At 37.1% G+C, this 72,089-nt stretch overlaps 4 protein-coding genes and 1 long non-coding RNA gene across 14 annotated transcripts; 1 reads left to right on the plus strand and 4 right to left on the minus strand.

The window, feature by feature from the left end:
- Positions 1-14,078: 14,078 nt before the first annotated feature.
- LOC141621504 (uncharacterized) lies at positions 14,079-14,504 on the plus strand. Its single transcript, XR_012532397.1, has 3 exons — positions 14,079-14,167; positions 14,266-14,347; positions 14,440-14,504. It is a non-coding gene; the product is annotated as an uncharacterized LOC141621504 (long non-coding RNA).
- A 2,113-nt stretch (positions 14,505-16,617) lies between these two features.
- Positions 16,618-18,009, minus strand: LOC141617909 (protein FAR1-RELATED SEQUENCE 5-like). Its single transcript, XM_074435040.1, has 2 exons — positions 17,775-18,009; positions 16,618-17,348 (listed from the first exon to the last, which is right to left on the minus strand). The coding sequence occupies exons 1-2, from the start codon at positions 18,007-18,009 to the stop codon at positions 16,618-16,620; spliced, it is 966 nt and encodes a 321-aa protein (XP_074291141.1).
- A 12,010-nt stretch (positions 18,010-30,019) lies between these two features.
- Positions 30,020-31,900, minus strand: LOC141617910 (uncharacterized). Its single transcript, XM_074435041.1, has 3 exons — positions 31,437-31,900; positions 30,760-31,348; positions 30,020-30,108 (listed from the first exon to the last, which is right to left on the minus strand). The coding sequence occupies exons 1-3, from the start codon at positions 31,898-31,900 to the stop codon at positions 30,088-30,090; spliced, it is 1,074 nt and encodes a 357-aa protein (XP_074291142.1). The 3' UTR covers positions 30,020-30,087.
- Positions 31,901-35,499: 3,599 nt separating this feature from the next.
- On the minus strand, positions 35,500-41,406 carry LOC141623477 (uncharacterized). Of its 9 annotated transcripts, none has more exons than XR_012533409.1 (6): positions 41,008-41,404; positions 39,951-40,051; positions 39,666-39,779; positions 37,605-37,646; positions 37,413-37,496; positions 37,106-37,324 (listed from the first exon to the last, which is right to left on the minus strand). XR_012533409.1 is itself a non-coding variant. In XM_074439582.1 (5 exons), exons 1-5 carry the CDS (start codon positions 41,228-41,230, stop codon positions 35,622-35,624), a joined length of 552 nt encoding a protein of 183 aa, XP_074295683.1. In that variant the 5' UTR covers positions 41,231-41,405; the 3' UTR covers positions 35,500-35,621. The 9 variants fall into 9 exon arrangements, 3 of the variants coding, with proteins under 3 accessions (XP_074295683.1, XP_074295682.1, XP_074295681.1); XR_012533407.1 differs by having other exon boundaries at positions 39,951-40,054; positions 41,008-41,401; XR_012533403.1 differs by adding an exon at positions 38,861-39,501 and having other exon boundaries at positions 37,268-37,324; positions 37,413-37,646; positions 39,951-40,054; positions 41,008-41,402.
- Positions 41,407-42,431: 1,025 nt separating this feature from the next.
- Positions 42,432-46,794, minus strand: LOC141623476 (DNA N(6)-methyladenine demethylase ALKBH1A-like). 2 transcript variants are annotated; one of them, XM_074439579.1, is made up of 8 exons: positions 46,709-46,794; positions 46,359-46,488; positions 46,037-46,191; positions 45,334-45,680; positions 44,050-44,188; positions 43,878-43,944; positions 43,657-43,778; positions 42,432-42,921 (listed from the first exon to the last, which is right to left on the minus strand). In XM_074439579.1, exons 2-8 carry the CDS (start codon positions 46,451-46,453, stop codon positions 42,782-42,784), a joined length of 1,065 nt encoding a protein of 354 aa, XP_074295680.1. In that variant the 5' UTR covers positions 46,454-46,488; positions 46,709-46,794; the 3' UTR covers positions 42,432-42,781. The 2 variants fall into 2 exon arrangements, with proteins under 2 accessions (XP_074295680.1, XP_074295679.1); XM_074439578.1 differs by having other exon boundaries at positions 46,621-46,710.
- Positions 46,795-72,089: the final 25,295 nt, after the last annotated feature.

Genomic DNA, 72,089 nt, shown 5'->3' on the forward strand with positions numbered 1-72,089 from the left:
GTTTTAAAGGTATTTTCGACATAAATCGGCTATCCCATTGTAATCATTGTAATTTTCTATTGTAATTATTTTCGTTATTGTATTTATTTCTTGTATCATTTGTATGTTTTCACATGTAATCAATCTTAAATCCCACTTCGACCTAATTGTATGCTAATTACGTGTCAACCGACTTAGCCTAATTTTCACATGTTAGGATTAAAACTTGGATGTTGCATTGCATGCATATAACCGACGATATATCAAGTATGGATAACTTCCCTAATCATTAGTAGAGGCCGCTATCGAGGCGGGCGGGATTAGGTGTTCGATCAAAAGAGCTTCCTAATACGTACCCTCGCCCCTTACTCCAGATCTCCGTGAGCACCCGTGTTCATTGGCATCTAAAAGAGTCATTCTAGACATAGAATGCTAAGGGTAACGATTGCTTAGTGTTCATGTCTCTACTTTGTGTCTTGACATGACACGATGTATTCGAACGGTTCCAATTTCCCATAAAAATTGGTGGCGACTCCATACAAAAATGCAAACGCTTGTTTCTCTTTCCTCCCAAGCGCCCCCGTGGGCACCCCCGCTGTCCACAAAGGGAACTGCCAAAGACAAGTTAGAGGCTGACTTGAAGGAAAAGCACTCGATCGAGAAGTTTCATGGTTCGATCGAGTGGATTGGCTTGACAAAGGGGTCGATCGAGTTGTTCTATTTGCTCGATCGAAATGCTGGTTATGAGAGTTCCTCGATCGAAAGCTTTATCTGCTCGATCGAGAGGAAATGCTGGAGAAGACCTCGATCGAGTGGTCTGAATCCACTCGATCGAGAGGTTTATTAGTCTATGCGGGCTTTAGCAACCCGTGATAGTTTATTATTGTTAAGTTTGTATTTCCCTATTTAAGGGAAACGTAATTAGGTCATTAGGATCTATCTTTCACATACTTTTCATACTTTTGCTTCTAAACCTATTGCTTAATCTCTTAATCTCGTATTTTTGCTTGTGGATTGTTCTCTACGCCGGATACTTTAAGATTGTAATCACTCTTTCTTCTTTAATCTCATCTTAATATTTACTTTAATCTCTTGTTCTTTAATTATCGTTCTTGCCCTAATATTGTTTATGTTTTATTGTTATTACTTCATCATGTCTTCTATTAGCAAAACTTCTGTCATTATTGTTAATCGCATTAAAAGCATGAGTAGCTAATTCCTTTTATGTCGGGACTAGGGAATCCATGGTAGGATTGTGACGATGTAGCGAATAGGTTAGATGATTTACTTGTGAGAATCTGTCTCCATAGCCATTTAACTGTAACATCAATTTAGTTGAGTGCACGCTTCTAAATTACATTAATCTGGTTAAGTTTACTCCTAGATCGGAAGATTGGATTAAATAGACCTGCTATGAAAAGTAGACTACCTTAATGAGAACGAAAGTTAAGTTAGTGGAAATCTAGGATAGAAAGTGGACCGGAAGGACCTTTCCCTTATCCTTCTCACAGTAGATTATGTAGGCTATTTGCAGCTGAGACGATAGACTACCATGGTGAACCGAAATCCTAGCATACTCCCTTTATTTGATCATCTTTATCAAATTTTATACCTTTATTGCTCTCATTTTATTTCTCTTTCCCTTAAGCCTTCGGTAGTTTAGAAATCAAATCAAAACCCCCCATTTCGTGACTTAGATAGACGGACCTTAGACAGATATCTTGCCTCCCTGCGGAGAATCGACCCAACTTATCACTAGCTTCCGTTAGTATATTTAAGTTTATTTTTGGTACACAAATGACAGTATCACCTCTCTATATATGATTTGCAATTTCCGACTAAGAATTATTTATTCTTATACTAGCGACTACTCTATTAACAACTATTACCGATCACACTCCAACTATAGCACTAGTGAAAGTCAAACATATTTGCAGTATTAACATGCCAAAGGACGAGGCTAACGCCCCTCACACATCAACACGTAATAACCATTCTCAAAATACGTCTGCGAGGACTTGGCAACTTAACATTTCATACATGAAATCACACGACATATCACATAGCGTTTCCCCCTACTCATAACTACCCACGTAGTGATCAACCGAGTCAATAAGATCAGGTTTTGAGATGAGGGATCCTACTCAACCAAAATCGACCTCCTATTTTACTCATGTCGGGTTCATTTTATTAGACACACACCTACGTTCATTTTGGTTCATTGGTTTAGGTTCCAAAATTGTCGCTCCGATACCACTTTGTAACACCCCCTTCTTACCCGGCGAAGGTAATTTGGAGATGTTACCGTCTCGGTTTCCTGAGGCAGTGAAATCAGAATTACAATTAAGAAACTCTTTGTATAAATAACAAGTTTAGTGATTTACATAATAAAGAATTAATGAAACATGAACTATACAACGTGACTACCATTTATGTTATCTATCAGTTATCCAAGTATTCGACTCAAAGCCCAAAGTGCGTCTCGTCTCCCGCGTGACACCAAACCAACATGTACTCAACCCCCCCATATGATCGGAAATATCATTTGGATCAACACAACTCACCCCGGAAATAGGTGACAATTTACACAGACACACACACGTCAGTTTCAATAAATAAATATGAGACACTACGTGATAAATAAATATGCAACATGGCAATGATATGAATAAGACACGATTATACAATCACCACGCCGGTACCGGGACACGCCCAGACGTACTCACAACTACCAGTGTCAGGGACACGCCCACGACACCACACCTCACAAATAGGTACCGGGACACGCCCAGACGTACCGGGTTCGAAAGCCAATCGGATCCCCTGCCGGATGTCGTGCCTCAACCACACGAGTCCCTCCGTACACAAGCCATTAATGTGCACATCCCTCTTGGAGTGGGAAGCTCCAAGAGGCGAGTCAAGCGTAAGACGGTCTCCCAACCATCTTACGTTTCCACAACAACAAGTAACCAATCATAATCCACCATGTCCTCCAATGTACATAAACTAAGGGAAAATTGCATTTAAACAATAAAGAAAGGGGAAGAGAACTTACTTGAGTGTTTACCCAACAAGAAAATCAATTAAAATCAACGAAAACTCAATTTAATCGAATAAAATCGACTTTTCGCGAAACCCTAATTTCGGGAATTTCCCCAAATTAATCGAAAATTGGTGATGCAATTAAGGGTAAAAGGATTTAATTGATGTCTAGAAAGTATTTGGGTAATTTTATTGGTAAAATTGGGGAAGAAATTGGGGAATTTAGGTTTAGGGATTGAGGTTGTCGATGGAATTGGGGAAGAACATAAAACAAGCAAATGAAATAGAATGAGGAAAATAAGTACTCCCTCGTGTAATAACAGCTTGAACTGCTCGATCGAGTGGTTTGAAACTGCTCGATCGAGAGCTTTCTTCCTCCATTTGATCGATCGAGTACTTTTTCTACTCAATCGAGAACCCCTGAAATTTGCTTGCTCGATCGAGAGGTTTGAACAGCTCGATCGAGGACTTTTGCTTGGGCATTTGCTCGATCGAGCACATAAAGTGTTCGATCGAGGGCTTTCTTCTTGGCACGCTTCCCAATGATCAGTATTTCTCCCAAAACCTGCAATATACGCAATAATACTCCCCGCAAAAATACCAAATACAAAAATACAAGACGGACACAATAATGCAAGATACCACATGACATGCCAATTACCGACTCCTGATGATGCACGGTCCCATATACGATATGAATGCCAATTTCTCAATATTCCGACTCATCAAGTCATTTTAACCAATATAAATGCACTTCTAGTAACATATGAATTCACGACAAGCATGTTATAATGCAATGACCACTAAAATACGACTCACATGACCATCCAAACATATTGAAACCGAGTAGGATTAACCTACCTTTTAAAATCCCGTCAAATAATAAAGCAAACGGATACAAATGTGCTCCTCCACAAAATTGTCACCTAATTAAATACAGATTACACATAATTACTACTAAATTAATTACTAATACAATATATAATTTAATATAATTAAACTCAAATCCCGACTCAACTACCCGCCAACTACTTGGTTCTAATCCCGACTCGTAAACCATTATACAATAATAAAAACCCGTCTTATAACTCTACTCAATCACTCACAAATACACGTTGAACCCGTGTTTGGACAGCCCCCGAAACACCTTCAAAATAGCCCCTACAACCGCCACATTCACGGCCAACACCACCACCCATCACCACCGTGGACCACCCTCACCATAGCCAACTACCACACCTGCAATCGACCATCAACGAGACCCCAAACACCAGCCACAAAAGCAACAGGCAGCAGCAAAACGCGCAACAACAACCAGCCCTTACACCCATCTAAACACCACCAAAACACCACAAAAACTACCACCACCGTGAGCCACCACTACCTCCCTTAGCCACGATGGTCACGACCACAACCCAGCACACACACACCTCCTCACGAGCCCACAAACGTGACCACAACAGCAGGCAACATCAACAACAACAAACTCGACATAATCACCTAAACCACGCTCTTTTGAACCGGTTTTATGCAGCCTCTCCGCCACCCATTCCACCACCCACAACCACCACCGTACTCTCCTAACAACTGGCAACAACCCCCGCCCTTCGCCACCCTAGGTCGGCCACGAGACAAGGGTGAAAACTCAGCCTAAAGACGGGTACAACAACCATAACGACTATATAATTACACGGTCAAACCACCCCCATGACGGTCAACGGTGGTCAAGGTCAGTCACGATGGGTCCAAGTCACGGGTGGGTCAACGGTATAAATTCATTAATATATCGGCTAGTAAAGACGGTCTTATCTTAAGATCTCGAGGCGGAGGGACAAAATCTTCTTTCACTTCTCTCCCTTTTTCTCTATTTTCCTCTCTCTATAATCTTGGTAGTGGATTGTGTGAATGATATAAGGTGAGTGATATTGTGGGTGAAAATGAGATAAGGTGAGGTAAGTGATGTATATATATATATATATATATATATATATATATATATATATATATATATATATATATATATATATATATATATATATATTTATATATATATATATATAGATATATAGATTTGGATCCGGTGAGAACCACCTACATAGTGAGAACCTTGAGAACTCCGCCTTAATGATTTTTTTTCTAAAAAATAACGACATATTTGGATTCACCATAGAATTTTATGTCGAAATAACATATTTATTGGTCCAAAAAGTATAAATTATTGACCGGAATCGAGTTGAGAAATATTTTATTAATTTTGATGCACCTAGTACTCATTTTTCATGTATCTAACAATTTTCACGCACCTAAAACTCGTTTTCGTACACATAGAACTTGATATTTTCATGCACCTAGTAATCCTTTACATGCATGTAATAATTTTCATGCACCTAGTATTGGTTTTCATGCATCTATAGGCATTTTAGTATACCTAATTGTATTTTTGTACATTAAGTTTATATTTTGTTAATAAAATCAAAAAAATTTATTTAGCTGTACTAAAAATATGTTAGAATAAACTAAACAAAGGGTAAATGATCCATCAAAACTTTCGGAACAAGATTTGATGATGATTTAGTAAGGGTTCTCACGGTTCTCATTATGTTAGTGGTTCTCACCGGATCGTGACCCTATATATATATATATATATATATATATATAGATTTGGGATCCTATGAGAACCAACAAGATAATGAGAACCATGAGAACCACTTATAATTGAACCAAACTTTGTAATTAACGCGGCCATCACCCAAACCCGTCCATCATTTTCATTTTACAACTTCCCCTTTTCACTCATCTCCCTTTCTCTCACTTCGAAAACATCGTTCTAGATCCTTCCTCCATTTTCGAGCATCACAAATCTTCCGATCAACTTCCTCGTCCATCAAAATCTTCGACGCTTTTTCCAAAGCCAACAGATCTTGGTAATTCAACGAGGTAAACTTCCGATATTCATGATTAATTTTTAGCGAAATTAGGGTTTCTGTGTTTCTGTCTTTGCAATTTTTATGTCGCCTAAATTAGTTGAACTTAAGCCTTCATTAATATTTTATAGTCGGAATTATGAATTATGTTTGTCAAATTAGGTACATTAGTTGAAATCATGAAATTAGGAACTGATTTTGCGAAATTAGGGTTTCAGTGTTTCTGTGTTTGTAATTTTTACATTTGTCGACCATATTAGTTGAATTTACGCCTTCATTAATGTGTTACAGTCGGAATAATGAATTTTGTTTGTTAAATTAGGGTTTTGGTGAATTCGATTGGGGAAACTTGGAAATGACAACGACTAGAGACTAATAATTCAATTGATAAACCATACCCGAAATTAGGGTTTGGTGTTTCGTGTTTGTAATTACGCAATAATCAAACCCCGATTCCCATGTTGTTGATGTTTGTTCTGATTTTCTCTGAAATTGTTTAAATCTCAAGCTCAAACAATGCATACTAAGTAAAGCTACTAACGTTAGTAACTATTCCCTTTGAGTCAAGTAACTTTTTACATATTTTCTCCATTTACAAGTATTCCTTCTTTTCAATTTGCATACGAAACATTAAAAAATGGAAAATTGGTGCAAAGGTTGGGTAGTCAATCACGAGGAAGTAGAACAAGAACTTTTTATCCAACATTATGTCAAAGAGAAAAACGAGTCTCCGCCTTACCTTGGTCAAGTTACCAAAGTGGAGTTCACTGATCGTCGCAATCAGTCAAGATATGATGTCTTAACTGATCCAAATCTTGTGTTACAAATCTCCAATCACCTTGATAAATGCTCTGATAGGGCAAGCATGGCCAATGTCTGCTTATTGTGGGCTAAACTCTTTATTTTCTTCCCGTATTCACCTGGTGTGCTGATAGCTTACCTGCAAACTTTGCGATTTAATGACATTAATGGCGTGAGGATAGTGCGTAGTCGTGGTAGACTAATTTCCAAAAGATGCAAGTGTTTTATGACGGGTAATATGGCAAGCCAAATTAATCATGCATGTTCAACGAAGAAATGCTTTTCGAACACACATCTCAATCCACTTAATGTCAGTCAAATTAAGCAAGTTGATGAAATGTTACGGGATATGCCACCTTTGTTACATGAAGAAGCGAAATCAATAGCAACACCTTTACTAGCTCGTCGAAGGTTGTCTTATGTTGAAGTCGTTGATTTGACGTAGGTCTATCATAAGTTTGTACAACTTTCTGGCCAACGAACTGTATTTGTACTTAGGCCACTTAGGGTATTGAACGTTAAGGTTTAAATGTTCCTTTTTGTCAGGCTTTACTAATAATTATGTAATTAGTTTTGGCATTTTGGATTGTAGAAGTTGTTATGAATGTTGGTTTGACATATATATATATATATATATATATATATATATATATATATATATATATATATATATATATATATATATATATATATTATATTTTTGGTTTGACTTTCAGACTTATGTTCTTTCATTTCCCAATTTTACTTAGTTTTCATTTGTATTCATCAAGTAGTATTATGCTTTTCACCATTGTTTTGCAACATAATTAACTGTGAAATGCTGCAATCTACCTTCATTATAAACATGTGATTTGTACAATAGTTTGTCTTTCAACTGTCTTTACAATATCCCTCAAATGATTGATAGATATGGGGCGAAAGAGTGTTGCATCGAAGAAAAAAGTTCTACTAAAAGGAGGACGGTCAGTCAAAGATTATTTTCCAGCAAAATCGAAAGCTGCGACAACTAATTCTGTTGACCCAAGCAATTTGAGTAAGAAATTTAGTTCACTCTTGCACATTCATGAAAACAAAATTCCTTATCAGTACATGACGTAACGTTGCACACGCATGAAAGAAAAATATATGTACATTAAACAACCCTACACATGCATGAACTAATCAACATTAACTTTGACAGCCTCACAAAATGCAACCTCACCTTACAATGAGGAATAAGGGAAAGGGTTGAGGGTTGGATAAGGCGGATCCGCGGTAGCGGTCCGCCTAATCCAACCCTCAACCCTTTCCCGTCCCGTTTTAGGATACCCGGCAACATATGTTTATTAAACAACCGTGTATGTGCATGACAATGTAGAGTATGTGCATTAAATAGTCTTCTACATGTATAAAAAATAAGGGAAAGGGTTGAGGGTTGGATTAGGCGGATCCGCGGTAGCGGTCCGCCTAATCCAACCTCAACCCTCGGTTCCTTCCCGTTTTAGAATACCCGGCCCCTACTTTAAATCCCGTCCCCAAAAAAGGGTTCACTCATCCCCTCTAGGGTGTCTTTTGGTCTCGCGGCCGATAATGTGAGAAGGGAAAGGGTTGAGGGTTGGATTAGGCGGATCCGCGGTAGCGGTCCGCCTAATCCAACCCTCAACCCTTTCCCCTCCCGGTTTAGGATACCCGGCCCCCTACTTTAAATCCCATCCCGAAAAGGGTTCACTCATCCCCTCTAGGGTGTCTTTTTGTCTCGCGGCCGATAATGTGAGAAGGGAAAGGGTTGAGGGTTGGATTAGGCGGATCCGCGGTAGTGGTCCGCCTAATCCAACCCTCAACCCTTTCCCGTCCCGTTTTAGGATACCCGGCCCCCTACTTTAAATCCCGTCCCCAAAAAAGGGTTCACTCATCCCCTCTAGGGTGTCTTTTGGTCTCGCGGCCGATAATGTGAGAAGGGAAAGGGTTGAGGGTTGGATTAGGCGGATCCGCGGTAGCGGTCCGCCTAATCCAACCCTCAACCCTTTCCCGTCCCGTTTTAAGATACCCGGCCTCCTACTTTAAATCCCGTCCCCAAAAAAGGGTTCACTCATCCTATCTAGGGTGTCTTTTGGTCTCGCGGCCGATAATGTGAGAAGGGAAAGGGTTGAGGGTTGGATTAGGCGGATCCGCGGTAGCGGTCCGCCTAATCCAACCCTCAACCCTTTCCCGTCCCGTTTTAGGATACCTGGCCCCCTACTTTAAATCCCGTCCCCAAAAAAGGGTTCACTCATCCCCTCTAGGGTGTCTTTTTGTCTCGCGGCCGATAATGTGAGAAGGGAAAGGGTTGAGGGTTGGATTAGGGGGATCCGCGTTAGCGGTCCGCCTAATCCAACCCTCAACCCTTTCCCGTCCCGTTTTAGGATACCCGGCAACATATGTTTATTAAACAATTGTGTATGTGCATGACAATGTAGAGTATGTGCATTAAATAGTTTTCTACATGTATTAAAAAAAGGGAAAGGGTTGACGGTTGGATTAGGCGGATCCGCGGTAGCGGTCTGCCTAATCCAACCCTCAACCCTTTCCCGTCCCGTTTTAGGATACCTAGCCTTCTACATTTAATCCCGTCCCCAAACAAGTGTTCACTCGACCCCTCTATGGTGTCTTTATTAAAACAACCTTGTACATGAATGAAAAAACATAGTATGTGCATTAAATAGTCTTCTACATGTATGACAAAGCACTATATGGGCATTAAAATTTAACAGCTGGTTCTTTGCTATTTGATGCATTAATGCTAACATTTGTCATTTTATTTGAAATGCTGAAACATTACTTCACTAAAAACTTCTGTACATCACCTAATTAATGTTATTTAACATTTGACAGATGATGGGGATGTCTTCTAAAAAGCTTGATTGACAACGAAGCTACTACAATGTAAAAAAAGGTTGACAAGGAAGCTTCTAAACCGAAATGGTGACAAGGAAGCTACTAAAAGCAGAACCAATTGTTCGCGTCGAGTGAGTCCTCGTACTAAAAGACCAGTTGATGAGGATGTCTTACCGAAAGATGTTGAAGAACCATCTACCAAGAAAAGGAGAGTGTCCTTTATTCATCGATAAGAAAGATGCAAGCAGCGTTGCTAGTAGGAAAGGAAGTCCACATAGGAAGTGTGATAAAGATTATGATACGCTGGTAACTAGGATGAGTCCTTCTTTGATAATTAATTTTATCAAGTCGAACCCGTGTGAGAAGCAAATTGAAGCTATTCAGAGCATGGGTTTTGGAGAGCTGTTAAAACTTCAGTCGGAAGAAATCCATGGCCATTTGGCTAGATGGATTGTGGAGTCTTTCAATCCATTCAGTTGTTCGTTGATGAATGGGGATTTGACTATCACGGATGAGGATGTCTACCTTGTCACGGGAATTCCTATGGGGCCATTAGATATTAATCTAGTTGGGAGGTACTGGAAAGAAGAGGGTTATTTAGAGGCTGTCCGGAGATTTAAGGACCAATTTAATACCACAGATATTACCAAGAAGGTTTTACTAGAGAAGATGATTGAGCAGCGGGATGCTGGAGATGATTTTAAGAGGAATTTTCTTGTATATATTACTTCTGTTCTGTTGATGGGGGTAGCTAGTGATTATCCCAAAGACTCGTATATTAAGTGCTGTCCGATCATCGATGTACCTAAATTTAATTGGTGCAAGTTTGCACGAGTCAACATGATTGAAAATGTCATTTCTGGAAAAGGCGTGACTAAAGACCCTGGTACGTCCTTTAAGGGACCAATTCTCATTTTCTGTCTTATCTACTTGGATAGAGTCGTTTTCAAGACAAGAACGGTCGTTCGATCTTTCCCTTTGTTAGCCAATTGGTCTGACGAATGTATCAGAGAGAGGGTGAAGATGGAAAAACATGACGCAAATGGTTTTGGAGAGGGGCGTGTAGAAGACAGATTTGTTTATAAACCACCCGTGTCTGAAACTGACAAACGGGTTGATGATGCAGTGACGACACAGGGAAAGGAAAATGTTGAGGGTGCTGGAGTGACGACAAAGGGAAAGGGAAAGGTTGAGGATACTGAAGAAGGAGGTCCCGTTGATAAGAAAACAACAGATTGTATCAAGTTTTTAGCGGGGACTGTTGTTACTCTTGCTTGTTGTTATGGTGCATTCTCAAAGCGGTCATGCAAGCAAAGTTTGTGGTTCCTCGTATGGAAGTCTGTTACCAAAATGTCGACTTTGGCGATTCGTTATTTGAAGGGTTTTCACTTTGTGCACAAAGTAAAGAAGAATCGAGATGGAAGAAGAGGAAAGAAAGGACGAGGAGAAAGATGACCATGAATTGGAGGAAGATGAGAGAAACGATGAGGGTAAAGTGGAGGATAAATTTAAGAAGGTCAAGGAGAAAGATGACCATGAAATGGAGGAAGAGGAGAGAAAGGATGAGAGTAAAGTGGAGGAGGGGAAGAAGTATGTGGATTATATGGACTCTGATGAGTTTTACAACGATCCCAACATCTTGGCTGATTTAGAGGGGATTCTGAATACTGCATATAACCGTGTTGGTGAGGCATTTAAAGAACACCAAGTTACGAAGGAAAAGATGGACAAGGAACTCATTGAGGGACCATCTTTCAGTCTCTTTCACGGTGAGGATGCGTTATATACATCTCAAGAGTTCCGCGAAGCACGAGAGTGCAGTGATATGTGTGATGTTCCCCATGCGAGCACGTCAACCGCACTGTCATTCCATCCCCTCCCGTGCAACAATGTCAGCTACACCTTCAATCCCATCCCCTCCCCGTGGAAGCACTCCCGCTGCACCTTCTATTCATTCCCCTCCCCTTGAAAGCACATCAGCTGCACCTTCCAATCCATCACCTGCATCACCAATACTTATCTCGTCACAACTGTCATTGAATGAATCTCCAATTATGCCTTCTTCTCCGCTTGTAGAACTGTCCCCAACCGTCCCCTCCCAGACTCGGAAGTGTAAGAGGAAAGTTGAGTTACTGGCGTTTTTCGTTCACCTTTCTTCATACGAAATGTGAACGTGATGGATGCCTTGAGTCGATCTGAAAAAGCGATGGGTGACTATGCATTTGCTGACTTAGATGAAGGGTATGTATTAGTCTATTAATTTTGCTTTTATTTTTTCTTATTCGGTATATGTATTATATTTTCTTTCTATAACACTAAGGTTTTATTTTTGTAGCGAGGTTCATTCGGCCGTGGCGCAAGATTCTTACACGATATGATATGAAGACCTTGCTATTTGGTGGTAGCGTTAACATCGACGTGATCAATGTGTGGTGTGATTATCTGAATAATGGAAACAGGTTAAGAGATCGTAGATCAATTTCACGTCTCTTTCTCTTTGAAACAAGCGATGTAAGTTTGATATTTAAATTTTGTTGGTCTAAGTTATCAACTTGTACCTTTTTATTCTCTAATACGGGTCACCTAATTGAAACAACAGATAGCCTCATTGGATATCAACTATAGAGACGTGAAATTGGTAAGTTGTTCAATATTTTAAAAGTTTTAAAAGTACATAATTAAATAATATACAAACCCAACTAACCATTGTTTGACGGGTTTTATTCCTGTTGTTCCAGACCCACTTCTTCATTGTTTTGATATTGATCATAACTTGTATGAAGTTATACACCCGTGTGATCCAGGGTGTGTAGATTTTCATGTCAGTGTTCAATATGTGGTATGTTTTCACACCGTTTGGCAATAAGTATGTTAAATGTCTGATTTAATTCTTATATAGCGAACTTATTTGCTTGGCATTGTCTTCTATCTAATGAAGAAAAGCAGTTAAGTGCAAAGCTTTCTTCCATGATTCCAAAGCTGCATGCTACATATTTTGTAGTAGCCAAAGAGTATGTTCTGAATAAAAGTTTCTCTGTCGAGCGTGATCTTTGGAATTTACATGATGCGACATATGGAGAAGTACAATGGGAATAAGTGTCGGTATACTTTAAAGCTGCTCAAGGACGTAAGTCTCCATTATTTAAGTCAAATTTTTAGTTGGTGTTTCTATATTTCCCGACGCCAGAAGCCATCAACATGCATGTATTAGCTTTGTTCTTTCATGAATCAGCCTTGTATGTGTATTAGATATGTAGGTATGTGTATTAGATGTGTAGGTTCTGCGGTTGATTTCACTTTATATCATTGTTCAGAGAACTGATGTGAAGCGTTACATTGTGAGGGTTTGAAATTTTGACTTGGCAAGACAACATCGTGAAAGATCAAGTGACGTCTAAAGCAAAGGCTTACAAGAATGATTGTGTGATTCGGTAATCAGAAATCTATTACCAACAATGCTTCTCATTACTATATGATGACTCCTGGTTTATTAAAAGTGTGCTATGGTTATGTAATTGTTCTGTGTTTTCCCTTTTTCTCCCCAGGAATGAAGTTCCACGAGACTTGCCCTATACAGATGAACACTTGATGAATTTTATTAGGACAAATGTGGCAAATAAGGAGTAAGTTATCACTGACCATATAGCATCTTTTTGAGTTGTTTTTGTCCACTTTGTTGTTGTGTGTGCATCTAATTACAATATGTGCATTATTAGTGACATTGTTGTAGACACTCCATGGCTGCAAGTAACCCAAGAAGGAATGTCGACTTTGTTTGGAGGAAAATGGATCATGGATATGGTAATTGACCTTGTTGGTCTTCGTTTAACACTTGAAAGACCAAATCTTGTGTACTTTCCGACAATAATCAAGGTATTCATATTCATCCTTAGTAACCGCTAATGTTTCTACTTGGAATTACTAACATTTTTCACAAATTTTCTCAACTTTCAGGATGTTGTCGCTAAAAACAGTTTTCAAAGTCAGTACATTAAGCTTCAGTACTTGCCCAAAAGTCTAACCAAAGCTAAACTGGTAATTATCCCGTCACTTTTTAATTTTATTATATCGACGGAATTTACTACTTTGAAAGAACTTAATTAAGTTCTTGCCCAAGAAAGAACTTTATTAAATATCTGTCTAACTTTGTTTGTATATTATCCCGTCGAACTGGTAATTATCCCTCACTTTTTCATTTCCCTATGGGCGTTTTTGCAGGCTTTCTTCCCTTCATTTGTGTTGACCGTGAACATTGGTTTGCTTGCGTGTCTGACTTTGTTAAAAAGACCAACTTTATACTTGACTCAAACTTGCCTAGGCGTCCTGACACAAGATGTAAATTTTTTGTTGAAACGCTATGATTATATCCGTATGCCTTAGGGGTTTGTTACCTCAATTTTATGTTGGTTTTCCTTCGCTTTTATATTATTGTGTTTTTCTTTTTTTGGTTTTTTGTAGTTATTTCCTGCTTTGGGGATTATTGCAAGAGACTTTCCAGGATACAAAAAGCTGTTGCAAATAAACAATTTTCCGTTTGTGACTGTGGATGTGCCTCGACAAAAGAATGGGTACCTTACTTGTTTAAACTATACTCTACTCGTTTTAAATATTTTCGATGGGATACTCACCATTTTAAAGCGTTTAATAAATTTCCTTATTTCAAAAGGTATTCTTGCGGAGTCTATTTGCTGAAGTTTCTAGAAAACTTGAGTTGTCAATCATTATGGTCCGATCAGACTTGTTACGAGGTAATGATGTCTAAACCAAGTTATATTAGTCAAATATTATTCGGCATATTTTATTGCAACACTTTCAATATTGTTGTCAAATATATATGCAGAATTTGGATGAATATGGTGAGAGTATGATTGTAGATCTTATCAGATGGGAGGAAAACAAGAGAACGGTAATAACAATATCTTCCGAATGCTTTATCTAATTTTGTTTCTATTATTTTCCAATCATTTAACTGCAAGACTTTCAATATTGATGTCAAGTGACTTTAAATGTAACAATATTTCCCTAACTTTTTTTTGTAGGATTATACCTAGGTGTTTTTTTTGCAAGAATATGGTGAGAGTTTGTGTGCTTAGAAAATGGGAGTGGCAGAGAACCATCTCATTGTCTTTTGTTGATTCTTTGATTTGGGCAGGCATTAGTTTGTAGGTGGACTAAATTTGTAGGTTGTAGATGTGTAGGTATTCCAAGTAACTTTTGCGTGTATGGAAGACCCTCATACGTGTATGAGAAGGCGTTGTATGTGTATGTAATACCTTTCTACGTGCATGTAATTTGTCGACTTTCGGGTCTGTTTAACGAGACTTGAGCGTGCCTGAGGAGGCGTTATATGTGAATGGAACAGCTTTTTAACTGTGTGGGGCACAATTATGTCACTAGATTATGGCCTTTTTTTAATGAGACTTGTAATGAGAATTACCCCATTTGTCAGGGTGTTGTTTTAAAATCCCAAAGTAACTTGCATATTTACATGCATGAGAAGGCTTTATATGTGTATGGAACAGCCTTCTACATGCATGAAAATTTTCAAAACAAAATTACTTGCATTATTTAGAGTTACCAATGTACTTTGAGCGTGACGTGCTGGGCCGTGCCTAAAGTGCTGATAGGATTGGCCCGACTTCTTCAATAATCACTCACATTTAAGTTTCGAGACTTGAAATGAGAATTAAAACCCACATTTAAGTCTTGAGACTTAAAATGATCCTAAAAACAAGTGTTGTAATGAGAATTAACCCATCGCATGGGGATTATCCCATTTAGGTTATCTGTGCATAAAATGCCCTTCTATATGCATGGAATAACCTTTTAGTTGCATGATATTAAACGACTTGTTGTACACGATGATGATTCAACTAATCACATTTTATTGCTGGCATAAAATGATCATATGTTTCAGCTTTTTAATTACCAAATTTGGAGAAACAATTATCACATGTGCATAAAATGACCTCGTACGTGCATAAAATGATCTCGTATGAACATGCCATGTTTGCTAAGGGAAACACATGTATCATAGATGAAATCCATGTGCATGGAATAACCTTTTAGTTGCATGATATTTAACGACTTGTCATACACGATGATGATTCAACTAATCACATTTTATTCTTTGGCATAAATTGGTCACATGTTTGACTTTCTAATTACCAAATTTGGAGAAACAATTATCACATGTGCATAAAATGACCTCATACGTGCATAAAATGAGCTTGTATGTGCATGTCATAATTGCTCAGAGAAACACATGTTTTCTATTCTTAAATCGAATCACAATTTCATCTTCTCAAATATACAATTTAAGAATCCGGAAGCCTCCCGTTACATTTATTACAAAACAATTGTTGACTTCTCAAATGATGCTCAAAAATAATCCTAAAAACTTCAATAATGCTCAAAAATAATCCTAAAAACTTCAATGATGCTCAAAAACAAGTGTTGACTTCTCAAATGATGCTCAAAAATTCCACTGCACAGTCCAATTCCTCGCAAAAAAACTTCAATCTCACACATAAGAAAGCAAATGTCAACAAAGATAAAAATTAGAGGGAAACAAAAAGGGTAAAAGTAGAAAACTTGCGCTAATAAGAGACATCACTTACTCGACTATTTGTCAGCGATCCTTTGGTCGGTCACAATTCCTGCTATCGTGGTTCGCCATCTGCCCACAAGCTTTGCATCTTCTTAGTGGTTTCTTATTGACTTCCCCTGCTCTTTCTCTTTGTGAAATCATTCTTTTCCCCGAGCCTTTGTTTTTGCATTGTCTTGGCGGCAAAATTGTAATTTCGCTAGGCACGCTTGTACCCAAGAGCATTCCAATTTCCGCATTTTTGTCCCTTTTCTTTCCAATACTACTATTACCACCATCATCAAGTGACACTACTTGTTGTTTCGCAAGTACCCTTTCCTTGAACTCGCGTAAAATTGTTAGTAACTCATCACAATTAACAGGACTCTGTTCAACTAGTGAGACACAAGTGAACATTTCGACCACAATTGATCAGTTTGTTCTTTTGTGCATCGATCGATCTGCAATCGCAAGCAACCGCCCATCAGAATTGAATATTGGCTGGCAGGTTGCTAGTTTGCTCCACCTATTTAGTAGGTATTCGCTTGGAATTTTATCAAAACCATAATCTTTAAGGACACAGAGAATATCTCGACAAATTATTCCATGTCGTTCAAATTTCTTGCAATTGCATACTAGTTTCACTTCAGCTGTCTTATAACCCACCTTATAGTCTTTCTTTCTCTCACGATCCTTGACATCTATGTATAGAATTGCATGATTCTTATCTTTTTGTTTGTCCCCAATGGCACATGTAAAGCATCTCGCTTTTATTTCCACTTTGAACTCCTCGAAAATTCTCGGAGTGTAGGTTTTCACGCATGCTTTTCTTTTGTCTAGAGGAGTAGCCAAGTCAGGAAACGAGTACTTAGATTGTGCAATCAGTTTTGATTGAGCCCATCGTTGTGTATCCATTGCACTCTCAAAGCGCGTCCAAAATTCAACAAGGGTCAAATTTGGATTAGTGAAATTGCTAAAAAAATGATTTTCTGACTCGGACCTCGAGGTGGTTCTCATCAACCGTCCTAATAACAAGTCACGAAAGTAAGCTGGAATCCAAAAATGTCTAATGCCATACTTTTCCTGAAGCCACTCATTATCCGACAACCCATGAGCTTCCACAATGGCTGTCCATCTTTCCTCAAATTCAGCAGGCTCCACATCTTCCCCCAAACACATGAGTTTATCTCTTTCAAAAACTCAGTTTCTCTACATATAACAGGCCCTACCTTCTCTGGCAACTTCTTCAATATGTGCCACATGCAATATCTATGTTGCACTTTATCTTTAAAGACTTTCTTAAGTCCTCCTTCTATCCCCAAATCTTCGTCAGTTATTATACACACAGGATAACGACCCCCATAGCTTCTAGGAATTTCGTAAATAACCAAGCAAATGACTCCTTGCTCTCATTAATAAGAAGCCCAGCCCCAAAGGTCACACATCTCTTATGATGATCCTCCAGTGTGAAAGGGGTATCATTCTATACTTATTTTTCCTAAAGGTAGTGTCAAAGGATGTCATATCCCCAAATAACAAATAATTTTTTATACTAATAGGGTCAGCCCAGAAAACATGTGACAATCTACCTTTCTCATCTACCTCAAAGTCAAAGTAAAAGGATGGACACATTCTTTTTATTTTCATAAAATGCTCAATAAGCATTTGAGCATCCCCTTCTGACAAGAACTTTTTGATATCCCTTGAAAAGTTTTTAAAGTCTTCCAATGAAGCACCCACATTCTGATAACCTCTGACATACTCCTTAAACATCCTATAGGTCATAATTGGACCTTTGTTAATCTTTGAGTTGTCAACTATCATTTTTTTATGAACTATATTCAATTCTCTCCTTTGCGTCAGATGTACCATTGTTAATGGTGTAGCTGGCATATGATTATGCCCTTCAACAAAACCATAAATTTGGTATTGACCGTTAGCAATTCGTTTAAAGTTAATCCTAGCAAGGCAACCTACGCGAGTCCTTTGCCTACGGTGTTTTTTGCCTTTCGCTTCACATTCTCCAGCCTTATTACACAAACAAGTTTTATGTGTAGTGACACCCTGTTTATTTTTTTGTGAGCCTTTTCTAGTCACAAACCCACATTATTTTCCATATGCTTCATAAAAGGCAATACCGAGTTCAAGTGTATCAAAGACCATACCAATAACAGGCTTGAGATGGGTAGGACAACCAAAAATCCGATTCATGTTGCTTGAACCGGACGCCTCCTCCTCCTCCTCCTCCTCTGCATCCTCTATTACCTCTGCCTCGTCTACTACCGTTATCTGCAAATGTGATGAAATTAAAGTAGAGTTAGGATTTAGATTTACTGGATAACTCAAGTATACAACAAAGACGGTTATATAGAACAAAGATGTCGATCATTCAACGAGTTCAACGAGTAATTGTACCTTGTACGATTTCAGGAACATCAATGTTAAGGGCAGATATTTCAGATATGGATTGAGATGCAATAACTTCAACCATCTGTCCTTCATTTGTAATGTCATTTGTAATGACATTAGAAGAACTCTGTGCGACCCCATTGAACTAAGAATGTCATTCTTTGCAATAACTTGACGACTTAAAATTAAGTAATGACAATAAAATCATATCGAGGAATTATTACTAAAACTAAATTTAGAATTTTTGATGCACATATCAATAATTTGATGCACGTAGCTAATAGTTTGACGATTGCAAAACCTGTCTAATTCAAAAAAACCGAGCCAACAATATCACGATTTCAACCAATTTAAGCAATTTCTAATTTTAAAGAACCCTAATTTCTCAAATTACGAAACCCTAATTGCTCAAATTCAACAACTTTAATCGATTAATTGAAAAATTACAAACAGATCAAACTGTAAACCGTAATTTTAATCGATTAATTGAAAAATTACAAACAGATCAAACTATAAACCTAATTTTAATCGATTAATTGAAAAATTACAAACAGATCAAACTATAAACCCTAATTTGACGCACATAGCAACAATTTGATGCACGTAGCTAATAATTTGACGATTGTAAAACCTGTCTAATTCATAAAATTGAGCCAACAATATCACGATTTCAACCAATTTAAACAATTTCTCAAATTAAGAACCCTAATTTTCAAATTCAACAAATTAATCAAACCAATTTGAAATATTACCTTGAATTAAAAGGTTCCATTCATGAAGGACGCGTCGAATAGGCAGATCGTTGAAGAGATTGATGGATCAGTAGTTGAGGATCAATGGTGTTGTGAAGATGGTGATATTCGAGGAGAGAGAAAGAATGATGAGAGGGAAACGAAAATTGGAAAATAACGGAGTTTAGAATGTTTAGGGGCAGGTAGTTGATTTGCGCGCGCGTTAGTATTGTATTAGATTAGATTAAGGTGGTTCTCACGGTTCTCATTATATGGGTGGTTCTCACTGGATCTCGACCCTATATATATATATATATATATATATATATATATATATATATATATATATATATATATATATATATATATATATATTTGGTGTTTTTGGTTCTTATGGTGAGTTGTGAGTTGGGTGAATCTCAGCCATTAGTTTAAATTAGAGATGAGTGGCCAAGATTAATCTTAGTTGTCATATAAAAGCATTGTTATTTAGTTTATTTTCTCTTTTTTTTTTTTTCTCTCTCTCTCTTCTTTCCCTCATTTACACTCTAACGATTTCTCTCTCTAATTAATTATTCACATTACTGCAAACGGTTTATATAATCATCACAACTGCAAAGCGTTCCTCTATCTTCTATTATTATTGTGTTATTCTTCTTCAACTGTTCGTCTCCTTCGCTTTTTTCTCCCGTTTTCTCTTCGCCGTTCATCATATTCCTTCCTATTGAAGGTAATTTCATGTCATTTTCCTCTTTTATTTTGTTATTTTGTTTTATTTCATGCTTTTGTATGCTTTTTTATTCGTTTTTCAGTGTAATTATCGCTAGGTTTACTTAATCGAGTACTTTAATGTCGTTATTGCATTTATGCAGTTTTTTCATTGTAATATTATGCTGCATTTTTGAGTTTCTGATTTTTTTCCTGAACTAATTTGCATGTTCTTAGTCGTTTCTGCAGTTTTCTATAGTTTTGAAGTGATTCGCATGTTCTATGTGACGCGTTGTGTTGAGAATTTTACTATTGTTGTCTACAGACTTTAGTTTTTGTGTTACTCCGCTGTTATTCTATCGCTTAGTTTGTTGTCAAGTTATTTGTCATGTTTTAATTGTTTAATGTGTTTTTCTAGGGTTTTTGTGTTTGTTCGTGTTGTCTTCACTTTTCAAGATTACATTATTCATTTGTTATCTTTGGTCCTATGGTGTCATTGCGGCGCTACTCTTCTTTGTCATTGTAGTGTTTTTCCTGTGTTTAATTTTCATTATTCTTTTCTGTTATTCTTTGTTATTCTAGTGGTTTTGTTTGTTTGGCTTTGTTTTGTTTGTAGGTTTCAGCATCACTAATGGACTTAGTTTGTGAGGGATGGGCAATAAATATAGTGAATGAAGATAAATTGTTATTTGCTAGAGAGTTCGCTACTGAAAAGAAAAAAAATTGGGATGGTTATTGGACGATGAGACTGATAAGTGCTTTGAAGTTAATGTACGAGTTCTTCATCGTAATCAATCAATGTCGGCAGTTTTAAATAGCCAGGACCTAATGGAAAGAGTTTTCGATTGTTTAGAGACTACTTTGGACAAGAGCAATATGTCTCTTGTTTGTAAGAAATGGTCACAAATGTTCCTATTTCATAAAAGTGCGCCCGGTGTTCACGCCGAATATATGAAAGTTCTAACAACAAGTCACAGTCAAGGTTTTAAGATTTTGTCAAGGGGCTCGATAGTAGTTTCCAAACGATGCAAGTGCTATATGCTTGCAAGTGAGCCATCAAAGACGGTGTTGCATGCTTTAAAGTATATATACGATCATGACAAGATCCTTGATGCACTGTATCCGAACGGATCGAGTCTAATTCACGAGTACTTTGACGCACTCGGGGACTTTCCTTTCGCTTATGATCTTGCTCACCAATTGTATTATAAGTCAGTCGATGTTGTTGACGTTGGTGACTTTTTAAGTTATGTCCTGTATTTTCGGAAGTACATTTTGGTTCTTTGTGGGAAAGAATGTATTTTGGGTTTTATGTAATTTGAAACCGTTTTTGGCTGTAATTTAGTACGCTATTTTGTTTTTATGAAGGCTTATGTAGGCCGTATGTAATTTTGAAACTGTTATTGACTCTTTATTCAAAGAGGCTTTTCTTTTGATTCTCTTTCGTGTTTTTGTTTACACATCCATCATGTTCTTTTTGTGTTTTTATTTCTTTGTTATTTGTTTTAATAATTGTTAGTGTTCGTTATTCTATTATTACGGTACTCTCATTTAAGGCGTCATTATTAAAAAGTCTAGCTGAATACCTATTTATCATTGAAAGTGATCCTTGTCTTTATTTTCTGGATAGTAATGCAGAAAATGAAGTTAAGAATCAAATCCACCGCTTCATCAAAGTCTACTCAACCGTCATCATCAAATTCTCCTGGTCCGTCTCCATCCAAATCCCGTGTCACACCTCCATCAAAGAGCACTGCTTCTCAGAGAAGGAGTACTTGCGAAATTGTCGTCTAGTCCACCCAAGACTAGTAGTAAGTTGGCTGGCAAAGTTAAGCATGAGAAGGGAATTGTGGTAAGTAGCAAGCAACCTCGGAGTTTGCTGCAGAAATATCCCATTGTATGTACTCTTGTTATTCTACTTTTATTTTTCTTTGTTATTTAGCTATTAATATGTTACTTTTCGTGTTATTTTTGATGCTCTCCTGTTATTTTGCTATTATTCTGCTGCTTTTGCTTTTGCTTATGTTATCTTAAATGTTTTAATGCATTGTATATTTTTTCCCCTTTTGTGTGCACAGTGCCGATCCATTTACTATTCTTTGTCGGCCTGCTTTTCTTTTCAAAGTTATTGAAGCCCTCACCGAGGAGCAGAAGGAGGCGGTTAGGGAAATGGGATTCGGGGGTTTACTTGAGTTGAAGCATTCTTCCCTCCCCCCATATCATGTTAGGGAGTTTATATATGCTTTTAGGAGTGGGAAGTATTTTGAAATATACGAAATGGTGAAGTTCGAGTTATTTGAGATGATGTGCACGATGTGTTTGGTTTACCAAATTGCAGTGCGAAAGTGGATTTGGTTATTCTTTGGGTTTCAGTTTGCAGACGTATTTGAAGGAGAAGCTTTGAAGCGTGCTTGGCGTGAGAAGTATGGTATCGCCAATAACAAAAGTGGGATACCACTTAACAAAGTTCGGGAGACCTGCTAGAGTCTGCTGGTTGCGGACGATGAGTTTAAGAAGACTTTTGTTCGCTTGCCATGTCGTGTTTCCTTGCTCTGTGTTGGGTTATGTGCTTGATCTTAGACTTCTAAGCGCTGTGGAAGATGTCTCTAGGATCAAGGAACTTAATTAGTGTCGGTTTGTCTTCTCGAGACTTGGTGACTTAACGTGCGTGAAGCCTTTATCGGGAGGAAAAATATTCGTTGTAGTGTTGTCTTTGTTGGCTATCGGCTATTTTCACCGTTACTTCTTTAGCGGTGATCGGGTGAATAATGAGTGCCGCTCATTAAACATTGGGATTTTAAGTCTTTCAATGAGAGGTTGCGGCGTGAGGCGGTGCTGGTGCTCGGGCACGGGGGAGCGTTGACGTTGCTTTCCCATTGTCTCGCCCAAACATTGTTGGCTCTGGTCAACGTACTCAACGTCGATGTCTTGTTCGGATCTACCGATGATATTCTTACGGATGAGCAAGTACGATCCAGCGGTCGACGTAAGCACTGTTTGATTGTTTTTAAACGAATCATTCTAAAATGTTATTGTCCTCAAGCATTAGTTGTCATCTCGCTATTATTTTACTATTATTCCTTTGTTATTCCTCGGTTTTCCTCTTTGCCATTCCCTTTGTTATTCTAATTTACATTCCAAGTGTTACTCCACTTTGTTATTCTACATTGTTATTCTACTACTACTCCACTTTGTTATTTATTTAACTTTTGTTAGTGTCTTTGTTATTCCTTTGTTATTTTATTACTTAACTGTTATTCTACTATTAATCCTTTGTTATGTATTTTCTTTGTTAGTGTACTATTATTCCTCTGTTATTCTACTATTATTGTCTTGTTTTAATTAAAATTTTAGGATTTTAACTTGACAAGATGTTCATCAACTTATCGCTTAATGAGAGGGACTCTCGATTTTTATGCCGATACTTGGGAACGGGCGGAACTTATAAAGTCGAAGATGATGAAGAAGACCCAAAGAGCTATGGGTCAAGCACACCTTTGCTAAGTTGCCCAGCCAAGTAACCCGACGAGTGCTAAAGAAAGCACAAACAAACAGTCAAAAAAGTTGGTTGTGAAGGTTCGAGAATTTGGTTGCCACCCATCTTTCTTCACGGATCAAGTTATCCGTGAAGCTCGGACGAACGGGTAAAGCATGTATTGCCTATGCAAGCGGCCAATAAATCGCGATCAACTGTTCTGAAGAACCACTTCCAAAAAAGCTAGACATGAAGATGTCATCATTGAACCCCATCATTTAACCTGTTTTCTCAATTCTATGAGGAGTGTGTCGGGTCATCGGATGTGCGGCCGACTATATCGAAAAGAAGGGTGTAGGCCGAAAAGAAAGGTGTTGAACATAGTCCGTCATTCAACAAAGTGCAAAGGTGGGGACTCCACAATTGTCACCACTCGGTTTAGATTCTATTATGACGGATATCTCGTGGCCGACATTCGGTTTCGTTATGGAGAGCCAGCTGATGTGGGTGAGAAAGTAGTTGATGTTGGGGATATTACCATTGACGTGGAGGATGTTAACAATGATGTGGAGGACGTTAACATTCAAGTTGAAGACTATCTTGTTGATAATCCGCCGGAGGACGTGCCTAATATTGTTGAGTGTACACCGGTAGAGGTTCAAGCAACTCAAATTCCAAAGCCTGATGCTTGTTTGCCTGAGACGGAGGTGACGGATACCGGTGCTGACATTCCATTGCGTAATGACACTCAACATTCCACTCAAATTGGCAGTGAAGCATTCGTGACTGCAGAAGAGGAGGTAGCGGATGTGGTGATGTCTTGTCATGCAGACTTGTTGCTTGGGGTGCGTCGAGATAGATAAATCGATAAACGAGGATTCCGAGGTTGTGTCGGAGGCTGGTACTGTTGTTGGTGAGGCTGTCCCGGAGGACAATGGCGTTGCTGGGTTGAATGCTCCTACTATCTGTACAAGTTATTTGCTGCACTCTGCTGCACATGAGGAGCTACTGTTGTCTGTTGTGCCTCAGAATTTCGGATGCACCTATGATTGTGGTCCTGTGGCTCCTGAGCTAGTTGTCCTGTCAAAATCAATGATAACGATGGGACATGTTTTCAACCCAATGCTATCCAAGCGGAAAGAGGTTGCGATCATCGCTTCTTGAATGATCATAACATTTCGCAGGGTAAGAGCTTGTTTTTATTGTAAAAATTTTCGCTTTGTTTAATATATTATCTTGTTTTTTTTCTTCTTCAAAAATATATTCATGTGACTCTTATTTTGCCTGTTTATTCGGTTTTGAAGGGATAATATTGTCACTTGGGGTGTGGACAGTTACCTTAATCGTGAGGATATGGAATCGATGGTTCCAGATACAATGATAATGCTTGGTGTTGTCAACTGGTGGTCCCTCTTTTTGAATGATACTTGTATAAGAGGAAGCCCAAGTCAACTTTTCTTTGGGATGGGTGCAACGGTTAGTTATTCTATCTTATCGTTTCTTTTACTTTATTTTTCATTTTTGCATCACGTTTCAACTCTTGTTCTCCACTTCTTGTTTAGTATCCATTGCGGCGACTTTGTATGCCGTCGAAAGATGATAAGGCTTCCAGGAGTGATTTATGTGCGGAAGTCAAATTGTCATTTACTGTGTTTGTCAATAACAACAAGAGAGAGTGTGATCTTACTTCTGATATGGTATGTTTTCTCAGATTTTGTGTGTTTTCTACTACTATTCTCTTTGTTAGTCTACTATTACTCTGCTGTTATTCTGATGTGTTTCTGCTTTTTTAAAAGAACCACATAATTATTAACATTTTTTTTTGGCCAAATATTTTCCCAGATTTTCATCCCAATTCTTTTGCATGAGCACTTTAGCTGTTTGTGCATCAATTTCATTTCGAAGAGGGTTGAATATCTTGATAATGTATTTCAAGAGGCGATGTTTGCTGATGATCAACAGCAGTGTGTACGTTTGGTGTATTGTCAAACTATTTGTAAGTCATTTATTGTGTTTTAATTTTCTCTTGGTGTTTAGCCTAGTTTGTTTAAGTATTGTTAGTAATTATGTTTTCTTTTTCTTTTTTTTTTTTAAAAAAAAGGTGAACTTGATGTCTGATTTCCTGGTCCACAAAGGAGTTGCCCGAGGTGGGGAGGTTAAAGATTATAAAATTGTCAACGTCCCTTTTACCTGGCAAACGGTGCGATTGAAAATTTGGACTGCGGTGTATATACGATGTTGCACATGCTCTGTTACCGTGGAACTGTTTTTGATTGTGACTTGGGTAATTCTGATTCAAGAAACCTCTACCGCGCTGAGATCGTTGCCTTGTTGGTGCTGTCTGATATGAACGAGTCCAGGGGAGATGTGTTGAAAAGTTTGGAGGAGTTGAACAAGACAAGAAAGGAAACCCTGAGTGTGCTTGAAGAGAGACGGCGTATTGAGGATGCGGAAAAGAGGGCTTCTCAAAGCGGTAAGAAACGTCGTGGTTCCGGAGGTGAAAACTGTTGGTAAGAAGGTTAAGACGTCCCGACCTGTTGTCGAGCCCGTCGCTTCTCCCTCTGTCATTGTGACACTAAATTCTCTAGAAAGAGACCCCCTGCCAGCCGTCAAGTGGGAAGCAGGGGTGTGGATAGCCCCGTGAGTCCAAAGTCGGCTTTGGGTAGTCGTAAAAGGGGTAAGGCAGACGACGGGCTGGGTTGCTCTATGGATTGCGGGCCAGAGGACAGTAGGTTTGTTGCGGTGTCGGATTTATTTCGGAAGAACAAAAAACAGTTCTCTAAGATGCTGAAGGTGCGGAAGCAAGTGGTGGACTTTGTTCTTCGTGAAGACGCTCAGTTGAAAGAAGAGTATGTGTCGATTTTCATTTCTTTGATTGTGGTGTTCTGTTCAGTTAGTCTTTCTGTTTCCCACTGTTAGTCTGCTGTTATTATGCTGTTATTTTTGTCAACCTAGCGAGTCGTCTAATTTCACTGTTAGGTCCCTTTGTTATTCTGCTGTTATTGACCTGTTATTCTACTGTTATACCACTATTATTCGTTGTTAGTCCACTTTGTAATCCCACTTTGTCAATCCCTTCTTGTTATTATTCTCATGTTATACCACTATTATTTATTTGTTATTGTTCTGTTATTGAACTGTTATTCTGCTGTTATACCACTGTAATCCCACTGTTCTCATCATATGTTATTTTTTGTGAATGTAGGGAGATGTTAGTGTTGTACAACGACGAGGTCGGCGTGTTTTTGTACAAGGGGGATATTGTTTCCATTGTAGATGCAGCTGCTATGATGACAACAAGAGTCGTTGATGTTTGGTCGGTTCTTTTGAATTCGTTGGAGTTTGAGGAACGCTCAGAACCAAGCTCAATGTTTTTCGGAGTTCGTCATATGGTATTTTGTTTTTTCCTTTGCTATTTTGCGTTATTACCTACAGATTGACTCACAAGTATTGATATAAAGTTAACACTTGTGCACTATTTTTGGTTGTTTATGCTTTCTCTTTTGAAGGATCCTCTTTATTCACTCTTAGAGAACTTTGATTCCTCAAGCCCTGTTGACGGTCCGGGTAAGAAGCTGTTGGCATTCTGGAATGTGTTTTTCGATTCCTGCAATGGAAGATGTCATCTGAACTCCAACCTTGTGTTTGTGCCGATTCTGTACAATGATCACTACTCTTGTTTCTGCATCAACTTTTTGAATGAATCGATTGATATTTTGGACAACATGACTCACGATTCCAAGCAAGTAGCCGATTACAGAAGATTGGCCGAGATTGTGGCAAACTATATGCGTGTTTTTATGGAGGGTCATAATGTTCTGAAGTCTGAAGATTGCCGCAATTTCGAAATCGTTGATGTGCCTTTTAAATGGAAAAAGAAGGAACTGCTGAATTTGGAGTCGGGGAGTTTCTTGCTGTACACGATGGCGGAATATGGTGGAAGCGTGTTTGAGTGCAATCTTCACAGCAAGATTGCTCGTCGAAAGCTACTTTGTGTTGAAATGTCGGCTTCCCCGATCTTGGCGGATATTAATCTTCATAGGCGAGTAGTTCTTGACAAAGTGAAGGCTTGTGAGACTGGAAGGCCGAAGACGTTGGGTTTGGCGGCAGCAAGGAACAAGTTGCGAAGTGCCCCAGAAGTGCAACCCCAATCATCTGCTTTGGTAGTGAAGAGTCAGGCATCGTCATGAATGCGTACCTTTAAATGTTGTGTATCCAGGGAAGTCGACTAAGTTAGTGTAAACTGTGTTGTTAGACTATTAGTGTCTTTGTTATTGACCGTTATTTAAAAGTATAATTACTAGTTTATTGTCTTTGTTATTCCCGTATTACTCTAGTGTTATTCCAGTGTGTACTCTAATTTAATTGAGTTTTCATATTACTTGTACTTTTTTTAAACACCATCCATTTTTACTCTAATCCCACCGTTATTCCGTTGTTATTCGGGATAATGAGCAGTTTGTTGTCTTTGTTATTGAACAATTAGTCTACTGATTATTTTAGTCTAATTAAGCTTTCTTATTACCTTTGTTTTCTAGAAACACTATCCATTTCTATTCAAGTGGAAATTTAGTCAAGTGTAAAAGCAAAGTGGTTTAGCTGCGTTTTTGCAGTGTTATTCTACCATTATTCTCATTGTTATTGCAAGATTACTCGCATAATAAGCGCTACTACTCTTTGTTATTGTACTATTAGTCTACACTTATTCTGCAGTTATTCCACTAGTTTAATTAAGGTTTACAAACACTATCCAATTTCTACGAAAAATATGCATTTTCTATTCAATGTCAATGGTCGTTTTTTCTCAATCGTGATTCTATTGTTATTGCACCGTTATTCTTTGTTTTTGCACTATTATTCCGCATAACAAGTAGTTTATTCTGCTGTTATTCCACCGTTAGTCCAAAGCATTATTTTGTTAAAACTATTCATTTTTATTCAAGTGTAAATTTAGTCAAGTGTAAAAGCAAAGTGGTTTAGGCGCTTTTATTACACTCGTTATTCTACCATTATTCTCTTTGTTATTGCAGTATTATTCTGCATAATTAGCAGTTATTATGCTGTTATTGCACTATTATTCTGGCAAAGACTTCTGTTATTCCAATATTACTTAAAAATAGTAGTAAATAGCACTTAAAGATAGTACTTACATAATAAACACTAACGTTCTAAAATGTTAAAGCCATTATTTTTAAAGCAATAAATATTTTAAACATATTTAAAAGCAGCAGCCCTGGACCATCATCGTTAGTTTTTTATATCTTTATTATATTCTACGACGCTGCGCTTTCGGTCCTTGGACAAAGTGCTTTCAACTTCCACCGACTCATCCTCAAAAGGGTTTTTGTACGCTTCCATAAGTTCCATGGCTTTTGAATGGTGTCCAATTGCGAGAGATTGAAATATCGGCTTGGTGTAATACTTCCTCAAAGCATTCACACCAGCAATGAATTGATTGTCCATGTCGGCTTCCGTGTAGTTCCTATTTTTCTTTTCCTTCAACTGTCTACGCATACGTTCATTTTGAAGTTCAAAGAACCTTCAATCGTGCCTTTACACTGTCGACCTCTCTTATTAAGGCCTCTTCACGGGTTTCTCTTTGCCTCTAAATTTGTCCTTGTGTCGATCAACTCTATCGTGAGGGACTCTATCGTCCGTTTGGCTTCATCGATTTCCTGCCTTGTCGGGGACCTTCGGCTATCGTCAGTTACGTCACTCATCCTGCAGCATTGGAAGTATGAAACTTTTTGCATTATAAAAAGATGTTTAAAATATTTCAACCAAATTAAAAGCAAACCAAAGCAGAAGAAAGAGAATTACCTTTTCTGCAGCATAGAGTATAGTGTTGACAGATAAGAAAAATAAACATGAAAGAAAAATAAAGAATAGAAAGATAAGAAATTACCTTTTTGCAGAGGAGATAAAGTTTTTTTTTGGAATGGACTTTTTCAGTGTGTGTGTTTGTTTTTTTACTCGAAGTAGCAGTAATTTATAGGGGCTTGGGGAATAGAAACAGTTTTTCTGTAATAAAGTATAGAAAGATAAGAAATTACCTGTCTACCAACAAAAAAAAAGATAAGAAATTACCTTTTTGCAGAGGAGATGCAGAGTTTTTTCTTGAATACAAACAGTTTTTTCAGATTTACTTATTCGGTGTGTGTGTTTTTTTTTTTAAAAAACCACGCAATAGCAGTATTTATAGGGGTTGGGGAATACAAACAGTTTTCCTGTAATTATATTAGATTAGGTTAGGTAACTGTTTTTAATAAAATCTGAAAAGTGGAACTGCTTTTTATAAATATTACTAATCTGTTATTATTCAACTATTATTGTAGTGTGTAATTTGCAGTTTTATTTTTGTGGGTGGTTTGTGAAAAAACAGTGAGATAATATTAACAAAAAAATTAAAGTAACTAGTATTAATTCTCATATAATGTAGGTCTCACTTTTATTATCTAGAAGATACATTTTTGGTTAAAATGTAATTCAAACAATGACAAATAGTAAAAGTCTTTGACATTTTTAGGCGAGGTCTTCATCGTAGCCGCTGTCTTTTGCGTCTCTTTTGTCTTTGTTAGTTCATGCATCTGATTCATATTCCTGCAATTTTTGCTTAGTATTTAGCAGCTACATTAATAGCAGAATAGCAGTAGAATAACATTAATAGCAGTAGAATAACAACACATTAATAGCAGAATAGCAGTAATCTAAATTTAGACTACTCTTTATTATTGCAGACACTATCCATTTCCACCAAGAATATCCATTTTCTATTCAAAAATAACAACACATTAATAGCACAATAGCAGTAGAATAACACAACAGCAGCAGAATAGCAGAGTAACACAGGAATAATAGGGGAATAACAGTAGAATAAAAGGATAACATATTCCTGCAATTTTTGTTAGTTCATGCATCTGATTTATATTGCTGCAATTTTTGCTTATTATTTAGAAGCTACATTAATAGCAGAATAGCAGTGGAATAACATTAATAGCAGTAGAATAACAACACATTAATAGCAGAATAGCAGTAGACTAAATTTAGCAGCTACTCTGCTGTTATTGCAGACACTATCCATTTCCACAAAGAATATCCGTTTTCTATTCAAAAATAACAACACATTAATAGAAGAATAGCAGTAGAATAACACAACAGCAGCAGAATAGCAGAGTAACACAGGAATAATAGGGGAATAACAGTAAGAGGATAACATTACAATAATAGGAGAGTATTAGTCCAGATTCATACCTCTTCAGTTTCTGATTCTTCTTCATCATCGTCATCAGAAGGGGGACTTTCAGCAAATGGAAGAGTACAAGTTCTACTGTTGTGGTTCACCCACTTCTTGCAGTTACCGCATCTTCGCTTCCTCTTTTGTTGCTTGGTCTTGGCCTTTTCTTTGGAGGACCTTAATCTTTTGCCACTGCCCTTATTCTTGGCCTTGTTTGGCGGTCGAAGGTCAATATCATTTGAAGCTGTGATGCCTAGAAGAGCCTCGATTTCCTGGTTTTTGGTCTTCGGTTCAGTTGGTCCTGTGATGTTCTCCCTGAACTGTGTCAGGATTTTCTGCAGTTGCTTCATGTGTTTAACAGTAGCATAACTGTCCATCACCCCGACAGTTGCATAAATCTCAGACCAAACCTTTGACATCTCAGCTTTCTTGATGTCAGCCTCATCAATCTCTTCTATCACCTTTCCATTTTCATCTCGGACAACTGGCCTGTAGGATTTCTTTGTCCATCGAGCAAGGACATAAGGGTCAGGTATCCTGTGGACCTGCCTACCATTCCACACCCGAGTATATGGCGACGAGACAATGCCATGCCTCTCAAACAGACTTACATGCACATTTGCTCTCGTTAGTTTTGGTGTTAAATTCAACTCGGAAGCTCATGTGCTTCGGTCCATCACGAACGTCATGATACTCCACCGCCCCTACTGTTGTCAAACCCCCGACCCCCATGCTGCATATGGCATGTTTGACTTCATTCTGAAAGTCCGCAAAGATAGGATGGGTGTAGACATGTGAGGCATGCATCTCTACCTTCATCGGCCCTGCTTTCTCGAGCATATTATGCTCATTGGCATTATCCATCCTCCTTTGTGTATGCCTTTGCTGCTCTATTGCGGAATTGTACCTCATCCAAAACTCAACGAGGGTTCCAAAATGGCTTTCAAACCGCTTGAAATAGCTGTTTGAACTTTCGGATCTCTGGGTTGTTCGCAACAAACAACCTAGAGGCAGATCCCGAAAGTATCCGTATCCACTTTTGTCGATTGCAAAGACATACTTCAACCACCGGTTGCTTTCCATACCATGGGCTTCAATAATGATCTTCGATTTGTTCAAATTCGTGTGGCTCGAGGTCGACATCCCACACAACGGCATTTATGTCGGTCATAAATTCCGTATCATTGCAGATTGCCCTTCCCACTTTCTCGGGCATTTTTCGCATGATATGCCACATGCGTACTTGTGGACAGAATGGTTGAAGACATTTGGGCATGCTTTTTTAATTCCGGGCACCGGTCCGTAATTACACATTGAGGTTTTTCTTTGCCCCATTGCTTCGAGGAATTTTTAAAAATCCACTCAAATGAATGCGACTCTCAAGTCAAGTAACCCATTTGCAAAAGTCACCGTCTTCTTGTTGTGGTCTACTCCGGTGAAGGGAGTAAACACCATGAAATATTTGTTTGTCCCATAAGTAGGGTCAAACGAGATCGTGTCTCCATATAACTTGTAGTTGTTTATCCCTTCCTTATCAGCCCAAATAACCTTCGTCAAGCATTTGTTCTCATCCTGATCATAAGCAAAATAGAACCCCTTTGTTTCAGCCAGCATTTTGAAATGCCCAATGAACATTTTAGCATCGTTATCCCCAATGTAACACTTGATATTTCGTTTGAAGTTTTTGAAGTCTAGCCAAGAGGCACCGATATTCTGATAACCATTTGAGTATTCCTTGAGAATTCTGAAGCTCAATGTTGGACCTATGTTGAGCTTAGTATGATCAATAATGGTCCTCTTAATGTAGTCATGGACGTCCCTTGAAAGCTTCGGAACTCCTGTTTTTGTGAGTAAAGAGAGTGATTGTGAACGTCTACAAAGACATCCACAATATACCCAGCCGGTCTGTCGTCTATTTTTTCACAGGTTCTCAACCTCATGTGCGCCTTGCAGCCACACCTTGTCAGAGCATGCTTCTTTGGCTGTCTAATTCGGCGGTCTTTGTTCTCTACTGTACTCAAATTACCAGCTTCATGATTTGTTGCTTCAAGTCGCAGATTTTCTTTTCATATCCCTATACCCCTCGTCATTACTGGACAGTGATTTGACGCCGACGCCCCCTTATATGGCGCATTTGTGTACCTTCTCACATCAAATCCGCAAGCCAGTGCATATATCTTTGTAGAACTGCATCTTTGCATCCTCCAAGGTAAGAAAGAACATGCCACGTTTAGGCGTAAAATCACTCTCAGCAGTCCTTACCCATCGCTCGGTCCCCGGGTGTCTTCTTGTAATGAAGAGTTGAAACAAACTCATCGTTTTCTTCGTCGAACAGTTGTTGGGCTGGTGTATATATTGTTATTAGAAGAATCCCCAATAGGTAAGACGGCATTGTCTTCAACAATAGACACAGAGAAAGATCTCATGACAAGTAAATTAATATAATGAGTACAAATCATTGGACAACAAAATCACAATAGCACGGGGGAGAGATCAACATTGCAGTAATGTGACAATAACAGTATGATAACAGCAGGTGTGAAACAGACGACAATCAATAACATCACAATAACACTAAATGTATTTATTTTATGCTACTCTCTTATCAGTAGTATATTTTCACGCTACAAAGACAATAATATCACAACAATAGTAGCATAATATCGAATAACAGTACAATAATATCAACATGTTTCTCTACTTTTTTACAATAATAGTACAAGAATATCAGAATAAGACTCGATTCTACTTTATTACATACAGATAATACTGTATTTATTATGTTACTCTTTTGCAAGGCATATATTTTCATGTTACTGCACAATAATAGCACAATAATATTATAATAATATCACAATAACATTACAATAATATCACAATAACAGTCGAATAATATAATCATGTTACTGTACGGTTTCAATAATAGTACATTAATATCAGAATAACAGTTCTCTTTTTCTACCGTAATACAAGCCAGATAAAGATACAATAATATCGAATAATAAATTTGAGAAACACATAGAAATCAATAATTGATTTATAAACACTCAGGCTAATAATAGTACATTAATATCAGAATAACAGTTCTCTTTTTCTACTCTAATACAAGCCAGACAGTACAATAATATCAGAATAACAGCTGTGAAACACATAGAAATCAATAATTGATTTATAAACACTCAGGCTAATAATAGTACATTAATATCAGAATAACATTTCTCTTTTTCTACTCTAATACAAGCCAGACAGTACAATAATATCAGAATAACAGCTGTGAAACACATAGAAATCAATAATTGATTTATAAACAACGGCGGATGAAGAGATAAGAATCAATAGCAGTATTACCTGTTTCCATATTCACTGTCGAGTTGATTTCTTCGCTAACATTGTTATTGAGCTCGTTGTCCATCTTTTATACCTGAAAACAGTAAAATCAAGTATTGAATTCAATTAAAATCAACGAATTTACACTAAAAATCAACGATTTTTACATTAATTAGGTTTTTTACATTAATTCCGAAAATACGATTGAATATACTAAAAATCAACGAATTTACATTACCTGTAATTCGATTGCAGCTAAAAATCAACGATTTTGTGTAATTTAATTAGGTTTTTTATGAATTTTCTATAGTCGGCGTTCTGATTTTTGAGTTTTCTCTGTTTTTGATTTGTAGAGAGATGTAGAGAGAGAGAATATCGTTAGAATGAGGTTTCTGTTTTCATGTTTCAGCGCTTTTGTATTTTTCGATTTTTCCTTTTTTTTTTCTAATTTATCTTTTAATCTCAGCCCTTGATTTCTTTTAATCTCAGCCCTTGATTTCCCCAACTCACAACTCACCATAAGACCCCAACTCACGAGATCCCGCCTCTCTCTCTCTCTATATATATATATATATCAAGTATTATTATTATTATTATTATTTTATTATTCCGTTTTATAACGTAAGTCGTAGAATACAATATTGTTTTATAAAATATATTTTCTCATTTACCATTGACTAGCCTTTGACCGAGATAATAAAATACGGGGTATTGCAGTTGGTTTCACCATAGGACGATGCTCTATGGTAATCAGGGACAAGAGATTTGTTGAGGGACATTCCTTGCTTGTGTACATCCGCTTGGTAGGTCTTTTCTTGGTTGGTCGGTCGTGTGATTACAAAGTTCAATCACCAAGGTGTAGGAGGGAGGTCATTCTCCATGGAAGGCACAATGGTGTCCACGTTCCACCTTTCCTTCTACGTTTATGAGGCGTAAGTACACTTTCTTCTTGCCACTTCATCGTTAAACGTATCATTGGCTTTAGGAAGATGTGTAGGCTTTATGTATGTTGTGCGTGAAGAAACTCTTGCTCAATTTTATGTACCACCAACTCTATTCTACTACCCGGCGTATTTCTGGTGTTTTAGTGAAAAAAACTCTAGGACTTGTTTTGATGAGTTAATTATAAGAAACTAGTTTTGTCACCTGTACAATGTACGAGATAGTTCTACGTTTTTTTTGGATTTTGACGTTTATTTTTATCCATAAAATTGAACATCAATGTTTGAATATAAATGTATAACAAATTCTTGCACAAATTACGATATATAGTACAAGACAATTACGTATTTTTTTTTAAAATATAAATAGTTTGATTTGCGAAAACAAATATTTTTTGTGTCAATTACGAAAACAAATATATATGAACAAAATAGTTATCCAAAATTTGCACCGAAAACTTTCCAAACCATTGACATAAAATATGTGCTCTTTTATTTGAGTCTATCTTTTAATAAAACAATATATCCATACCTTATGAGTTTCTACCTTACGTTTTTTACCTTTGATTTTACCTCAGTTCCGTGCCTTTTGTATTTCTTCTCTCTTCAGATTACCCACGCGATGCTTTAATGTGTATCTGCATTATTTGCATTCACATACGTTTCATGATGCTTTAAAGTGTGTAAAAAAAATATATTCCAAAAAGTGAAACATCAACATGGCAAAACTTGACAAACGAATCAAAACATTGTCACATGTAAATCATTTAAATTAAAACAAATGGAAAATATGAATTCAAATATAAAGCAAATGATTCATAAAAACCAATAACATAACAAATTAAATCATATATACTTTATTGGACACAACAACAATACTCAACAATAATATTTAATATACTCACTATAATCAAATAATAAATTAAATCATAAGATATAATCCACAACTTAGAAGCCCATGGGCAAATGGGCACTAAATTTTAAATAAATAAAATGAATAGAAACTATTATAGGTATTATAGGTTTATTGCCATTACACAACCATAAATTCTCTTGTTTTAATTTAATTATTAATTTATTTTGTGGTGCTATTAAATTAGATAATTGATTGCCGAGGAACTCAATAGGTGAACTAAATAGGAAAAAAATGTTAATGAAAATTATGGGTGTTAACTGTTAAGTAATATAAAGAGTTTTGATAAATATGAAAAACTTTTAATTAACTTGGTGGGTATTAAGTATTATGAAGAGTTTTAATCAATTTATTACCATGTTTAATTAAAAAAAATGAATTAAATTAGCGAAAAATTTAAGTAATATGAAGAGCTTTAATTAATTTATTAGTATATTTTATTACAAAAATTTCAATTAAAATTTCAATTTTAATTATAAATTATGAAATTTATTAACATGTTTTATTACAAAAAAATTAATTAAAATGTCAATATTAATTATAAATTACGAAATTTTGATGTAAATTTGTAAGGGTTACATAAATTTTGGAAAACAATATATTTAATATACAAAATTAATTTAAGAGTAATGATAATATCCTTTAATATTATAGATAAGTGAATTAAATTAATTTATAGATAAATGAATTAAATTATATAATGTAATAATAAATTGACAATCCATATCATATTAAAAATACGCCACGTCACATTTTTGTTTGCCATGTCACGTTGTTTTCGGTACCCTTTTAATTAAATTAGAGAGAGAGAGTGAGTGAGAGAGAGAGAGTAACTAGTTACCTTCTAGCCCCGTTTTCGTTTTCACCCTCTACCAACCACTTTATTTTCAAATCTCATAACATTAACATACTCCCTCTACCACGGTCATTTGTTTACCTATTCCATATTAAGGTATCTCGTTCATTTGTTTACCTCTCTATATTAGTAAGATTTATTATAGGTAATTTGATCATTCACATCCATTATGATCCACTTGTCATCCACTAACCACCACCACAAATAATCCCCTCCCATGTCTTTGGCCTTTATGCCAAAATCAAAGGTAAACAAATGACCGGGGTTGAAGGAGTTCACTAAAATGAAGATGGGTAAAAAGACCTACTCGTGAAATTTACATGCCATTGCCCAGTACAGCTAATGGATTTACTCATTGGAGTACATAAAAGAAACATGAGTAGTAAACTAGTAACCCTAACATGGATTTACTCATGTCCAAGTGCGAAATCGCTTTCTTTACAGGTAGTATAGTAAATGAAGAATGCAAGTTATCTAATCAAAAGAGTCTATAAGAAATACTTCATTCTATCATCCCTTCGCATTGCGTTATATACCGCTTGCACCTGCCAACATAAATCACTAGCAATTTTAGTGAGCAAGGGAGAGAGAGCGAGAGAGAGAGCAGGCAAGCTTCTGGGGATGAAACCAAACCTGTTCACTGGAACTGACGCGTACAGGTCCGATATTCACAGATACATATTTGCCTCTTGAAGATGTTTTCTGCTTTACTTGACCCTGTCATTTCAAGCAATGCCTAAGTCCTCAAAAATCAAGTACAAATCGTCATATCGAACTAATAGTTATTGACTACATGGCACTAAATCTCGATTAGAGACGGTATACAAGTCATTCGTTGTGGTCTGCTCTTGGACTTTGTCTCTTCGACTGCAATTATATTAAACAAAATAAAAAATTATAGTATGGCACAAAATGTTAACATTTTTATAAGGGAAACTATAACAAAATTATATGTTTTGACAGAAATAAATTATTTTTGAATGCAAAAGGTAGGGTTAAGTGTCGTCTTATAGAGCTAAAAAGGTCAAACAAGAAGATTATAGTGAAAAAGAGAGGGTAAATGATTGTGCAAAAGTAAAACAGAAGGCCAATACATCATACAAGACATGAAAAGAGTAATGAATGTCAAAAACTTCACCAACTTTACCGTCTTACAGGCTACACAATATTCCATATTTAACAACCATTTTACGTTGCTTTGTAAGATATATTTCTCTCCAAGATGTCAACATTACTTTTCGGTTAGTCTGATAATAATTAGTGTCTGGTGTTTCCCAATATGATCCCCTTGTAATATAAACATATAAACATGTAATACAAGAAGCTTCAATTACAAATCATGTTTTACATTCGCTGAAGCTATAATTACCTACAAAAACATATCGTGCTAATATAAGAATACTAGCGCATGGTATTTCTAATGGAGCACAAACTGGCCAGTTTGATTCCTGGATATTTCAGAATAGTAGGGACTACATTCAGATTGCCATTAGTAAATGGTTATGGATTGGTAACTACATGACACGGAGATGGAAGTCGACCTCTCAGTTCTAAGAGAGGCTCATAACTCACTCTTCACTCTTTTTTATCGTCTTCCTTTCTTCCTTTAACACCTCGGTACTCTGTAGACACCACCACACCCTATAAACTGCTTTTGTAAAAGGCTCTTTTAATTCTCAGAATAGGATATCTAAACAACTGACATCTCCAAGCTGCACAGCTATTTCTAAGAATCATTTCACTCAAAATATCTATGATGGAGGCTCAATGACTCACACCAACACGATCTCTTCAACTAAACCACGCAGAGAAAGGTGTGTATGGTATTGACTGGCTCTGAGTGCAATTAGTTATTCAACCATCTGGGCAGCATGCGACTCCACTCCGGCCCAAAGAGTTCAATTCCATTATAATTGTCATATGATGGTAGATCTTGAAGAAATAAAAGACACTTAAGAGCGCGGAAATTTACAACAATCTACAGTAAATGCATGATGCATAAGTTAGTTACCATTATTGCTATGAAGGTACAAATACTCTATCTCAAGTTCCCATTGGATGAAGGGTAATCCAATACTTACCATTATGTTATTTTCAAGGGATGGGTAAAGACCTATCGTTCTCTAACTTTCAAATTTCTGGCTACATTAGAGATCGACCGACTGTCACCCTCGTTGGATTCAAACCCGACTCCTTGGTAACTTTCACAAGGTTACCATAGAAGACTTCAGTAAGATGCTAGGGCTCCCCCACATTCCGGGCATACGGGTTAACGCGGGGCTCACAAGAAATGACATTGAGACACATAATAAATTTTGGGATGATCATCTCTAGGAGGAATGAACGGTTCCCTTGCAATGCTAGTTCCCTAGACGTCACAAACCTGTGTCTTTCGTAGTTTCTCAGGTTGTTTTCCAATTCCTTACTCCCCACCGGAGAAACCCGTCACAACTTCGTCTCCAACATCACCTTGGAAAACTTTATTTAGATTGCTCTTTTCCAAAGAATTACCTGGACCCTCGCTTGTCACATGCGAAAGCATCGGGACTTACAAGGAGCCATGCTTTTTGAAGGTGTAATCACTTTGGTTGCGGATTGGGTAGGTTTTAAAATGGAACTTCATTGTGCTGATTCTTTTGTACTCAGTAGTGTGGCCCTAAGTAAGCAATATTGCGCATTCTTGACAAGGATTCAGTATGAGGAAAACGAGGAGAAGGTATACCTATCATCAACCGGAGTAAAATGATATGAGTATCTACTAACATTTTCATTGCTGTTAGTTTGAATCAGTAACATCAATCACTTTATCAACAAATTTATAAACACCATACTGCATCTCAATAGCCAATGAAACACATTTGTGCAATTATTTTGGGGAAGATTTACCTCTGGGATGGGTTGTTGAAGAACAGATTCTACAGCTACAATCATGGAATGTACGAAGTCTTCGCCCCCAGTTCCAATAGCAGTAAATCCTCTAACAGTCGGGTATGAGTTCACCTACAGAGGAAAAAAAGATGCAACCATCAGCGGTATGATGGTTGTACCATACACCACGAGGGAAGATGATAAAGACAAAAATCCCTCCTATTATGTGTAATAACCAAAATGTCAGGATAGTCCTCAAGCAGTCAAAACACGATATTATTGAAATAAGGCCTTAGAACATACCTTCTGATCCAACGATAGCCATTCATTGGCCGAGTCATCTGTCACTGTCCCTCCTATCACAACGTTTGTAGTTTGTCCAACTCTTCCCTCCGTCTTTGACACTTCTGAAGAACAAAACAGTGTATACACACACACACACACACACACACACACACACACACACACACACACACACACACACACACACACACACACACACACACACACACACACACACACACACACACACACACACACACACACACACACACACACACACACACACACACAAATACTCAATCGTTGGACTGTAACCCAAGACTATACGAAGAGGCAAAAGAATAGAAAATTCTAAGGATATCGACTATATGAAAAAGGATGTAGGTTGATAACAGAAGTCTTTTATTTAATCAATTTTGAAGCAACATAACTCGCTATGGCGGTTGCAAAGGGAAGTTGCAGTCATTCGATGCAATTACCACTTAAAAATTGATCATGGGTTCTGGAGAACATCATGTCACACAGGGCAAGGTTGCGTACATCCAACCTCTTTACCCACCACTAACAGGAGCCCTTCAGACACGGGAGTTTACGGTGATTCACAACATATATAACTTCTCATCAAACATTTCATAAACTTATACCAAATATTATCCACATATCTACAATAATAACATTGTTATAATACCCCTTCCCAACACACACAGTTAGTTATGCAGAATTCAATACAACTCCAGCGATGCACAAATTGAATTTAACTAACCCAAGCAGACATCAACACAAATTGTAGAATAAGACCATCTTACCGGGTGGGTGAGACGGTTCTTTTATTGGTTAAAGAAAGACTGCTTTATTATTATCATTATCAATAAATGAGTGTTTTCACATATAAAGGGACCATACGACGGTCTTACGCAATAATTACTTAAACATTAATCATCAATAAGCATCAAAATTCCATGAAAATCAACAATTTGAAGCAAACAAAAGAATAATTGGATAATTTCCAGTCTCAAACAAACAGAGATCATTTTGCATCAATTATAAACCGATAACCCCAATCATAAAAAAGAGAAACCTGAAATGGCTTTGAGAACAGCCTCTTGAGGAGGGCCTTGGTCATCTTGAGCAGAGCAACGAAGGCTTCTGCAGTTTTGGGCTGAGTTAACCCGATAACCCGGACCCATTTTCTGTCGCTGGGCTTTTAAGGTCCCACCAAGATATCGGGTTGAACAACTGGGAGGCAACCATGTACATGGCTCTGTTGAGAATACAGTTGGTAGCATTGTTGTGCACGCCATTATTCAATGATTTCGCTCACTCTTTCACCTTTCTCTCTCCTTTTTGCTGTGTTTGGTTTGTTACTTTCTGTTTGCTTCTCCCTAGCTTTGCAATTTCGTTTTTTATTCATACGGTTTTTACGGCTTTGTCACCCGATGATCAGGGGCGGTTATGACGGGGGTGCAGGGGATTTACCCGCAGCTCCTTTGTCAAAAATAAATACAAATTTGATTGGTTAATGAGCATATAAATTATGTTGGTCTAGTGGTTTGTGATATGTTTTCTCACTTTAATGGTCATGGTTCAATTCTCCAATTGTTTAATGTATAACTCGATTTTTCGTTGTAAAAAAATTTTACGCACCCCATCTATCGAATCCTAAAATTGCCCCTGCCGATGATGCGTAATTTAATTTGATATCCTTGTCTCATTCTCCATTTTTATGTTTGATTTTGGTGTATACCATCTGATTTAGTTTGGATTCGAGTTGTGTATAAGTTTATAACTACTAATTTACTAAATCAATAGAACTCTTCTCCATAAGTTTAAACATTTATGTGTTCTTAAGGCTTAAACTCAAGACTTTTACTTAAGCTAGAACAACTAATTACCAGTTGATCTAAGTGCTCACATGCGGAACTACTAAAACGGTAAAACTCTCCATTTTTATACGACTATTGAATACAATATCCCTTTTGATGGCTTCATTATCCAACCAGAAGAATAACACCTGCTTAATACGAAAATATTTTCGTTACAAACTATGCAAAGGAAAATTTAGCAAAGATTATATGAATATGGTGACAATTATTTTCTAACTTGTAGCAAATGCTTTAACAAGGGTGATAAATCTTAATATCTTTAATTTTACCATGCTACATCCTCATAATCTTAGAATAAGAGTTAACTCAAGTGATAAAAGTTCTCTTACTTCAACAGTTCAACCATAAAGTTGGGGATATTCGATTCCACGATATAAGTGCGCTCATTTGAACCAAAAAAACATTCTCATAATCTTATTTTCAATAACTTTGTTAAAACTAAATTAAAACTAAATTAAACTAAATCACCGTCTAACAAAATGAATGCAAGTGTTGTACTAATTCATCCTCAAAGCCTCAAATTCGATCTTACCGGTAAATGCAAGTATTGTAAGTACCTGTGGATCTTCAGAAACATATAGCATTGTAAACGAAAAAATAGCCAACTATCAAAATTTATATAGGGTATCCCAAGTAAACTTTCTTTAAATTCATCTCCGAAATACATCAACCAGCAAAATGAGGCTAAGCAATTTCAAGTACTCCAGTACAAAGACAAATGGATGCAAAGAGCAGTGTCACAACAAGAATATTGAGAGCACATGTAATTGTCAAGGGTATTCTCAGGTCGCTATTTCCCACACCCTAAACATCTCTGCCAAAACCCGCAAGCATGAAGAAATTTATGGGGCAGGGCGTCTTCGGAATGGGTTGACATGTACTTTTGGGGAGCAGTCAAGAAAAGACCGCAGCAATCAGTGGCTGCTCAGGAAAACAATCAAGAAACAAAACTTGGTACAACTGTACAAGTTAGAAGACTTGTCTAATGTTGATATTGATTCTTGAAGTCTTAATATAATCCAAGAAGCAGTGATCACTGTCGGTGGACAGGTGCTTTTCCAAAGCTGTAATTTCGGAGTTATGTGCGTCTGTGAAGATCCGAGGGACTCCTAAAACATTCAAAAGAAAAAAACAAGCACGATTTTGTAATATGCAGGAAGCCAAACACCACCAACAGAAACAAAAGAACTACAATTCATCACCTTGAATTTAAGAACTGAATCGGATTAATGTTGACAACATCTGTTTTGGTATGGGAGGGAAAATAGCTTTCTTATTCCCTTCCCTTCCCTTTTATCCAAACAAGAAATAATTGATCCCTTACTCTCTTTCTCATCCCTTCTATCCAAAATCACTATACTATTGTTATCAAAATCACTATAATATAATGAAGACAAAGACATTGAGAAGACGACTAATTAACTCAATGCTACAGGAGAATTTCACATTATGCTGAATTAAGAAAATCACGTGTTTATAAAAAATAGTTTGCACTTCATCACATAAGCAATATTTTATGATGGTACTAACGGCAAAGTAGCAGAGGTCACATAGCTTAGCTCATCATCATCATCGAAAGTATACATTCACGACTAACGTTCAAAACCCGCCCAGCGGCAAAAATGCCTTTTTGGAAACTTTTACACTTAAAAAAGAAAGGGTGATGACAAAGTAGAGTACGTGCTCTCCTTTACGTTAAAAAGTAGGATGATTTACAACTAGGTCACTAGGACAACATATTTAGGTCACTCTTTCTTTATACAGCCATTTCATTAAAAGTTTATCCAAAATATAACAGCCATTTCTAAAGAACACCGCAAAATAGGAAAATATGTCATGCTTACCATGAAAACATTCCCTTGCTTCTCCAGCCATGAGTACAACATCACCGCTTCTTAAGAACATTGCCAAAGGTTCATCTTCTCTTGATTTTCCCCCAAGGAGGAATATTCCTTTACAACCCAAACTGAGAGCACAAGTAGAAGTACAGATTTAACTTTACTGCTGCTTATAATTTTCAAAAGGAATTTGATATTAAAGAGGAAAAAGGGATGAACCATAGGACCTCATGCTTACTATAGGTTTACTCCAATCGAGTTCCATGTCATCGAGGTGTCCACCAAGTGTGTCACCTAGAAAATGAAACGAATGTTGTCAAAATATCAATATTTCATTACCTAGCTGCTAATGTGAAATATGCAGCACCACAGCTGAACATTAGATAGACGCATTGATACCTGATGCAAAGTAGTTGACAATAGCAGCCTCTGGCTTGAAATTATCACCTAAAGGCATTGCAGGCACAGCCAACTTTTTCGCTAGTTGACACAACTTATCAGGAATCTTGTTATGCAGTAGATCAACATTATAGTTTCGCTGGCCCATCAAGTTAATAATATTAAGTTGTAAACTTGTAATCAAGAGAAGTACACCGGCAAACAACAACAGAGCAGTTCAGAAATTCAGGTATAAATCCTCAAGTTTTATGTTAGTCAGGACTAAGATAAAACACCTAAAATAACCCTCGCAAGCTGCCACATCCTTGAAGTGAGCAACATGCGTTATTTGAAATTGCTATAAATTTTCAGTTATACAATATCAACATCACGCAATTGCCTCAAAAGGCTCCCGTCCATGGCAAAGTAAGGGGGTCGAATATCTGCAGCCTTGACCCGATTTTTCACGTGATCCATAATGAAGATCATGAATTGCATCGACCAACTAGTACTTCGCAATAATAAGAGGGGTTTTTTGTCGAAAACTACCTTATATTTAGGGGTATTTGTAAAAAGACTACCTTGTATTATTTTTCTTGTATTATACTACCTTTGTTTTGTCCTTTTTTTGGTCAAAAACTACCTATGCTGAAACTATGACGAGATTTGGTCCATTTAGCGACATTAACTTATCTCACATGACTCTGTCTACATCTAACAACAATAATTAACTGCGTCCAAACCACAATTTAACTTCATGTAAGCAAAATTTATATTTTCACATTTCAATAATAACTACGAACATCTACTAAAGCTAAGCATAAGTACATCATGACTTCCCAAAATCGGGCCTAAGCAAGATTAAAGCATAAAAGAGTCATGTATGATAGGTTACAGCCAGGAATTAGAGCAAGTTTGTCTAGACTCTTAGCATAGGTAGTTATTGACCAAAAATAAAGAAAACAAAGGTAGTTGAAAACAAAAAAAATAATATAAGGTAGTTTTTTTACAAATACCCATAAATATAAGGTAGTTTTCGACAAAAAACCCTAATAAGAGCCTAGACAACTAGGGAGCCAATTTACTTCATTCCGTCACATTCTAGACCAAAGAATAAGGCCTTTGGGGTTAATATATTAGTAAATTGTATGTAACAAATATTCAGAATTAGAAGGGTGAGTGCAGTTCTGCACTGGCAGATAAGGCAGGTAACATACCAACAATAGCCTATGATATGGAATTCATTCTGGAGACGCCAACAAAAGAAACTAATAAGCGGAGTCAGACAAGATAATAGGTGATCACCTGTGACCAATCAAACTGCAAGCCAAGCGTACTCCACCGTAACTTCCGTAAGAGGACAGATGCTAGAATAGAATTTCCACCACTTCCCTTCAAAGAAACATTTCCACTCTCACTTGAGAAAGTCCATCTTCGAGCTTGTCCATTGTCCAAGGACTGTGTTACATTCGGTGAAAGTTCCTCTTCAACAAGAACCTTACCTTCTTGCGCGGCAGCAAATAAATCATTTATAGGACCATACAATGCATTGTGGTTCGTCCGATTTGGGGGTTGAGGGAAGCTTGTCAGGCCTTCCCTGATCCACTGGCACTGTTCCTCAAGGCTCAAGGCCCCAGGGATGAAATAAAAACCTTTACCCAAAAAAAAAAAAGGAAAATCGAGTCTAAATCTCCACCATTGACAACCAATATACACAACATATAATTTGTTTTTCACACTAACAAAAGGAAAGTCATCAGGCAGGCGCAGTGGAAATCTGCATTTTTTTTCCATTTCACCTAGCAATGACGGGCTACTTTAGCGCTCCAAAAGAAAATTCTGACCTTCGCGAACTGATATATAAATCCCTTAAAACCTTTAATTCCAAGGCCATAATAAACCCAAGAGCAAATGAAGTAATTTGAGAAGTACAATCAATGTCATCAGCAAGATACAAGCAAGTGCAGCAACCAAATGAAATCCTCGAACAAGAAATAAATTTGCTTACCAGGACGATTACCAAGGCAGATAACAGGAAACTCAGAATCGGTTCTAATAACATGAACTCCATCAGGAGTTTCACCTGTTCGATCGAAAGTCTCCAAGATCAATTTAAAATCAACAACTTCAGATAAGTCGACTGGTCTAGGTTGTTGCTTTTTCCTGCAAATACTCAGCAATCAATAAACATTTAACATAATACTCCTTCGTCTCAATCATTTGTTTTACTTTGATTAAAATACGCTTAACAAAGAATAAAAAACGTAAACAAATAACTGAGCCGAACAAAACAAGTTGATGCAAGTTCCGGTAAGGTGAAAGATGAGTACTTTCTAGAGTTTTGACCATAATAAAGCTTGTACTTCTTCTCGGCTCGTCGAAACGCAGTCCTCTCTAGATCATCAGTGGCGCCATTGGCGTACATTATACACTCCAAAACTCAGATATTCGTATACAAGACTGTTCAACAAAAACCCAATTCAATTTTAATCCATCTAGTTTATTCAGCAAAGAAATCAATCAATTTATTCATCTATCTAATACAAGTAGTAATCAAAGTAGTAGGAGTAATAACAATTCAACTGCACTCACGCTTAATTTTGCAGAAAACTGTGAGAATTTAATTAGAAAAATAAAGTAACAAAGGAAAGTTGAATTAGAGAGTAAGATTTGTACATACAAATTAATCGAGAGTGACAAGGTTCGCCTTTTATTTTTATCTTTGGGATATTCTCCATGGTACTCTTCAATTTTTCGACTTTTTACATGGTACTCCTACATCTTCTTAAAACATACATGCTACTCCTAATTGTTGTCATTATCACTAAGTGTACCCCTAAACTTTATTTTTCATCAATTAAACTTAGTTTTAGGCGTTAAGTGATTACTCAGACGCGTAACCAAGCTTGTCATTTATCATTTTCATGACATAAGAACTCTATTAGGCTCAATATCCATCTTTAGACGTGATAATTTGGAGGGATTCAATAAATTTTCCGTCAAATTTTTTTTAGCCCATATATATCAATAAATATTATGATCGAGATGGATATTGAGAATAATAGAATCCTTATGCCATGGGATAATAAATGACATGCTTGGTTACGCATCCAAGTCATCAATTAACGCCTAAAACTGAGTTTAATTGACAAATAGTAAAGTTTAGGGGTACAGTTAATTATAATGACAACAATTAGGGGTACCATGTATGTTTTAAAAAGTATAGGGGTACCATGTAGAAAGTCGAAAAATTAAGGGGTAGCATGTAAAATATCCCTTTATTTTTTATAAGTTTTATTTTATAAGGTAAGAAAATTAGATTGATCCTCTATGATACGAGTCTAAACCACGCAAAATTGATTCGGCCTGTATGCGACCCGATACCCGAACCCAAGACCCGAACTAGAACCAAAAACCGAATTGACCCGACCTACTGTAACCCGATCCGAATGTTTATTGTTACAAACTGAATATTATCTATGACAAAACTTGCTAATAGCCGGCCCAAAAATAACCCAAACCCGAATTAAGACCCGAAGCCAGCAAACCCGAAATTGACCGATCCAGTTGACTCGGTTGCTAGGTTTAGATAGGACCAACTTATTTCATCCTTTCAGATGAGCGAGGTAAGTTGTGGTCAATGACTTTCAAACCACCTTAAAAAAGTTGGATAAGAATGCCCAACAGAGGCCATAGAGTTAGCGACTTTATTGGCCGCTCGACTCGATTCTCCCTGATTCTTCTAGGATTCTAGGATTCCAGATTCTAGATTTGGGACTTAAGCCGAGACCCGGGTTTTTCACAAGCGCTGGCGTTTGAATTATCACTTCCTCAAAGTGTAACACCCGCGAAATTCCAATTCCGGAATTTATAGTTTAAGTAATTATTTTATTCGCCTTATTTTTATACAAATCGCGTTTTTAGTGTAGTTATGTAGAAACCGCTATCAAATTGCCCAAATAGAGCCTAAAACCGGACTCTACCCGAAATTTGAGTGAAAACCGAATCAATTGGGCTATTGGTCAAGCTAAGTTAAATTAAAACTCTTTTTAGGTTTCAGTTTTGTGGAGAATCAACTAACCTCATCTCCTATCTTCAAAATTTCAGAAATTTCGTCTATCTTAAAAGTTTTTATTAAACCACAACCTCTATAACCTTAAAACTTCATAACTCCTTCATTCCTTCACCAAATTACTTCATTCTCACGCCAATCTTTACCTTTTCTTGTCCTCCATCTTTTTATGCAAGAAAGTCTGTCTCTTTTTCAGTCTTTCAAAAAGTTCGTCTTTCTCCAAGTTAGATATGCTCACAATTTGTTGTGTTTTTCAAGTTTAGGTGGTGACTTAGATGACCCGGAGAAGGATTATTACCTTATAGAGTAAGATTTGGAAGATTAGAAGTGCAAATCAAGGTAACTGTAATAGGTTACTCGATATTTCAAGTTTTTGTATAATTTGAACGGTGATTAGTGGTAAAAAGATACCATCTTTGGTGGTTAATGATAAAATTGGGTAAAGTTGTGAACTTGGTCATTACTATGTGTTGAGAATCATCTTTTACATGTGTTTATACAATTCTTATGCCCCATATGTTGTTATGTACCATATAAATATTGTAATACCCGGCCTTTGTGAGACCCGTACTTAGACCTCGGGACACGTGAGAGGAGGTTTAGACCGATAAGAGAGCATTCGGAAAGGAAAGATAGCCTTACACTAGACCTGAGCCTAGACCGAATGGTATTGTAGCGGATCGAGTGGGTTTACTCGGTCGAGTGAACGGTACACTCGACCGAGTGAGTCCACTCGACCGAGTGAGTGCTACTCGGCCGAGTGAGTCCACTCGACCGAGTGGACTCGGCACTCGGTCGAGTGCCGTTGCTTTCAGAACACGGGATTTAATCCTTTTCACCCATAACCCTAAAATTATTTCCACCTTCCTCCTTATCTCTCCAAACTCCCTCGTCTCTCTCTAAAACCCTCACAAACACCTTCTACTTGGGATTCAAGCTAGGATTTGAAGATCTACCACCTTCCTCTTCACCTCCTTCACTTAGTAGGTAAAGATCTCTCCCTTTCTAGTCTTTAAACCCTAACTTTTGAGGGAATTCGTCATAGGTAGTTAATTAGCAATTAGTAAATGTATTTGGGGTAATTAAGGGATAGTAATAAGGGGCTTTGTAGTTTATATTAGTATGGGATGCATTGTGATAGTTATTATGTAATCTATTTAGGATGAGACGATTTTGTGAGATGGATGCTTGGTGATTTCGCCTAGCTAATGGATTATGCAAAAGGTAGGTTAATCCTACTTGGTTTCAATGATGTAAAGTTAGTTATGTTGATGTTGTAGTTAGTCTTGCATAATTAGAGCATTTGCATTATAACATGCTTAGTGGTAATCACATCATTAAGAGGACGATTATGATATGTTGGTTGTGGTCCATGTATTGGTTGTCATCATATATGTGGGAGGAATTGTTATTGTTGTTGTTGTCGTGTGGTTGTTGTTGTTTTGGAGACGTAAGACGGTTGGGAGACCGTCTTACGCTTGAGTCGCCTCTTGGAGCTTCCCACTCCAAGAGGGATGTGCACATTAATGGCTTGAGTGGGAGGGACTCATGTGGTTGAGTGATGTGGGAGATGTCGTCACTCATCCAATCAAATCACATTTATAATACTCAACAAACAACTAGTTAGCGGTAAGTCGAGGTCGATCTATGGGACGGTGTGCTTTGGGTTCTAAGTCTATCTATCTCAATTTATGCTAATGTCACAATTTATTTGGGTTTGTAGTTGTGTCCTAGGCTAATGCAAGCAATAAAGTAAAACAAGCAATAAAAGGAAAGATGTAAGCAAATGATTAAAAGTGCTAGGATATCATGGGGTCATAGGGGATTCATGGTGTTGATCATACAAACATGTTTACAAAGTTGCAAGCAATTAATGTTGTGAAGGAACCGAGTTGGTTTATGTCTTACGGTTCATAGGAAGGGTTGGGTCCCGGAGCCGAATCGATTAGATTCTACAACACCTACAAGTCGACTTACTTTCCTCCTATTCAACTTCTATGCATGGTCTAACAAGACTCGAGTTGGTTTATATCTTACAAGTCAAGTTGAGTAGATAAGAGATGGTTGTAAATGCAAGGATTCATAGGCTTAGCATTTCATCAAACATAACATGTGCATAAAGTTGACATCACAACAAGCAAGCAATTTAATCATGTGAACATATTAGATTAAGCATGAATCAATCCCATGTTGGTTTCCCATAATTATCCACTAATCCTAGCTAGAAGAATACTCACTCATTATCATGGGAAACATGTCATTAATGGTGTCAATCATCACAACAAGTATAAACATGATAATAGAATGAAGAAATGAACAATAAAGGTTAAAGAGTAAAGGAATTATACCAAACTTGAGATGATCCAAATAATAAAGCAAAGAATAATAGAAGAAACTTGATTGATTGATGAAGGGTTCTCAATCCTTCAATAATAACCCAATAATCTTCAATTACCCAAAAGTAACAAACTTGAACAATAATTAAGGAGAGATTAGTGTGAGATTTGTGAAAGATTAAAGAGTAGTCTATTCTAATCTACTTCTAATCTAATCTAAGAAGGATTCTTAATATGGAGGCTTAACCTCTTCTAAAACTCTATATGAGCTCTCTATGATTATTTACAAGTGAGGTATTTATAGTAGAGCTTCATTAGGTTAACTAAGGCTAAATTAGTAATTACATCTTTGAGTTTAGAGCAGGGAAACGCTAGTCTTTTTGGAAGGATGGGCATCTCGGTGGAAGATGTCGCGGTCCGTCCGTCCAGGGAGGAAGACGCGCGGATTCATGAGGTTGGGCACGGGCGTCTTCATGGGAATCCGCTCGGATTATTTGGAGGAATCCGGGCGTCTTTGTTTCTTGGACGCACGGGTTGTCACTTCAGGACGGGCGTCTTGTGTGCAAGCCGCTCGTCTTCTGTGACAGAATCCTTTCTCTTCACTTTCTTTTTATTCTTGTAGGATTGGTCTTTAGTTCCCGCCTCCTCTTTATACTAGCCCATCAAACATCGTCAATAAGCTTCCAAATATGCACGAAAGGCGGGAATTTCCGCTTTATTATCTCCTTTTCTACAAAACATATGAAATGCGATAGAAAAGCAAATAGGAAGGTTTTGACGGATAAAATGGCCATAGAATGTTATAATAGTATGCAAAATAGGCTCAATTAGGGGACTAAATGTGCGCAAATAATGATCACATCATTGAGACACGACGTCTGGCAGGGGATCCAGTTGGCTTTCGGACCCGGTACGTCTGGGCGTGTCCCGGTACTTGTTTGTGGTTATCGATACATCTGGGCGTGTCCCGGTACCGTGGTGGCGGTCCTTTTTGTGTTATGTCATTTACATTGGTAGTCGTATTACATGTTTACACTTTAGTCGTGTCGTCTTTTATTGTCCATTGAAACTGACGTTTGTGTGTCTGTGTTTTATCACCTGTCTCTCTTGGGGTGGCCTGTGTTGATCCATATGATGTCCTTTGATCATATGGGGAGCAGGTTAGGTACAGATTGTTGGATAGTGCACGGGAGACGGGACGAGCGTGTTGAGTCACGAGATGAGTATCACTAGTTAGAGGAGTATAGTAGCCATGAGTTGTAATTTATTTATTAATTTATGGTTTGTAATCACTAAACTTGTTAATTATAATAAATGTTTCTTTATCGTATCTCCGATCTGCCGCCTCGGGAAACCGAGAAGGTAACATCCCTCTAATTACCTTGGCCGGGTAAGAAGGGGGTGTTACAAAGTGGTATCAGAGCGACGATTTCGGAACCTAAAACCAATGAACCAAAGCGAACTAGGTGCGTCTATTAAAAATGAACCCGACATGAGTCCAATGGGAGATCGGTTTTGTATGAGTGGGCGCCCTCATATCAAAACTAGTGCATATTGCCTCGGTTGGTCACCACGTGGGTAGTTAAAGATATGGGTGAACGCTATAAGAAGTTACATGGTTGCATGGGTGTTTGATTTACCTTGAGTGTTTGTATGGTGTAGTTGTTTCTCCATAATGTATGAATGTGTATGAGAATTGGATGCTACATTAATATGAGCAATATGCTTGGAAATGATTAGTACACATTGGTATGCGAATTTTGTGTATGATTGGTGAAATATGTTGATAGAATAGTTACTAGTGCTACGACATCGTACCAAAAATGGTAAATAGGATGACGTATGAACTAACTCGGTGAGTCGCTGGTAGCCGGTTGACTCCCGAACCTCCTCTTTGTGTTGCAGGAATTTCATCGTCCTATTTCGACTCGAAATTTCGAGCCTTAAGCAACCACTCTACCGAGTACGAGTCCATACTCGACCGAGTGAGAGTGCACTCGACCGAGTGGGCCTGATACTCGACCGAGTGGACTAATTTCCAGGAGGTGGAAACATTCTGGAAAGCAGGTCACTCAACCGAGTAAACTCCCACTCGACCGAGTGAACTCGCCACTCGACCGAGTGGAACTGGACTGGGAATTACACGGGTTTGATTCCCCTTTTTCTTCATTCCTTATCTTCTTCATATCTCATTTTCACCTTATTCCAACAACACCAAAATTCCTCTAAAAATAATTCTAGAACTCCATTTTTGGTGATTTGCTACTTGGCTAAGTTTTTCGCTCACAATTTCCGTCTCAAATCTATCTTAATTAGCAATGTAAGTAGACCATTCTTCTTCTTATTCCTTCATCTTGAATTTGTTAAGATCTACACTAATGTGCTTGAGGTGTGTCAATTAATTTCATGCTTTTGCTTAATTCATGGTAACAATAACTTTCTACATTATAGTTATTGCAAAAAAATCAAACTTTGTGTCAAGAGTTTCGGTCACCATCAAGGAAAACGAGGTTGTGATGATGAATTTATATGTGGATTTTGATGGTTGTTGATGTGTATAATTGGACAACAAAGGCTTAACCTTTGTTGTTACGAGTGGATTTTGTTTAATATGTTAAAATTTCGCCTTAAAACTTCGTCTTAAACTTTCTAATTTTAAACAAGTCATGCCCAAAATTTTAATTTCCTTGAGTAAAAGTTGGTTTAATTGCCTTATAAGACTACCCTTTTTAATGGGTAGTGCGGTATGTAATCTCGAAATGACAAGTTTTCCATCTTGAAAATTTGGTGAAAACTCTTGAAAACTTCCTAAGTGTCCATGAACAATTTTGATTTTTGCCTTGAAAATGGTTTTAGAGGTGTCGACAAACTAAGAATTTGATGGTTATTAATACCCCATGAGGTGAGTTAAGGAAAGTTTCATCTTGAAAATGTAAGTAGAGTTCTCAAAATTGAGCACTCACTATCAAAAACTTCATTTTTCATGCTCACTACTTGGTCAAGCATTAACTTTAGGAATTTGGGGAAGAATTTCATCCGCTTCCAAAGTTAATCATAAGTCTCATAATCCATGTCTTGTGTGCAACTTCTCTTGTAGCATGTCAAGGAACACGATGAGCAACCGTGGGCGAAACAACCGCCAATCCCAACCCGAACCGGAGGCACGACCCACCTTTACCCATCCCGGATACCTGGGGTTAGAATTCGAAAGTGAACCCCATAGGAATACCTTCTTGTTAGTGTAGATACCTCATTTCTGCACCTCCCGCAAACCACCCGGTGATGATTGGGCCGCATGTTTGGTACGCGGAACGATTTGTGACAGTTCCTAAGTTTATCGTCAAGTGATTGCTTAAACACTGATGTCTACCTCTTAATTGTCATCTACGCGCTGATACGGTCGTTTTGACAGTAATTAGAGTACATCTGGAGTCCGGGCCTAAAACCGTCTTCATTTTCTGATAACCGCTAAATCCCGAGTCAGAATGTTCTGGAATGTTCCGGATATTTCTATTCCATATTTTATAAATCTTTCACAATCTTTTAATCTTTGGTAAAGTATTTCCCGTAATATTCATACAAAATATTAAGGAAAATAAGATTATCCCGTCATTCCATAAACCAAACACGGAAATCTTTCTTCCGCAGAGGAAAACCACGGGAACAGACGCGGCAGAGTCTTTGCGCCTCTTCCAAGAGACGCATGGATCGCTGCGCCTCTTCCCAGGTCCTTTTCTACATATTTTTTGTATCTTTTCATATCTTTTCGAGATTCACTTCCAAAGTTTCTCCGAAAACCCTATTCCTTCACGTGATTAGTATAAATAGGAGCCTTCGCTCCTCATATTTCTCACGCGAGTGTCCGCCCTTCTCTTCTCCCTTTGCATTCTAGACCACGTTCTTACTTTTTGGCGTCTACGTGCTTGAACATTCGACCATGTAAGCTCGGATCCTTCTGAGTACCAGCCTCGTTTGCATGACCGACCAATTTGACCAACTCCACATCAATCAACTTAACTAATCTTAATCGTTTTCCTCTTACGAGGGCACTTTCGTTACATTCGAGTCGAGCATCACTAATCGTAAACTTAGTTCATCTCGTTTCGTCAAACATGTAAGTCTGAGGGTGTAAATCTCTCTTCTATTTATTATTATTTACTTTTTGTATCATTAATGTAAGGTTTATTGATTCGTGTCTAAAATATGATGTTTCACACTTTATTCTACACGCATTTCAGAGCTCAAATGTGCAATATATGCCAATATTTCTCTATTTTCCTCTACTTTCGTGTTTTTGTACTTTATTGCAGAAATGTGAAGAATTCAACGGAAAATCAAGCCAAATCCGTTCCCGAGTAATCTGCATTGCAAATGACGTAAAGGGCGCTTAAGGAACGAGCTTGTGCGCAATCCAAGGCCCAAAAGACAAGTCCACGTGTTTTGAGAAGTCAAATAGAAGCTCAGCCAGTCGATCGACTACCACCTTCAGTCGATCGACCAACTATCGGGATCCAGAAGCTACTGTTGCTGAGGAGCAGTCGATCGACCAACATTATCAGTCGATCGACCAGATTTCTATTCCAGACGTGAATTGAAAGACCGTGAATCTTGAAGCCCGTGAAGTTTAGGTTTAGGAAATAGGATGTTGCGTTGATTGCTATATAACGTAACATAAAACCATCAGTTTAGATATCCAAGTTTTTATCTAAGTTTCTATCACAAATACAGTACTTTGAGTTTTATTCATTCGGGTAGTTAGGGTTTAAAACATCGGTTTGACATTGGATTTTCCTGTTCTTATTCTTAATCGTTCCGCTGAATCTCGGTATTTCTTCGACCCTAATCCCAATTTTACTGTTTTACTTTCATTGTTAGTAAAGGTTTGATAGTTAGTGCCCCAAAGCCAATTATCGTGTTATCATTGTTGTTATTTACTTTAAGCATGAATTCAGTAATTGTTATTATTTTCATTGTTGTTTTTACCTTCATCATGAGTAGCTAATTCTTTAGTGCTAGGATGTAGGCGATTTATGGCATAGGCGGCATTAGATTAGGGAGGACTGTCTCGCGTGTTGGTCAATCGACTGACGTTGCCAGTCGATCGACTGACCTCGTAGGGTTTTATATTCGTTTTAATTGATTTAATCTTGTATTTAACGAATCGAATGCATGCGACCAGTTAGATACCTATTTCATGACTTACCCATTAGATCGAAAGGTAGGGGAGGTTATTAGACCATCAATTAAATCGACTAGACTGTGCTAAGATCGAAAGATAGGTATAGTTTAGACCGTTAGTCACTTTTCAGGACGAAAGTTAGTATTAGTGACATTAGGGACCTTTAGCGAGATCGAGAGATGCTATTTGTTAAGAGTGGACCGAGAGGACCTCTTTATTTCCCGCCTTACCTGTGTTTGATTCAGATCGACTTAGTTTGCTGCCGCCGAAGCTATAATGACCCGACCATCCTAGTCCCCTTCTTTTATCTGTTTAAATAATTTATTTAGTTATTGCCTTTATTTACTATTAGCTGTAGACCAGTTCAACCCAACCCCCACATTTGTTACCTTAGACTAAATATAGAGCAACTAGAATTTACAACTGCCTCCTTGTGGTTCGACCCTGTTACCACTAGCCTAGGTTAGTCTTAATAGGAGATTATAAATTTTATCTTTGGTACTCACAACGACGGGTATCAAATTTTGGCGCCGTTCTTGGGGGAGGCAATAGTCCTAATTTTAGTTGTTTTTATTTTTCGTCTTTCTTAGTTTAAGGGACATCCGTTCCTTAAACTTTTCTCATATTCTTTTTGTAGTTTCTTCTTATGCGCGCAGTCACGGGGTGGAGAATTAGTACCATTGAACCCTGAGCTTGAAAGATCCTTGCGCGAGTTGAGACGAACACAAAGGGTATTACCGACGAGAGGAAGAGTGAGTACTGTCAAGCTATCACGAGAACGATCATTCGAAGATAATCCACCATCTTCGCTGTTTCAGTTCTTGGTACCGAGACGAGTTACCTCTCCAGAGATTCCAGTCATGGCCGAGGAAGCAAGTATAGCTAGTTATTCTGAGCCGACAGCCGACAACTTATATAAGGGGTTCGAGCACGGGAGATGCCGGAAATTCGAACCAAAGCCTCGCTTACATTACTATGGTCGAGAGAAATCGGTTTTGGGAGTCGCAAATGAAGATGCGGCAAGGCATATGGAGACCTTTATTGACTCTTTGCTCCATTCCCCCACCGGTGGCGTGACCCAGGATCAAATCAAGGAGACCATGTTCATCTTCTCCTTCGTGATGCTTTGCAAGGAAGTGGTATAGAGATTTGGACCGGACCGCTCGGAGATCACGATTGGAATACATTGGCATTGGCGTTCTACAAGAAGTACTTTTCTGCTTCAAGGACGATCGCTATTAGAGCTCAAATCACGGGCTTTAAACAAGGGCCAGATGAGAATTTCCACGAGGCATGGGTCCGATTCAAGAAGTTGGTGCGAACCATACCGCACCATGGGTTTGAAAAGTGGAGTTTGTGCAATCATTTCTACAATGGGTTGTACGACGATCAGAGGGCCATTTTGGATCTTTGCGCCCAATGGAAGATTCCCATTTGAAAATTTGGGAGCAACCAAGGGGTGTAAGATCATTGACGATTTAGCTACCCACAAGGCCGAGTACGGGAATTCTAGAGGGAACCAGAGGAGAGCTGCTGAATCCTCCTCTGTTGCTGCACTTGAGGCTCTTACTGCGAGGTTTGACAAGTATGAGCTAGGAGGAGCTTCTAAAGGTGGGATATACCAAGTCAATGCTGTGTCAGACGGTCCCTTCGTCTGTGAAAGGTGTGGAGTTGAGGGCTATGTCTCGAAAAATTGCCCTAGTCCCTTTGAATCTTGTGCTGCCTTTCAACACTATAGGCAGACAAACACCTACTACGAGCCAAGCCGCCCAAACTTGAGTTGGAGGAGCCAAAATGTCCAAAATCCAACCCAACATCCGCCGCAGCAACAACCCTATGTGCCCCCTCATCAAAAGCAACAGCAATATCAAAAGCCTCCTTATGTGCCGCAACAACAACAATCACAGAATTCTGAATTTTCCAAGCTCAAGAATCTGTTGCTAAAGGAGTCCCAAGCAAGAGAGGCCGGGATGAAGCTACTAGAGAGCCAAATTGCTCAACTGGCTAGTAAAAGTAACACTCGAGCTCCCGGACATTTACCCACTCAACCCGAACAAAAAGAGACCCTAAATGCCATCACTTTGAGGAGCGGGTCCACCCTTGATGGTCCTGCCATGGTTGAGGATGCTGCTGAGAAAGATGAGCCGGAAACAAGTCAAGAGAAAGCTTCAACGAACAAATCAAAGAAAAAGACGTATGCCAGGTATTTCAGTCGATCGACTGACATACCTAGTCGATCGACTGAAACACGGGTTACAGGAGCTTCTGGAACTGTACATATCAGTCGATCGACTAAGGAGAGTGGTCGATCGACTGAGATCGCTGCTGATGCTGAAGAATTTCGTCCTTTGATGCCAACTAATCTAAGAGACCACTTGTTTCGGGGTACCACGGTCCCGAAAATTTTGGGGCGGAACCGAAAAGTCTTGATGGGTCAGTCCCGGCTCTGAAGTTCGATCCAATGACGGTCAATGGTTCTCATTTGAGACGGTCTGAGGAGGGGTCTAGCTTCAACAAAGAGAAGGTAACGGACTTTCAGCCTAAGTCCAGGGATACCGGCACACGCGACTTAGAAGAGAGGGCTAAGGTGCTCCTTACAGCCCCATACCCGGAGAGGCTCGTGCCGACCAAAGAACAGGTATGTTTCAGTAAGTTTGAGAAAGTTATCCGTAGTCTGAATGTGCAAGTCCCCTTCCTTGAGTTAGTTAACCAAGTACCCGCTTACACTAAATTTATGAAACAACTGTTGTCCAAAAAGCGGTCACTTGAAACAGTGCACACTGTCGCAATTACCAAGGAGTCTTGCTCCTATCTTTCTCACACTGCGCCCCATAAGTTAGAGGATCTGGGTAGCTTTTCCGTTCCTTGCAAAATAGGTACCTTCTCAATTGAGAAGGCATTATGTGACTTAGGAGCTAGCATAAGCGTCATGCCTTTGAGTTTAGCCAGGAAACTCAAACTGACCCGATTTGCTATAACTGAGATGACAGTTCAGATGGCTGACCGATCTGCGGTCGAGCCTATAGGAGTCCTAGAGGACATACCCGTCCAGATAGGGAAGTTTTTCTTCCCTGTTGACTTTGTTGTCCTTGACATGCCTGAGGATGCCCATATACCGATCATCTTAGGTAGGTAAGTTTACGCACACCGCTATTTGGTGCGATTATTGACGTCGGTTTAGGAACCTTGACCTTCAAAGTTGGGAAACATTCTATCATTTTTGCCCAACCTGCTAAAAAGAAGGATGCCATGTGGCACATTACTTGTAATACGGTCTACGAAAAGAGATCGTACTTTGTGCTTCTGAATCAACTGTCCCTATTACTCTTTGTGTTAACCCCTCCGCCCCAGATTGGGAGCAAGAAGGAGGAAGAATTTGTTGTCTTAGATAATGCAGGAGCTGGTTTGGGGAAGGAAGTGCTACAAGTTGTGCCAGTTGTAAAGAAGCCTATCACTCAAAGATGAGGTCTTGGATGCCTAAGCTATGGGACCGATGAGGAAGTGGATGATGAGCCAGCCAAGGTGAGATGGGCTGATTTGGAGTCTGACGATCCCAAGGAAGTCCTTGTTTGGAGAGGTGACGAAGCTGATCAGCTGAGCTCTCCGACTGTCGAAGCTAAGAAGGGTGCAACTGATAACATAAGCACCATTGAGGCTACCTCTAGTAGCCAGAAGCCGATGAAGTGGGCCATACCGTGGTCCTTCTTGATCAACTATTAGTTGATCAAGCTCGTTACAAACTTCATTCTATTTGCTTTGTTAAGACATTTTTATTGCTTTAGTGTGCGCGAAAACTTCGCTTTTATTCTTTTTGCTAGTTTTTTTTAAGTACTTTAGACTTCGTTCTGGGTTTTGCGCAATTTTGGGCGCGTACTATTGTGCATTTGCAGGTATTTAGAGCTTGTTAGCTCAAATCATTGAGCAATTACGAAGAAATAGGGCTGACTGGCGTGTTTTAAGTCGATCGATGGCACCATTAGTCGATCGACTCAATTGCTGGTTCGAGAGCTCTGTTCACACCCACCCACAGTCGATCGGTGATCTCCTTAGTCGATCGACCAGCACCTACACTACATTCGTTCACGACCTCTCCCCTGCTTGTGTTTGGTCGATATGCGGACCTAAGGGAGTATTCTACTCCACTTTATTTTCCGTCGATTATCTATTTCTTCTATTATCTCATTTGTGCACAATTTTTACGCTTCAAAATTGTTTTCTCAGTCTTATGCGTGGTTTTTAATTGTCTTTTTAGGTCCTTATTGGTAGCACTCTCAGCTCTTTGAAACCTCCTAGCTCACGCTTTGGTTTGGGAGGTTTCCTTTGCTGCGCTTAAAGTCTTGTGAGTTCCGTATCTTTCCTTTGTGTCTTGCTTATTTATTTTCTCTTTTCTTCATTACATGATTTTGCACAATGGGGACATTGTGCGATTTGGTTTGGGGAAGGGTTTTGCGTCGCATATCATTTGCTTGCATTCACGTTTAATTTTGTTTTGCATTGTATTTCACTTCTTTTATATACACAGAAAATTCCAAAAAAAAAAATTGATAAAATTTCAAAAAAAAAATTCAAATAAAATGCACGTTTATTTTAGCATATAGGTCGAGTCGGAACGGTAGTATTTCTATGATGATTCTGCATTTGCAACTGTTTTGCCTGAGCCTTGCTAGATTAACATGTTATTAGTAGAATCGTATAAGTGCATACCTACGAGTTTTCGTTGAATTACTTGCTGGACTTGAGATTTGACTTTGAAAATTGGCAAGCTACTTATATTTCTGAGATTTAGAGCCTATAACTGGTGACATTCATGACCAGTTCATCTAGGATTGTGAGTAGTACTCCTTATGAGACATGTTTCCTTAATTTGCATGAATATGAACTTGATCTACTTAATACCTATATTCATTCGGTTTGTGGTTTGTTGACACATGTGGAAGAGGTTTCCTTTTCTCATTTTACCCATAAGCTTCACACTGCCAAAAATACCCCTTTTTGTCCCATTACTACATCCTACATTTAGCATGTCCATTGTCAAGCTAGTAGTCTGTGTTTTCGGGATTGTTACTCATTTTTGGTGGCATTTGCTCGTTTGAGATGTTGTTGGGAAAATGAAAAGAAGGAACAAAAAAAAAAGAAAAGAAAAAAAATGGAAAAAAATGATTCGAAAAGAGAAAAAAAAGAGGTTCTGCACTGTTCATAGCAGTCGATCGACTGCCCCTTTTGGTCGATCGACTTAGATTCGAAAAGAAAGAATCAATTCGCATAATTCAAGCCTTTATCTTATGGCGATTTTTGCTCCCATGTTTTATTCATATTTTATAGGGAGTTAGTTGATTACTTTTATCTCTAGAAATTGCGAGATTTGTGCTTGCTATAGCACCGTTTCGTTTGTTTATGAGCAAGAAGTTGGATGTTGCCACTTGGTCCCGTTTTGGTACTAGCTTGATCACCTATACCTCCACTCTACCATAAAATGTTTTGCCTCTTCTTACCCATACCTCACATTTCCATATTTATACCTCGGCATGTGTCATTGGTCATCTGTTTGGTTGGAATGCGTATGTACGGTCGTAGAGGTCATTTTCATATTTTATTGCTGTTATGTCCTCATAGGTCGTAGTTAGGTGAGAGTCACTACAAGATTAATTCTTTCTATCTTACAAATATATCACCTGTGCTTAATTGAGTGATTTGAGCGACCCGCGAGAGTCCAATTTGATAAGTCTCTATAGTCAACGGTTCAACAGTTTTTGACGACTTTATAATTCGTTTGCATGATTCACATTACTAATTGATTGTTGGTTGTGCATTAAATCGGTTTAGGCTTAACAGTTTGCATTTGGCTCTGAGATTGAATTCGTTGCATTAGGTCATTAGATTGAGTCTAGTTCTTGCTTGGGGACAAGCAAGGTTTGGTTTGGGGAGATTTGATGCGTGTCTAAAATATGATGTTTCACACTTTATTCTACACGCATTTCAGAGCTCAAATGTGCAATATATGCCAATATTTCTCTATTTTCCTCTACTTTCGTGTTTTTGTACTTTATTGCAGAAATGTGAAGAATTCAACGGAAAATCAAGCCAAATCCGTTCCCGAGTAATCTGCATTGCAAATGATGTAAAGGAACTGCTTAAGGAACGAGCTTGGTGCGCAATCCAAGGCCCAAAAGACAAGTCCACGTGTTTTGAGAAGTCAAATAGCAGCTCAGCCAGTCGATCGACTACCACCTTGATCGATCGACCAACTATCGGATCGAAGCTATCATTTTCGAGGAGCGATCGATTGACTAGCATTATCAGTCGATCGACCAGATTTCTATTCCAGACGTGAATTGAAAGACCGTGAATCTTGAAGCCCGTGAAGTTTAGGTTTAGGAAATAGGATGTTGCGTTATTGCTATATAACGTAACATAAAACCATCAGTTTAGATATCCAAGTTTTTATCTAAGTTTCTATCACAAATACAGTACTTTGAGTTTTATTCATTCGGGTAGTTAGGGTTTGAAACATCGGTTTGACATTGGATTTTCCTGTTCTTATTCTTAATCGTTCCGCTGAATCTCGGTATTTCTTCGACCCTAATCGCAATTTTACTGTTTTACTTTCATTGTTAGTATAGGTGTAATCCCCTATAAAATCTAGTGCAAAACAGTGGCGGAAACACTGTCGAATGGGATTAAATACACAAAGATAAAAGTTCTAACTGTTACAAATTGAGAATGTATAAAATTCTCAAGGATAAAATTAAATGGTTAAGTCTAAACAAATGCCACTTTTATAAAAAGGGCGAAAATAAAATTCCTCAAAAGTGTTAAAACTAAAAACCGTAAAAAGAAAGCGAGAAAAGCAGTAGGATCTGCAAACTACTCGCTAGCTCACACAAAAATCCCCAACAAAGCTAATACTGGTCATGTTATAAACATAATGACCACAATCGATGGGGAGTAACTCGCGTTCTCCCACCATATCACATGATATAAATGTTACGAGATGCAAATAATATATCAAAGTAAATTGAAATGTTTATAAAACATAAGTATCAAAATATGATTACCAAATCACGTTAACCAACGTCTTTGCATGCTTAAAAGCAAAATATTCAAATGATAGAATGGAAATAATATAGTTCAGGCTAGATATTCACTTTAGCTATACTCCTTGACACCGCAGCATCTTACACTAGTTTCGGGAACTCGGTGTCACGCAAAGGTGACCAACTCCAAGTTCGCTCACTAGACAACAAGCTATAATAGGACACGTCTTACCACGCAGTGCGAAGTCCTAGTCTAAGTACATGTACATGACTCTACGACAATCTGTACCGCCCGCAGGATACCCAATCTTATAGCTGTATAAGAACCCGTATGCCTTAGTTTATTATTCTTTGCCTTTACTTTCATTATTCCAAACTTAAAAGTATTCCAAGTGATATAGTATATTATTCAAATGGTTCGTAAGTGAACTACACTTTTATTTTCTTCGAATTAGAAAACTTAAACTTAAAACCAAAAGTATAAAATTTATTTAAGGACTTTAAATAAATTAAGTTACTGAAATTAAACTTTAAAGACCATCCTTTGACTTAAGGTACTTTAGTAAAGACTTATTACTTAGGCTTTAATGAGACGGAGTTCTTCATTAGTTTATAAAACTGAACAGCAGTATTGTAAAATTCATAATTAATTACAGAAAAATCGAAATGATGCAAGGCCAATTTTCATGGTTTCCTGTAGCTTTTATCTACAACTTTCATTTTTTGACAAACTTTAAATTACGAAAGAATCAGGGGTCTAAAAATTGATTTCTAAAAACTGTCAGAAAACGTCACCCATAATATTTCAGTTCATAAATCCACTTTTAGAAAACATTTTAAGGCAAGGCATAATTTTAAACATAATTAAACATGATAAATGTTCATTGAGAAAAAGATTAGCTACTGTATCAAAAGCAAAATATCTTTTAAAAATGAATCTTTGAGAGAAGTCAGAAACGAGTTTTACAAAGAGCTGTTCACAAATATTTAATTCTGACCAAACCGTAAGTCTAAATCTTATGAAAATTTTTATACAGACTCTATACTTTAAAATAACAGGAGTCTATTCTTTACACTTTTGCAAATTCGAAATAAAAACAAGTGATATGAATTTTACAAACAGACGAACATATTTGACAGATTTAACAACGGTTTTCATCAAACTTGTAAAATACACCATAAATCGAAAATAATGATTGAAGACCTACAAATTTATACACAACCTAATACTCCATGTCTCTGCCATATACTAAAATATTGTAAATTTACAATTTTATTTAGTATTTTTAACATAATTAAAACCGAACAGAAACGCTATAATGAAACTCGTCAATACTTTAAATTACGAAATAAATACTAAAACTCCAAAATAATTACCACAAAAATTCATGGCATCTTAAAATCAACTATTAATTCCATAAAAATAATTTACATCTGTTTAAATTATAAAAACGAAATATTAAAACCCTAATATCAAAACAATCGATTTGATCATAAAACTTGTAAATCAACCAAAATAAATTCCTATTGACAAAATAAAATTTATACATAGTCAAAATAGATTATGGATATCAAGAGATCAGAAAGTAAAGGTTTCAAAAATCATATGTATCAATAAATCTTTATAAAACCACAAAAAAAGCAATAATACATACAACTACAACAATTAATCAATGCAATATCGAGTAACGTCGTAGTTACCTTGTTACGAATCCGAATCCACATATGCTAGCCTTCAATATATCCTCTACAAACCCTTAGAAAAAGATGAACGAATGATGAGGGAAGGTCGATCGAAATAAAGAAGCAAGAAGGCAAGCACGTACGTAGAATGATTTGTAAAACGTAAATAAGGAAGCAAGAAGGCAAGCACGTACGTAAATTTTATTCTTTAGAAACAGAGAACGGCGGAAGAGGGTTTACGTTCCATATTTTTTTTTTGCAAGAGGGATAGATATGTGAATGATAAATGACCTAATGAATGTAGTCATAAAGTAGAGTGTTTAAGAGGGAAAGAATAAATATAAGTAATAAAATCTCCTTGAAAAGCTCTAGAAAAACCAGCCACAAGAGGGAATAAGTCAAAGAAAATACCTTCTAATTTTTATTGTAAAATAATTAGAAGTCGAATAAAAACAATTTATCAAAGACTTAAAGTAAAAGATATAAAAAAAAAAGTTTTCAAAATAAATTTTCTAGATATAAAATACACGGTAAAAAAAAAGTGATGAACCAGAATCGTTTTCCCATTTTATAAAAAAAAGTGACATATAATTAAAAGTCGGTCCATTTATAAAATAGGACTAAAATTAATAAAAATGGTGTTAAATAAAACACTAAACCAAAATTAGTATAAAAAGAAATAAAAATAAACCTCTTTAACGAAAATCAAATAAATGAGATTTATTAAAATGGTGGGTGTTACAATCTCCCCCACTAAAAGAAAGTTTCGTCCTCGAAACTTAAAAGTAAAAAAAATAAAATTTAAAGAACAAGATTTTTTTTTATCATTTCGGTTGACACTTAAATTCGAGAAATCATCGTTGAGGTCATACAATTTTTAATCCAGTTTTCAAAATTGAACTATTAAAAATGACTTGTCTCATTTCATGGAACGAGGGAATACTGTCGCGAACCAGGGTTCTGTCGTCCAAGATAAGGGTAAGTCAACATTGGAAAAAATCAAATCTTGCAACCATGCATCAGCAAGTACTGAACCAGTCATTAGACGTCTTTAATGACAAGTCCTGGCATCCACCAATGTCGAAATTCAAGAGTAAATGTGCCAATTTTACTTAAAACCTTTGAACAAATCAAATTTTGAAAATACAACATCACTTTTGAAAGTTTCTCAAGGCATCAAAGTATTGAAAAACAAAATTCGGAAGTATTTTCAAACGAATTTCAAATCATTTCGAAACAAAACCAAATTTAAATGATAACCCAAAACTAAAAGAGAAAGAGAAGTTCAAAACTTTGAAGCTAGTCATAATTCAAAACTTCCAAGATAATCAAAATATCTTTATAAAAGTCAAAATATTTTGTGTAAGATGGAATTTCTCAAAGAAAAAGGTTCACGAGAAATCAAATTCGTATATACAACATAACATTTGAATGGTTTTTTTTTTTTTTTTATGCATTAAATAACTTTATTTGAAACAATTCTGGTATATTTCCAAACGAGATTTAAGACATTTTGAAACAAAACCAAGTTTAGACACTAATCCAGAGTAACATTAACTTTGAAATTAAAATTTTAAATCATAACTCAAAATTAAAATTTTCGAGAACCAAACTTTGTAAAAGCAAAAACTCTTGTATAAAATGGAAATATCCGAGGAAAAAGGTCAACGGTAAATCAAGACAAAAGTTTTGAAACTAAAGCAAGGGAGAGAAAGATTTAAGAGTCATATATAACTCTCTCAAGGATTATGAAAGGGGTAAACATCTCGAGATTCAAAAGAAAGAGTGCAAATTTTACTTAAAACCTTTTTACAAATCGAATTTGTAAATACAACATAACTTTTGAAAGTTTTAGAAGCATCGAAACAAAAATTTTGGAAACAATTCCGAAATACTTTCAAACGAGTTTTAAAAACCATTTGAAGACAAGACAAAATTAAGATACTAACCAAGAGTAAAACGAAAATAGAAGTTTAACACTTTGAAATCATAAGTTTTCAAGATAATCAAAACTTTGGAGTCAGACCTTGTATAAAAAGAAATATTCGAGGAAAAAGGCTAAAGGTAAAAATTTTCAAACTTAAGCCAAGGTTAAGGTAGTAACAGATGCTCAGGTGAAGAAGTGAGAATGAGAGATTCAAGAGCTATACAAAGCTCTCTCAAGGATTACAAAAGAGGTTAAAGATCTCAAGATTCTTGATACGACTCCTCTATGGAACCAAAGCTTTTGCTATTTCCATCGAAAACAACATCAAGGTTATAAAACTCAGGCAACTAAGTTATCAAGCTCAGAATTGCCAAACTTCCTAGTCTACATCCTCCAAAATTATCGATTAACACAACTTCCATCTCAAATCCTTACATGGTGATCATCCTCTCAAAACATCATGGTAAAGAAATCCATCAAGTACTTCAACATCCAACTGACTAATTAAATTCCTCAAGTTATCAAATCCATAAGACTCCTCAAAACACCAGACATAAATCATCGTCTAACAAAGCTCTGATGAGAATTCCTCTGAACTGAAAGCAACAATGCCTCTAACATCCACAAGTACAATCTAACGAAGATAAAGCTCTCTTAGAAGTCCATCAAATGAATATAAAGGTCTCTTAGCAGTTCATTAAATTCTCAATCATAACACTGCAACAGCTAGGGGTTAAGAACTCAACCAAGCAACAATTTCGATCATATAAGGTCATCAAACAACGATTTCCTTTAAAGTAATTCAGACCAAAATATTCCTCCGAGAAATACCAGTGCTAAGGTTAAGACATTAAGATATGATAGGTATGCATAATTCCCAACTTCAGGTTCTTAATTCTTCAAATCAAAATAATCAATCCAAACTGCAGTTGAGCTAAGACACTCCTTATTTCTAAGGTTAACACTAAACAACCCAAATAAAGATAAGTCACACAACCAAAAGTCCCAAGGTTACAACCTTACATCAGAACTCAACAATCTAAATCCATAAGAATCAAAACTGAGATTAATCTAGGTTAACCAATAATGATACATGGTTACTATAAATACCTTAATCACATCTAGACCAAAATATGCAAGCTGCTTATACTTCAAAGCCAAAATCTAAGCTAAAATCCTAAGTCCATAATCCACTAGCCACCATTCAAGTTAATCCTTATAGAATGAAAGCTCTCACAAGATAGGCATTAAGGGTAAAACTCACTATCCTCAAACCATAAGTAACAAGACTTTACTAAACCTCAAACTTACTTAACTTCCATCACATTTCTTCAAGAAGAGTCAATTTAACCAATGAATCTCACGAGAATAGATACCAATGTGGAGGAATCACAAAGAAGGATTAATTCATCAGAATAGGAGATGAAAATTTATAATAAGGACATAGGAAGCAGCTAAGACTAAAAAAGATTGAAGGAATAAGAATGATGATCGCAGACTAATAAAGTCTGAGATCAGAGAAGGAATCTTCAGGCATCCAGAGTACGCAGTATGGCTCGTTGGATAACTCCATCACCTTGTAGAGAAAACAAACACACCAGTCTTGGGTTGCTTCGTCTAACAGATCCACAGTGTAATCATCACTTGGTCTATTGAACCATCGTGAAACTTGAGTCTACTCTTGGCCAACTTGTCTATAGCTTGAGCAGGATTGAATCTGAGTTGAAACTACCATTGTCCCTTCCTTGTGGCATCAAGTTCTCCACGCGTTCAGGCGTTCAGCTAGGTTGTGGAGCAAGTTCAATATCACCATCATGATCGCGTTCTGGTCCGGGAAAACACCACGTCCATGTCCACCTTCCTTCATCTTCTTCGTCGGAGGAAAAAAAAAACAAAACATAGATTCAATGCTAGTCATTGATTTTGCAGGAACACATAAACTAACATTCAAGTCCTTATGGTTTCTACCCATCTCTCACTAAATCATTTATTTAGTCAAATCATTTATTAGGCATTTTCCTAAAGATCAATGTGTGAGCGTCGGGAGGGACGATGCTCGATACCAACTGTAATCCCCTATAAAATCTAGTGCAAAACAGTGGCGGAAACACTGTCGAATGGGATTAAATACACAAAGATAAAAGTTCTAACTGTTACAAATTGAGAATGTATAAAATTCTCAAGGATAAAATTAAATGGTTAAGTCTAAACAAATGCCACTTTTATAAAAAGGGCGAAAATAAAATTCCTCAAAAGTGTTAAAACTAAAAACCATAAAAAAAGAAAGCGAAAAAGAGTAGGATCGCAAACTACTCGCTAGCTCACACAAAAAATCCCCACAAAGCTAATACCGTCATGTTATAAACATAACGACCCACAATCAATCGATGGGGAGTAACTCGCGTTCTCCGACCATATCACATGATATAAATGTTACGAGATGCAAATAATATATCAAAGTAAATTGAAATGTTTATAAAACATAAGTATCAAAATATGATTACCAAATCACGTTAACCAACGTCTTTGCATGCTTAAAAGCAAAATATTCAAATGATAGAATGGAAATAATATAGTTCAGGCTAGATATTCACTTTAGCTATACTCCTTGACACCATGACATCTTACACTAGTTTCGGGAACTCGGTGTCACGCAAAGGTGACCAACTCCAAGTTCGCTCACTAGACAACAAGCTATAATAGGACACGTCTTACCACGCAGTGCGAAGTCCTAGTCTAAGTACATGTACATGACTCTACGACAATCAGACCGCTGCAGGATACCCAATCTTATAGCCGTATAAGAACCCGTATGCCTTAGTTTATTATTCTTTGCCTTTACTTTCATTATTCCAAACTTAAAAGTATTCCAAGTGATATAGTATATTATTCAAATGGTTCGTAAGTGAACTACACTTTTATTTTCTTCGAATTAGAAAACTTAAACTTAAAACCAAAAGTATAAAATTTATTTAAGGACTTTAAATAAATTAAGTTACTGAAATTAAACTTTAAAGACCATCCTTTGACTTAAGGTACTTTAGTAAAGACTTATTACTTAAGCTTTAATGAGACGGAGTTCTTCATTAGTTTATAAAACTGAACAGCAGTATTGTAAAATTCATAATTAATTACAACAAAATCGAAATGATGCAAGGCCAATTTTCATGGTTTCCTGTAGCTTTTATCTACAACTTTCATTTTTTGACAAACTTTAAATTACGAACGAATCAGGGGTCTAAAAATTGATTTCTAAAAACTGTCAGAAAACGTCACCCATAATATTTCAGTTCATAAATCCACTTTTAGAAAACATTTTAAGGCAAGGCATAATTTTAAACATAATTAAACATGATAAATGTTCATTGAGAAAAAGATTAGCTACTGTATCAAAAGCAAAATATCTTTTAAAAATGAATCTTTGAGAGAAGTCAGAAACGAGTTTTACAGGCGAGCTGTTCACAAATATTTAATTCTGACCAAACCGTAAGTCTAAATCTTATGAAAATTTTTATACAGACTCTATACTTTAAAATAACAGGAGTCTATTCTTTACACTTTTGCAAATTCGAAATAAAAACAAGTGATATGAATTTTACAAACAGACGAACATATTTGACAGATTTAACAACGGTTTTCATCAAACTTGTAAAATACACCATAAATCGAAAATAATGATTGAAGACCTACAAATTTATACACAACCTAATACTCCATGTCTCTGCCATATACTAAAATATTGTAAATTTACAATTTTATTTAGTATTTTTAACATAATTAAAACCGAACAGAAACGCTATAATCGCAGAAACTGCGTCAATACTTTAAATTACGAAATAAATACTAAAACTCCAAAATAATTACCACAAAAATTCATGGCATCTTAAAATCAACTATTAATTCCAGAAAAATAATTTACATCTGTTTAAATTATAAAAACGAAATATTAAAACCCTAATATCAAAACAATCGATTTGATCATAAAACTTGTAAATCAACCAAAATAAATTCCTATTGACAAAATAAAATTTATACATAGTCAAAATAGATTATGGATATCAAGAGATCAGAAAGTAAAGGTTTCAAAAATCATATGTATCAATAAATCTTTATAAAACCACAAAAAAAGCAATAATACATACAACTACAACAATTAATCAATGCAATATCGAGTAACGTCGTAGTTACCTTGTTACGAATCCGAATCCACATATGCTAGCCTTCAATATCTCCTCTACAAACCCTTAGAAAAAGATGAACGAATGATGAGGGAAGGTCGATCGAAATAAAGAAGCAAGAAGGCAAGCACGTACGTAGAATGATTTGTAAAACGTAAATAAGGAAGCAAGAAGGCAAGCACGTACGTAAATTTTATTCTTTAGAAACAGAGAACGGCGGAAGAGGGTTTACGTTCCATATTTTTTTTTTGCAAGAGGGATAGATATGTGAATGATAAATGACCTAATGAATGTAGTCATAAAGTAGAGTGTTTAAGAGGGAAAGAATAAATATAAGTAATAAAATCTCCTTGAAAAGCTCTAGAAAAACCAGCCACAAGAGGGAATAAGTCAAAGAAAATACCTTCTAATTTTTATTGTAAAATAATTAGAAGTCGAATAAAAACAATTTATCAAAGACTTAAAGTAAAAGATATAAAAAAAAAAGTTTTCAAAATAAATTTTCTAGATATAAAATACACGGTAAAAAAAAAAGTGATGAACCAGAATCGTTTTCCCATTTTATAAAAAAAAGTGACATATAATTAAAAGTCGGTCCATTTATAAAATAGGACTAAAATTAATAAAAATGGTGTTAAATAAAACACTAAACCAAAATTAGTATAAAAAGAAATAAAAATAAACCTCTTTAACGAAAATCAAATAAATGAGATTTATTAAAATGGTGGGTGTTACAATAGGTTTGATAGTTAGTGCCCCAAAGCCAATTATCGTGTTATCATTGTTGTTATTTACTTTAAGCATGAATTCAGTAATTGTTATTATTTTCATTGTTGTTTTTACCTTCATCATGAGTAGCTAATTCTTTAGTGCTAGGATGTAGGCGATTTATGGCATAGGCGGCATTAGATTAGGGAGGACTGTCTCGCGTGTTGGTCGATCGACTGACGTTGCCAGTCGATCGACTGACCTCGTAGGGTTTTATATTCGTTTTAATTGATTTAATCTTGTATTTAACGAATCGAATGCATGCGACCAGTTAGATACCTATTTCATGACTGACCCATTAGATCGAAAGGTAGGGGAGGTTATTAGACCATCAATTAAATCGACTAGACTGTGCTAAGATCGAAAGATAGGTATAGTTTAGACCGTTAGTCACTTTTCAGGACGAAAGTTAGTATTAGTGACATTAGGGACCTTTAGCGAGATCGAGAGATGCTATTTGTTAAGAGTGGACCGAGAGGACCTCTTTATTTCCCGCCTTACCTGTGTTTGATTCAGATCGACTTAGTTTGCTGCCGCCGAAGCTATAATGACCCGACCATCCTAGTCCCCTTCTTTTATCTGTTTAAATCATTTATTTAGTTATTGCCTTTATTTACTATTAGCTGTAGACCAGTTCAACCCAACCCCCACATTTGTTACCTTAGAGTAAATATAGAGCAACTAGAATTTACCACTGCCTCCTTGTGGTTCGACCCTGTTACCACTAGCCTAGGTTAGTCTTAATAGGAGATTATAAATTTTATCTTTGGTACTCACAACGACGGGTATCATTTATGTCGAAAATACTTCTTAAAACCGATTTATAAAACCATGCTTTAAAACCCTTTTTACGGATTACCAGAAGATGACCGTCGAGAAAGGAC

This window comes from Silene latifolia, chromosome X (genome assembly GCF_048544455.1).
Source record: "Silene latifolia isolate original U9 population chromosome X, ASM4854445v1, whole genome shotgun sequence".
In the NCBI taxonomy this organism is placed as follows: domain Eukaryota; kingdom Viridiplantae; phylum Streptophyta; class Magnoliopsida; order Caryophyllales; family Caryophyllaceae; genus Silene; species Silene latifolia.

Coding starts and splice junctions, on each gene's coding strand:
- LOC141617909 (XM_074435040.1), bottom strand. CDS start 18,009: ATGATAGTTGACAACTCAAAGATTAACAAAGGTCCAATTATGACCTAT. Junction 17,349..17,774: donor CTTTGAGGTAGATGAGAAAG/GTAGATTGTCAC, acceptor GTTTGGGGGAAG/ATGTGGAGCCTGCTGAATTT.
- LOC141617910 (XM_074435041.1), bottom strand. CDS start 31,900: ATGCCGTTGTGTGGGATGTCGACCTCGAGCCACACGAATTTGAACAAA. Junction 31,349..31,436: donor ACAACAGTAGGGGCGGTGGA/GTATCATGACGT, acceptor TGTGCATGTAAG/TCTGTTTGAGAGGCATGGCA. Junction 30,109..30,759: donor AAGAATCAGAAACTGAAGAG/GTATGAATCTGG, acceptor CAAAAATTGCAG/GAATATGAATCAGATGCATG.
- LOC141623477 (XM_074439580.1), bottom strand. CDS start 41,230: ATGGCGTGCACAACAATGCTACCAACTGTATTCTCAACAGAGCCATGT. Junction 39,780..39,950: donor GGCTATCGTTGGATCAGAAG/GTATGTTCTAAG, acceptor TTTCCTCTGTAG/GTGAACTCATACCCGACTGT. Junction 37,497..39,665: donor TTCAACAACCCATCCCAGAG/GTAAATCTTCCC, acceptor TTGAAATGACAG/GGTCAAGTAAAGCAGAAAAC.
- LOC141623476 (XM_074439579.1), bottom strand. CDS start 46,453: ATGTACGCCAATGGCGCCACTGATGATCTAGAGAGGACTGCGTTTCGA. Junction 43,779..43,877: donor AAACCTATAGTAAGCATGAG/GTCCTATGGTTC, acceptor TTGTGCTCTCAG/TTTGGGTTGTAAAGGAATAT. Junction 42,922..43,656: donor AGCAAGGGAATGTTTTCATG/GTAAGCATGACA, acceptor TGAATGTTTTAG/GAGTCCCTCGGATCTTCACA.